This window comes from Macaca nemestrina, chromosome 3 (assembly GCF_043159975.1).
Source record: "Macaca nemestrina isolate mMacNem1 chromosome 3, mMacNem.hap1, whole genome shotgun sequence".
NCBI classification, from domain to species: Eukaryota; Metazoa; Chordata; class Mammalia; order Primates; family Cercopithecidae; genus Macaca; species Macaca nemestrina.
In genome coordinates, this window is record NC_092127.1 from 116967969 (window position 1) to 117040057 (window position 72089).

At 37.9% G+C, this 72089-nt stretch overlaps 2 protein-coding genes across 2 annotated transcripts; one reads left to right on the top strand and one right to left on the bottom strand.

Moving 5' to 3' along the window:
- Positions 1-1000: 1000 nt before the first annotated feature.
- Positions 1001-55201, bottom strand: LOC105463520 (cysteine rich hydrophobic domain 2). Its single transcript, XM_011710665.3, has 6 exons — positions 54779-55201; positions 39846-39900; positions 39553-39708; positions 6205-6261; positions 5979-6038; positions 1001-1355 (listed from the first exon to the last, which is right to left on the bottom strand). Exons 1-6 carry the CDS (start codon positions 54895-54897, stop codon positions 1305-1307), a joined length of 498 nt encoding a protein of 165 aa, XP_011708967.1. The 5' UTR covers positions 54898-55201; the 3' UTR covers positions 1001-1304.
- On the top strand, positions 2317-3022 carry LOC105463519 (large ribosomal subunit protein eL14). Its single transcript, XM_011710664.3, has one exon. The coding sequence runs from the start codon at positions 2342-2344 to the stop codon at positions 2978-2980; it is 639 nt and encodes a 212-aa protein (XP_011708966.2). The 5' UTR covers positions 2317-2341; the 3' UTR covers positions 2981-3022.
- Positions 55202-72089: the final 16888 nt, after the last annotated feature.

Here is a 72089-nt window from a genome sequence, read left to right on the forward strand (position 1 = left end):
CATAGTTTATATAATTCCAAAAGTTATTGACATTATTGCTCGATACCACAGTTGTATAGAACAAGTTCTTGACACACATTAAAACTTGTATAATTTCTGGTTCATAAAAACAAAAATTTACATATAGGTCATTCACAAATTTAAAAGTTTAAAAATGCATAGAGATATGCACAACAAAAAGGAGAAAAAAATATGTATGCGTGTATATGTATATTTAAAAGAAACAAGCTAATCTGATTTAACATATGTGTCACACTCTCAATCAAAACAAGTATACCTAACTGTACTGAAAGTGAACTAGTGGATAAAAACAGTACTAAATGCATCCTCCATTTCTTATTAACAATCGGTTCTAAATATCAATGGGATATTAAATACCAGCTTACTTTTAGTTTTAGAACTTTTACTTTCTTTCAAAAACTTTTCAGAAACATATATCCATTCTATAATTGTGATAGATTGGAAGAAATATTCTCCTCAGAAATTGTGTAAAGGAATACTTCCACTCTTTTGTAAATAAGATTTGATAAACAATAAAAGTAACCCAAGTAAGGCCATTATTATCATCTTGATCAAAAATATACACAGATTGTGATGCTACTATATTTTGTGATCCTGAGTTCTAGTAACCACTAGATACATGCATACCATTCACTGATTTGTCTATTCTAATAAACATTTAATCCTGTCTTACTACCTTTGAAGACAGTAATACTCTTAAAACTTTTTGATAGGTCTTCATAATGTTACAGATTATCTGCCATAAACAGAGCATTAGAAATTGTATGAGAAAGGATATGTTAGGTTCCAAAAGGTTATTAAAGAAAACTTACTATTTTAAAATAATGACAATATCAAATTTTAAAAGAAAGAAAAAATGATACAAAAAGTGTGCTTGCTGGAATAGGTAACTTGAGCCTTACAAAGGTGTTTTTCTCTGTTAAGGAATTTATAAATAAAGGACTGTGTGTACCTTGGTGACAAAATAAAAAAGGCTGGCCACTTTTTATGCTAAGTTCAAATGTATTTTTTTGATAATACAAAAAAGTAATCCTTGAAAATCAGAATACATAACAGAAAAGAGCACAATAACTTAAGTATTAAACATCTATATGAAATAACTGTTGCAAAGATTGACAAAAATGCACACTTAGAACATGCGGTTATTTAAAAACAAACAAACAAACAAACAAAACACCACACGATTCTGTAGAACCAATGTTATGTCACCACCAGGAGAGCACCAAGCAAGGCACCATTGGAAAGACAACATACTTGGAAAGTCTCTATAAATAAAGTAAATGCTAATCTGGTCGAAAAATCGGTGTCTTTGGTAAAAATTCTATGAGGATGACCTGTAAAAGGAGAAGAAAAAGTTTTTAAAAGATTTAAACAAAATTTTTTCTTAAAACTTCAATTATATGCTATCGCAATTTTTTTGAAAATCCATTCACATTTTAAAACTGCAACTTTGCATTACTAAAACAGATCTTTATCTGATAATGCAGAGCTCCATCACTGAGAATTTTTCTATTTCTGGACCTTTACCAAATACATGAAATACCTTGGCTCTATGAAAAGGAAGACAAATAAGCAAGTAAAATCACCAAAGTCTGAGAAGGGTGATATAGATAGTGCCCCTGACACACTGGAGGAGCAAACATGCATACATGCATGCTCCCCTGCGCTCATGAGAAAAGGGGCTAGTATGCATTTAGAACTAACTGTATACCAGGTGTTCCATACTACATTGGGTCTCTTTAAACCCAACAACTTTTCTATGAGGTAAGTATTATAATCCCTATTTTACAGATGAGGAAACTGATGATCCAGAGAAGTTGTATCACAATTGATTGTGGACTCACTGTTTGAATAAAAGACTGTCTTTAACTCCAAAGACTTGCCCTTTCTACCACCCTACGTGACTGCAGCTCACCCAACATTTTTCTTCAGACTTTCTCCTTTTTAATCAACCCAATTACACGAATCTTCTCTAAGTTCTAGAGTTGCTCTCATTTTACTCTACCAGAATATGTAATCTTCAGATAAAAGGTCCTTTATCTCTTAATTTTTTAAAAAGTCCATTTCTTCTTAGGTTAGCAAAATTACAGGCCAAAATTTGTTCCAAAAGGCCTTTTAATAGGAAACTAAAGGAAAACCAATGAAAACAAAATATGGTAACACAGTTACACAAGGTGACCAAAGCTAGTTTTTCCAAATTTGAATTTTCTTAAATTACAATCAACTCTTTCTTTTGCCCCAAATTTGTATGAAATAGATGGTGATTTAAAAATTATTTGATATTAAAAGTTTCTAAGTCTTCTCGCCTAACGCCGCCAACATGGTGTTCAGGCGCTTCGTGGAGGTTGGCCGGGTGGCCTACGTCTCCTTTGGACCTCATGCCAGAAAATTGGTCGCGATTGTAGATGTTATTGATCAGAACAGGGCTTTGGTTGATGGACCTTGCACTCAAGTGAGGAGACAGGCCATGCCTTTCAAGTGCATGCAGCTCACTGATTTCATCCTCAAGTTTCCACACAGTGCCCGCCAGAAGTATGTCCGACAAGCGTGGCAGAAGGCAGACATCAATACAAAATGGGCAGCCACACGATGGGCCAAAAAGATTGAAGCCAGAGAAAGGAAAGCCAAGATGACAGATTTTGATCGTTTTAAAGTTATGAAGGCAAAGAAAATGAGGAACACAATAATCAAGAATGAAGTTAAGAAGCTTCAAAAGGCAGCTCTCCTGAAAGCTTCTCCCAAAAAAGCACCTGGTACTAAGGGTACTGCTGCTGCTGCTGCTGCTGCTAAAGTTCCAGCAAAAAAGATGACCACCGCTAGTAAAAAGGCTCCAGCCCAGAAGGTTCCTGCCCAGAAAGCCACAGGCCAGAAGGCTGCGCCTGCTCCAAAAGCTCAGAAGGGTCAAAAAGCTCCAGCCCAGAAAGCACCTGCTCCAAAGGCATCTGGCAAGAGAGCATAAGTGGCAATCAAAAAAAGTAATAAAGGTTCTTTTTGACATGTTGGCAAATGTATTTAAGCCTTTGAATTTAAAGCCTGTTGAGACTGGAGTTAGGAGGCAGATTGATAGTAGGATTACAATAAACATTAAATAATCAGTTCCTTAAAAAAAAAAAAAAAAAAAAGTTTCTAAGTCTAGTGACTCATCGTTCTTTTTCAGAAACTGTGTCTTGCTTGATATGACCTCTAGACTTCAATACTTCTACAGATTAGCTGTCTGGGCCAGGAATCTTCATTTTCACTTTTCAGTTCTCCTGGGTTTTGATCTGCCTCAATAAAGAAGACACACTTCTATACCTGGCTCAAAAATATTCCTGTCTTACTCTAGGTATCCTGCACTAAGCCTTAGCTGTCACATTTGCCACTCTCCTGACCTGTGATTTGCCTACAAAATATTCACTAGCTCCCTGTTAAAATATTTTCTCCCAACTAGCTTCTTCATTTGGGCTACATTTCCCTATCTATAAAACAAAGGCATCGAACTAGATGACAAGATTCTTTGCAGCTTTAAAATTTGACAATTAAATGTTTAAACTACTTAAGAGTCAGCATTAAACAAATTCTTTTGTATTTCAAATATGTCCTCAATCAGTCTTTATAATTTTAGTCCCCAGTTGTGGGCATACCCACACTTTACAATATATACTATTAATACATAACATAAAATAAAGGCTATCTTTGCCTACATTTGAACTATTAGTTTTTAAATAATACATCCTACAAATTTTTCCTTCAGAAGCCACTTGTCTCATTTATTCTAAATCATCTGTCTCTACCATATCTGAACAAAGAAAAGTTAGCACCAAGGTGGTGTGTGTGTATATATATATATATTTTTTTTTAGTATTTCCAATGTTCAAATTTAATCAAAGATAATTATTTTCTTTTAACAAAATGAAATTTCTTTAAGTTAAAGAAAAGTTGAGGGAAAGAGGGACAAATGGTTAAAAAGGCCCAAATTCATTAGATAAAATGAATTTTATTTGCTAGTTTAACTTTTAAAATTCATTTTAATGAATTTTTTAAGCTACATTATTCTCACTTTCAACTATCAAAAATATATATATACTCTAAGAAAATCTAGCAAAACACATTTTTCCCCAGCATGCATATATATATATATATATTTATTTTATATATTTTATATATATTTTATATATATTTTATATATATATTTTATATATATATATAAAATAATATTTTATATTATTTTATATATATTTATATATATATATATATATTTTTTTTTTTTTTTAAAAGAGAGGCAGGTATTGCTATGTTATCCAGACTGTCTTTGTACTCCTGGACTCAAGTGATCCTGCTGCCTCAGCCTCCCCAGCTAGACTATTGGCATGCCCACTACACCCAGCTTTTTCCTAGCAATTTAAATATTTATTTTATCTTTACTACTCTTCTGGATATCTTCTATGATGGAGTGAAAATAATATAATGGCTTTAGTAGAAGTGCTTAATTATCTAAAAATTCAAGGAAACTTATTTTACAAACAAAGCATATAGTTCAGAATGTTCTGGAAGGTTAAATTACTTTATGAATAAATTATAGTCATACAGTTCTATCTGGAAATCATAGCATTGGGACAACTTTTATGTTTTCCTTTCCAAAGTAAATTTAGAAATGCACAAAAAATTAATAACTTAGTTTTAAACTTAGTGTTTGTGCTACAAATGTAGTAACTTTTTTTTCACCAAATTCTTTACATCTCCTATCCATCCTTCTCCCCAAAATATGTACATAAACCCTCTTACTATCTAAGATGAAAATACAAGACTAGTATTCTCACCTCAAAATGGGTTACTCAAATGTGTTACGATTATAAAGAAATATCAGGTGTCTTTCTCATCATCATAAATTAACATGTTGACATAATAAAGATAAAATCTACATTATTTGGTTCATTGAATAAAGCTAGTCTAAGACATTTTAAAAATATTTTTTATGTTCAAGGCTAGAAATGGGATTTGACTGTGTGATAATGAAAGAACAGGAAAATGCTAACAGAGAAAAATGATTTTATGATAATTTACAACAAAACACTCTTTTAATCAATATTTTACACATACACACACACACATCTATGATGGCTATATTGTTTTAAAGAATAGGCAAAATTCCTCAGAAATGTTATAACAGATACTTCACAAAGGCTCTGAGTTTTACTTTCAACAATTAATTTTTCCTTAGATCTTTGTCTTCTAAAGTAACAACCTGGCCATATTTAAAGTACAGTACTCAAGCTCAAAAGAAAATTAAAATTCTTAATTTTCTAGAATATTCTGAAATTTTCAAAAGGAGAAAAACTGCTCAAGTAAATCATGGAGTCAGTAAATTAAATCCCATGCTGAGTAAGTACAAAATTCATTGTATATATATGCCAAATGAGATATTTTTTAACAAGTAAACACAAGATGATCAACATCTCATTTCCTGCTTGCTTTTAATTTTTACAAAGCGATATTCTAATAACACTTTAAAACAGATTCTTTAAAGGGCACTGAGGTACGGACAGTTAAAATCTATAAAGGCTAAAGGTTTCTTAAGCTCCAATGGCTTGGCTGAAAGGTTTTCTTCCATACTTGGAAACTTGATTAGCATTATATAAAAAAGCCATATCTGACTTGCTGCGTAACCAAAGTTGTGGTTATTCTTTATACAGCATCTAAAATTTCACACTCCATCAACACATGTTCAGGCTATTTTATCTTGGCAATTAATTTATTATTTTTCAGAACACAGTGAAGCCTTGTTTTCAAGTCATTCATAACTTTATAAATCAGTCTTGCACATGAAACCATGCATCTGTGAACCGTAGAAAATCCTTGCACTCAGGAGATTAAGCTCTTGACACCTTTGCTGATTAATAATCATGGAAAGAATAAGATCAGAAGCAAAATAAATGATCATTTAATAGAGAAACTCACAAAACAGCCCTTTAACTTACATATTCCATCATGTTATTCGTTTCACATTTCCTTTTGCTCAGTCTCCAATGCAAGCACAGCTAGACAAGTAGGAGAGTAAAAGAAGAAAAATGAGCTCTATTTTATTGCAGCACACAGACTAACCCATTTGTCCACCTTTCATATTTTTAGTTCAACAAAAGCATCTGTTTCCATACTGTGCAATTCAGACCCCAACAGTACGAAGCTGCTCCCTGTGGTACTCACCTTGTGGTATAACCTATTGTTTTCCCATTCTAATAACTTCTCAATCGATCTTCGTGTCTGGAAGACAAATGAGAAAAAAGTTTACTCTTGACTGGTTTTAGAAAACTTTGTTTTGCAGCTGCTTTTTCTGTGAAAAGGGAAGAGGTGTAAGACAGTGACTGAGTATAGTGTGGTGTGCATCACTATCCATTTTCTAAGCACTAAATGGTAACCTGAACACAAAGAGTTCTCTTTCTTTAAAAAGATATGGCTTTATTTCTATCATATGAATCTTTTTTTACTAGCCTCTGATTTAAAACTATCAAGGTTTAAAAGCTAATGTCATCTGCCAAATAAAATTAAATCTCCACTTTTTTCAAAAATATGTTTCCAATACTTAAATAGTAACAGAAGTTCCTTAATACATATTTTACAACAAAAGTAAATATTAGTTAACAAAATGCAAATGGCCTTTCAGTAAGTTCCAAAACAAAAAATTGGAAGTTAATATTAAATCAATGAATTATAAAATCAAACTAATTTTCACACCATGCTTAAAATAATGCCCATATTTAAAAGACAGCTTACTGATTATTCTACCAATAGATTTTTTTGAAGAGTCAAAATTTTATTTAAACCAACATAAAAGTGCCATCTGATAGTAAAATCAAACTCTTAATCCAATATTACTGTTTCAGGAATCAACTGAGAATTTACTTCAGTTGACTGATGCAAGCAAGATACGCTATGCTGCAAGAAATGTTTCCTGCTTGGGAGTATGGATAAAAGAAGATAATTCATGGTGCCAGGTGTTAGGATGAGACTGACACAGCTGCAGGTGCAAAAATGACAGTGTTGCCACCAGGATCAACTGCAACTTGGTTCAGCTGCACTTTTCTTGCAAAGGAAAGAAAAAAACATCTTACCACTATTAATGTGGTATAAGGAAGTACTAGTAATCAAATATGAAAATGTGCATGTCAAGCAAGGATTAGCTAGGTGCAAAACTGTTAGGATCAAGCTGGGTTTGAACAGTTTAATGTTACATAATAAAATTTTAACATGTATTTAAAATATCTACTTTAAATAGTTACATTACCTTTTAGCATATTAAACATGCTAAAGACACACCAAAGTCACATAGGTGCCAATTATAATTCATAACTACCAATGAATTACGACTACTGCCTTACGTTTTCCAAGCTTATGTCACAAAACTCAGAAAATCAGCTACTTCTCTGGGCAATAATATGCCAATGACTAATTTATTATTACATTACTTTTTTTTGAAGAGTCTTTTTGGCAAGAATTTTAAAGAAAAAAATGTGCCCTTGTTAACAATGATCAGCAGACCTCACTTGTTTCTTTGTAAAGATAGCCTTTTAGAGGCAGCTCTCCTTTTAAATGAAAATAGGGCAGCAGTTATGGTCACACTTTTTGTTAATTTAGTTGCCAGTCAGCCCCAAATCAAAAGAAAATAAGGCTGCAGAGTGTAATTAACATTCAGTTCGGTCGTTTTGTCCCTTGTCTAGCCCCCAAGCTTTGTTAAAATTGCCATCTGAATGCTGAAGGCTGTAGGGAAATCGATTTGATTCTAATCGCACCATGAAAAGAACATGATCTAACTGCTTTCAGCCCTCCGTAAATCTGTACTAGGTCTTTAGCACAATGCAACTTCCAATTTAAAAAGCACTGAATGTCTCGTCAATGACTTTGTGAAGAAAAAAGAACAAGGAGCAGACATAAAAATTCCAATAGTTGTTTAAGCATTAAAGTTCATTTGCATCACAGCGAACCTGAAAAGGGCTGACCTCTCAAACCGCCTCTCAGGTCTATGAAGTTGTAGCCTTGACAAGCTCACATTGACAGAGCTCATTGACTCTGAAAGGCTACTCTATCAATGGTGAAAAATGGCAATAGGTTCTACTCTGAGCAGGCATCTGCCTGCCCACCCGCTGCTAAACCAATGGCAAAACCGATTCAAAACCTGAATCTACCTTGTAATCTTTCTTTCTAGGGCCTTTTAATAATAGATTAAGATTACTATACAATTTGAGGTTTTACTTTTACTGATGATTTTGGGGGTTGGTGGATGATGAAAGAACTAGAGTGGAACAAGCTTTCCAAGTCCATTGTCTTATATTAATGTATAAAATAGTACCCAGAAGCTTAACACTACATTCTGCAAATACTTATTACTTAAAGAAAAAAATGTAGTTACCACCATCATTTCATCAGAAATTTAAACCCATGCTATAATAAGGATAGATCTCATTATGATATATAGACACATTCATACACACAATTTTAAAACTTAAAAATATTTACTTTAACTTAAATCAACTACTAGTATTTGAATAAAAGATAATTATAAAGTATAAATCTTAAATTCCAAAATATTTATGTAGGAATTCTCAATTTCTTCTTTGCCTATAATTAGGAGTTTAATGATAGGGCTTGGTATAATAATTGTATCTTACAATATTTAAGAATTCTAAAACAAATAAGCCCTAATATGCCACATTCTGAATAAGCATATAAATATAAAATATTGCTACACACTTCACAGTCTGAAGTAAAAGCTGTGAATTAGCACCATCTAATCTTGCTATAAGACTTCTTTCCTGCTTGACAGGTGAAAAAAAAAAAGCACTTGCACGTGCAGCTTAATTAATCATTGAACTTGACATCTCAATGATTTACAGTGAGGAGCAGGTGAGAACATACAAAACCAGAAAGGAACCCTTGATTTGAGTGGAACACTTCTAGCACACTAAGGTGACAAGTATATAGATTCTAGCAGTCATTTAAAAAAAAGAAACTGTGCCAAAAATTATTTGTTAGTAACAACAAAAGCTCAAATTAAATAGAAAAAAAAAAAGGTTTAGCTACTGAGAATGTTTAATACTATGCAATTATTTTTAGTTAAGAAAACCAAAATATAGTTTCAAGATTAAATACAATACCAATTTGGCAGATACTTAAAAAAAATGACACTTCAGCATTTATAAAAGCTACTTAAAAGCTTTTAAACATGAAAAGAAATCACTTTATAAATGTAGTCATCCAGATAAAAGTTAAAGAGTTTATGTCCACAAGGATGTCAGGTAGCTATTTCTAATGAAATATAAGATTCAATAGTGTCAAACTCTACAATTGCTAACTGTGGGCAAGCAAACCTAATCATATAACAACCTGTCCTTGGTTTTTAAATATTTATTTCAACTCCAAATTCAAAACAAGCTGAAGCAAATTAACACGCATCAGAAAAAAATACTATGTATGGGATCTATCAACATGAAACAAAGTACCAAAAAAACACCATCTTTCAGTATTCCGGGCCAGTTTCTAAAAAAATAAGTCATTTTTAATTTTCTTACGAGAATTTAGTGCTTGTGAAAAGCACCAGACTGATAGTCATGGGAACTAAAAATCTATTTAGCTGAAAGAACAGGGGAAAGGGCAGTGCAGGCTTTAGTGCAAGCTTCCCTACAGTGGGCCTTAATCCTTTTCACTGTTCACACCCTGGGGGTGAGGGGACAGGTTAGGTTCTTTACCAATGGAATTCTCAGTCTTTCTGCAAAAGATGATCAACAAGAAACGTAATTTTATGATGTATTCTTATGTCTAATTAAAAGGACCAAGACCACCAACTCACAACATGCAGGCAAAACAACTTTTTTGTGTGAATGGCATCATGTTACTAACCTGGTCTGGAAGTAGACAGCTCCAAGCATCTGGATCCCACCCATCTCCCTCAGCTCACTTTAAATGACCCTTTTCTTTTTTTTTTTTTTTTTTAAAAAAAACCCTTTCTTCATTTCCACACCTTAGTGGTTATATTTTTCTCATTGGTGAACTAGTTTTAATACAGCCATTCAGCTTTGTGAAAGTAAAAATTAACAAGAGATTTAAAAAATATCGTTTCAATTACTAAACAGGTATTAAACAGACTTAAGTTGAGCAACAAGTAGTAGAAACATAAGAATAGAAATTTTGGCTTCTACTTATATTGCCTTTGGTCCCTTTTAGATCTTTAGCAGAACTGTGAAAATAAGGAAAAACATGAAAACTGAAAGAGAACTAAAAGGGCCTCAGTAATTCATAAAATGGCTAATAAGGTAATGATTAATCAACAATATTAGATAAGACATACCCATATAAGACATATCTTCCAAAGAAGCATCTAAAGTAAGCTTATAACAGCAAAACACACATACACCTAGACAAACTCAATTACTGCAATAGAAAACTAAGATTTCCTGAAAATTCAAATTTGAGTTATTAGGTTCTTCTGTAATTTTTCCTAAATACTGTAACTTTCTTAGGAATAAATTATTAATATTATTCCCTATAAACAAATTAAATGCCATTAGACATAAATGTCTTCCAGCACAGCAAAGAACCATTCAGAAAATCTTTAGAGTATTAATCTCCTACTTTGCCACCACTATTACTTAAGAGTTTCCTAATTCCCAATGACTCATTTATTCACAATCAATTGTTTAAACACATGGTTTTACAAAGAAGTGATTTTCTAGACATTACTAATAAAACCAATGGAAAACTCATGAATTTTAGAGTACTAAGAGCCAAAGAAAAAAAAGTTAAGTGTAGAAACTGTAACAAAGTTTCTCTTAATATTTCCCAATAAAATAGTATTATCAGTCATTAGAACAAAAAGATGCTATGATATGCTAACAAAATATATAGAATATCTCACTAACAATGATTTATAAAAGTTCATCTATTTTAAACCTATAATTAAAATGTATTTGAATTGGATTTATTCATACCATCACAAAATGGGAAAGAAAAATTTCAGATGTTCAATTCCCTACTTAAAACAAATTTTAAACTCCTGAATCTATAATGCATTAATTAACCTTTAAAATAATGCTTTCAATGTATTCATAATCTTGTTTTTAACTTACATTTTTCAAATAAGAATGCTATTCATCTTTAGACATCTGTGTAAACTGAATTTGTTAAGTAAAACAACGTTTTTAGCTGTAAGTTATTAGGAAGAAACCATATATAATTTAAAATGAATTATTTTAACATAAGAGAACTTAAGAAGAAATTATATTATTCGCTTCTGTTCATTCTGGATTAATTTGAAATTTTATATTCCAGTGATGTACAGAAAATTGGATAATCATATCACAATATTACACGTGAAAAACCTGGATTCACCAAAAACAAAAAAACTAGAATATGATTTCTCAAAAGGATTTTTAAACAAATTCCCTTCCTGTACATTAAAGGACGTTTTACAATTTTAATATGAACATTAACTTTTACATAATCTAGATATATTAAAACACCCACTGAAGTATCATATACTATTTACTAAAAGTAATATTTTTAGATGGAAATACACTAAAAAAAAAATTGCTAACATTTTGTGAATCAAAAATAACCTCTTAGTACTGAGCAGTGACTTAATAGGTGCTAATCTTAAATAGAATTTCATCAAGTTTACAATCTAGGCTAGTGAGAGAATATTATCTTGTTTAGGTTATACTGGCTATGAATTATGAAAGATGGGGATTCTCTCTCTCCAGAAAAAAAGAAACATGTACACAAACATGCACAATTCAAAGGGTGTTTGTTATCTACTAACTCTGAGTAATATTTCAGAAAGTACTAACATTTTAAAAAACTAAAATTAAGTTTTGAGGTCCCCATCTGACCCACCTTCTGCCTGACCTATTTCCACTAGGCAATCTTCCCACTTGGTCTCAAAGGGTTTTTTTGCTTTCAATAATCTAGTCAAATAAAAATGCACTTGGGTTGGGGCAGGGTGCAGGAATGGTCTCCTTGAATTTGGGCAGCAAATATGTTGCCACTATTGTTTAAAAAAAATTATCCAAAAAATTAAAAAATAAAAAAGTTTCAACTGATCACAGAATATTAGAAAAACCGTTCATAAGACAAAGGAATTTCACTAAGCAAATAAAATAAAAAGTACGGCTATCAGGAATTTTAAAAAATATATGTAATTACAAAAGGAAGAATCAGTGCTTAGTGTCAGGCCTCTAAGCCCAAGCTAAGCCATCATATCCCCTGTGACCTGCATGTATACATCCAGATGGCCAAAGGCAACTGAAGATCCACAAAAAAAGTGAAAACGGCCTTAACTATGACATTCCATCATTGTGATTTGTTTCTGCCCCACCTTAACTGATCCACCTTAACTGATCAATGTACTTTGTAATCTCCCCCACCCTTAAGAAGGTTCTTTGTAATTCTACCCACCCTTGAGAATGTACTTTGTGAGATCCACCCCCTGCCCCCAAAACATTGATCCTAACTCCACTGCCTATCCCAAAACCTGTAAGAACTAATGATAATCCGACCATCCTCTGCTGACTCTCTTTTCAGACTCAGCCCGCCTGCACCCAGGTGAAATAAACAGCCTTGTTGCTCACACAAAACCTGTTTGGTGGTCTCTTCACAAGGACGCGTGTGACATTTGGTGCCGAAGACCCGGGTCAGAGGTACTCCTTTGGGACACCAGTCCCCTATCCTCACCCTCACTCCATGAGGAGATCCACCTACGACCTCAGGTTCTCAGACCAACCAGCCCAAGGAACATCTCACCAATTTCAAATCGGGTAAGCGGTCTTTTCACTCTCTTCTCCAGCCTCTCTCTGTACCCTTCAATCTCCCTGTCCAATTCCAGTTCTTTTTCCTCTCTAGTAGAGACAAAAGATACACATTTTATCTGTGAACCCAAAACTTTGGCGCCAGTCACGCACTTGGGAAGACAGCCTTCCCTTGGTGTTTAATCATTGCGGAGACTCTTGCCTGATTCTTCACCCACCCACATTTCATTGGAGTCTGATCACCACGGGGACGCCTGCCTTGGTCATTCACCCACATTCCCTTGGTGGCAAGTCAACTGCGGGGACGCCAGCTTTGGCTGCTCACCCAAATTGCAGCCAAGGGCTGCTCCCTACCTCCCTTCTCCGTGTCTCTACCTTCTCTTACCTCCTTCACTATGGACAACCTTCCGCCCTCCATTCCCCCTTCTTCTCCCTTAGCCTGTGTTCTTAAGAACTTAAAACCTCTTCAACTCACACCTGACCTAGAACCTAAACGCCTTATTTTCTTCTGCAATACCACTTGACCCCAATACAAACTTGATAATGGTTCTAAATAGCCGGAAAACGGCACTTTTGATTTCTCCATTTTACAAGATCTAGATAATTTTTGTCGAAAAATGGGCAAATGGTCTGAAGTGCCTGACGTCCAGGCATTCTTTTACACATTGGTCCCTCCCTAGTCTCTGCTCCCAATGCGACTCATTCCAAATTTTTCTTCTTTCTCTCCTGTTTCTTCAGTCTCCACTCCAAGCTCTGCGTCCTTTGAATCCTCCTTTTCTACAGACCCATATGACCTCTCCTCCCCAGACTGCTCCTCACCAGGCTGAGCTAGGTCCCAATTCTTCCTCAGCCTCCGCTCCCCTACCCTATAATCCTTCTATCACCTCCCCTCACACCTGGTATGGCTTACACAACTCGCCCTCCCCCACGTGCCCAACAATTTCCTCTTAAGAAGATGGCTGGGGCTGAAGGCATAGTCAAGGTTAATGCTCCTTTTTCTTTATCTGACCTCTCCCAAATCAGTTAGCATTTAGGCTCTTTTACCTCAAATATAAAAACCCAGCCCAGTCCATGACCTGTTTCACAACAACCCTTAGACGTTTTACTGCCCTAGATCCATAGGGGCCAAAAGGCTGTCATATTCTCAATATACATTTTATTACCCAACCCACTCCCAACACTAAAAAAAGCTCCAGATATTAGATTCTGGCCCTCAAACCCCACAACAGGACTTAATTAACTTCGCCTTCAAGGTGTAAAATAATAGAGTACAGGCAACCAAGTAGCAATGTATTTCTGAGTTGCAGTTCCTTGCCTCCACTGTGAGACAAACTCCAGCCACATCTCCAGCACATCAAACGCCCGAACCGCAGCTGCCAGGGGTTCCTCCAGAACCTCCTCCCCCAGGAGCTGGCTACAAGTGCCGGAAATCTGGCCACTGGGCCAAGGAATGCCCACAGCCTGGGATTCCTCCTAAGCCGTGTCCCAGCTGTATAGGACCCCACTGGATATCAGACTATCCAACTCACCGGCAGCCACTCCCAGAGCCCCTGGAACTCTGGCCCAAGGCTCTCTCTGACTGACTCCTTCCCAGATCTTCTCGGCTTAGCGGCTGAAGACTGACGCTGCCCAATTGTCTCAGAAGCTTCCTGGACCATCACAGATGCTTTGGGTAACCCTTACAGTGGAGGGTAAGTCCAACCCCTTCTAAATTAATACGGAGGCTACCCACTCCACATTACCTTCTTTTCAACGACCTGTTTCCCTTGCCCCCCATGTATTGACGGCCAGGCTTCTAAACCTCTTAAAACTACCCAATTCTGATGCCAGCTTGGACAACATTCTTTTATGCACTCCTTTTTAGTTATCCCCACCTGCCCAGCTCCCTTATTAGGTCGAGACATTTTAACTAAATTATCTGCTTCCCTGACTATTCCTAACCTACAGCCACACCTCATTGCCACCCTTTTTCCCAACCCAATGCCTCCTTGGCATCTTCCTCTTGTATCCGCCACCTTAACCCACAGGTATGGGACACCTCTACTCCCTCCCTGGGAATGGATCACATGCCCCTTAACATCCTATTAAAACCTAATCACCCTTACCCTGCTCAACGCCAATATCCCATCCCACAGCACGCTTTAAAAGGATTAAAGCCTGTTATCACTCACTTGTTACAGCATGGCCTTTTAAAGCCTATAAACTCTCCTTACAATTCCCCCATTTTACCTGTCCAAAAACCACACAAGTCTTGTAAGGTTAGTTCAGGTTCTGCGCCTTATCAACCAAATTGTCTTGCCTACCCACGCCGTGGTGCCAAACCCATATTCTCTCCTATCCTCAATACCTCCCTCTACAACCCATTATTCTATTCTAGCAAACCTAGCTGACCCTAGATTCTAACTCCTTTTGCCACTCCTCTTTCCGTTCCTTAAAAACAGCCCTAGAAGCTGCCCCCACGCTAGCTCTCCCGAACTCATCCCAACCCTTTTCATTACACACAGCCAAAGTACAGAGCTGTTGGGTCAAAATTCTTACACAAGAGCCGGGACCGCGCCCTGTAGCCTTTCTGTCCAAACAACTTGACCTTACTGTTTTAGGCTGGCCATCATGTCTCCGTGCAGAGGCTGCCACCACCCTAATACTTTTAGAGGCCCTAAAAATCACAAACTATACTCAACTCACTCTCTACAGTTCTCATAACTTACAAAATCTATTTTCTTCCTAACACTTGACACACAGACTTTCTGCTCCAGCTTCTTCAGCTATATTCACTCTTTGCTGAGTCTCCCACAATTACCATTGTTCCTGATCCGGACTTCAATCCGGCCTCCCACATTATTCTGGATACCACACCTGAACCCCATGACTGTATCTCTCTGATCCACCTGACGTTCACTCCATTTTTTTTCCCTACATTTCCTTCTTTCCTGTTCCTCATCCTGATCACACTTGGTTTATCGATGGCAGTTCCACCAGGCCTAATCGCCACTCACCAGCAAACGCAGGCTATGCTATATCTTTCACATCTATCATTGAGGCTACCGCTCTGCCCTGCTCCACTACCTCTCAATAAGCCGAACTCATTGCCTTAACTCAAGCCCTCACTCTTGCAAAAGGACTACAGGTCAATATTTACACTGACTCTAAATATGCCTTCCATATCCTGCACCACCATGCTGTTATATGGGCTGAAAGAGGTTTCCTCACTATGCAAGGGTCCTCCATCACTAATGCCTCTTTAACAAAAACTCTTCTCAAGGCCACTTCCAAAGGAAGCTGGAGTCATTCCTGCAAAGGCCATCAAAAGGTGTCAGATCCCATCGCTCAGGGCAACACTTACGCTGATAAGGTAGCTAAAAAAGTAGCTATTGTTCCCACTTCTGTCCCTCTTGGCCAGTTTTTCTCCTTCTCATCAATCACTCCCACCTACTCTGCCACCGAAACTTCCACCTATCAATCTCTTCCTACACAAGGCAAATTCTTTTTTTTTTTTTTTTTTTTTTGAGACGGAGTCTCGCTCTGTCACCCAGGCTGGAGTGCTGTGGCCGGATCTCAGCTCACTGCAAGCTCCGCCTCCCGGGTTCCCGCCATTCTCCTGCCTCAGCCTCCCGAGTAGCCGGGACTACAGGCGCCCGCCACCTCGCCCGGCTAGTTTTTTTTTTTGTATTTTTTAGTAGAGACGGGGTTTCACGGTGTTAGCCAGGATGGTCTCGATCTCCTGACCTCGTGATCCGCCCGTCTCGGCCTCCCAAAGTGCTGGGATTACAGGCTTGAGCCACTGCGCCTGGCCACAAGGCAAATTCTTGGATCAAGGAAAATATCTCCTTCCAGCCTCACAGGCCCATCCATTCTATTCTGTCGTCATTTCATAACCTCTTCCATATAGGTTACAAGTCGCTAGCCTGTCTCTTAAAACCTCTCATTGCCTTTCCATCGTGAAAATCTATCCCTAATTCGCCACTCTTGACTCCCTCTTGCAGTGGATACATTATCTTTGCTAACAGGACACACTCCAATACTTTTACCCTGATGAAGTCCTATTCTTTACTTTTATACTTACTCTTATTCTCGTTCCCTTCTTATGCCACCCACTACCTCTCCTCAGCTATCTCCACCACACTATCAATCTCACTCACTCTCTCCTAGCCATTTCTAATCCTTCTTTAACAAACAATTGCTGGCTTTGCATTTCTCTTTCCTCCAAAATCACCGAGGGCCCAACTTACTCACTGCTTAAAAAAAAGGGGACGCTGTATATTTTTAAATGAAGAGTGTTGTTTTTATCTAAATCAATCTGGCCTGGTATATGACAACATAAAAAAACTCAAGGATAGAGCCCAAACACTCACCAACCAAGCAAGTAATTATGTTGAACCCTCTTAGGCACTCTCTAATTGGATGTCCTGGGTCCTCCCAATTCTTAGTCCTTTAATACCTGTTTTCTCCTTCTTTTATTCGAACCTTGTATCTTCTGTTTAGTTTCTCAATTCATACAAAACAGTATCCAGGCAATCACCAATCATTCTATATGACAATTGTTTCTTCTAACAACCCCACAATATCACCCCTTACCACAAAATTTTCCTTCAACTTAATCTCTCCCACTCTAGGTTCCCAGGCCACCCCTAATCCCGCTCAAAGCAGCCCTGAGAAACACTGCCCATTATCTCTCCATACCATCTCCCCACCTGCTGCAAATTTTTGCTGCCCCAACACTTCAACACTATTATATGCTATTTTTCTTATCAATATAAGACGACAAGAATGTCAGGCCTCTGAGACCAAGCTAAGCCATCATATCCCCTGTGACCTGCATGTATACATCCAGATGGCCTGAAGCAACTGCAGATCCACAAAAGAAGTGAAAATAGCCTTAACTATGACATTCCTCCATTGTGATTTGTTTCTGCCCCACCTTAACTGAGATTACTTTGTAATCTCCCCCACCCTTAAGAAGGTTCTTTGTAATTCTACCCACCCTTGAGAATGTACTTTGTGAGATCCACCCCCTGCCCCCAAAACATTGCTCCTAACTCCACTGCCTATCCCAAAACCTGTAAGAACTAATGATAATCCCATCACCCAGCTGACTCACTTTTCGGACTCAGCCCGCCTGCACCCAGGTGAAATAAACAGCCTTGTTGCTCACACAAAGCCTGTTTGGTGGTCTCTTCACATGGACACATGAGACACTTAGGGCCAACAGGTAGAAAAGGGGTAAAGGCCGGGCGCAATAGCTCATGCCTGTAATCCCAGCACTTTGGGATGCTGAGAAGGGCAGATCACTTGAGCCTGGGAGTTCAAGACCAGTCTGAGCAACATGGTGAAAACCCATCTCTACAAAAATCAGCCAGGTGTGATGGTGCACACATGTGGTCCTAGCTACTTGGGAAGCTGAGGTGGGAGGATCACTTGAGCCTGGGAGGTTAAGGTAGCAGTGAGCGTGTGACTGCACTCCACCCTGGGCAACAGAGTAAGACCCTGTCCAAAAAAAAAAAAGGAATTATTTTAAAAGCAAGAAGAAAGGAGTAAAAGAAAATCACCTGCTGATGGATGATAACAGACAACTGGAGAAACAAGAAGAGATAAGGAACCAGCATTTGTGGATCCTCACTTTGGGTCTGACCCCGTGTTAAGTGTCTTGCTTTTATTACCTTATTTAATCTGCACAACAAGCCCTATATGGCAGATTGGACTACTTTCTTTTTACATATAAAAACTAAAGCTTACAGAGGTGAAGAAATGTAAATCTGTACTGGGAAATGGTAGAGCTCAGATTTGAAACCAGGATTAAATGTCCTTCAATTTCCTGTTCTTTTCATCATGCTACAGAACTATTATAATACTATCACAAAAAAACAATTTTTGTAGGCCAAGCACCTTGGCTCACACCTGTAATCACAACACTTTGGGAGGCGGAGGTGGATGGATGGATCCCTTGAGCTCAGGAGTTTGAGACCAGCCTGGCCAACATGGTGAAACCTCATCTCTACTAAAAATACAAAAATTAGCCAGGTGTGGTGGTGTGCACCTGTAGCCCAAGCTACTTGGGAGACTGAGGTAGGAAAATTGCTTGAACCCGGGAGGTGGAGGCTGCAGTGAGCTGAGAGTGTGTCACTGCACTCCAGCCTGGGTGACAGAATGAGACTCTGTCTCAAAAAAAAAAAAAAAAAAAGAATTTTTATCAAGAACTTTTCTTTTTTTACAGGTATGTTATGGATATTTTACAGATATTATCCTGAGACGAATAAAGGAATGGCCCTACTATACATCTACTAAACAAAGTTGGAAAATAGAGATAATAATTCTTTATATACCTCCTCCTCTGCCCTTCACCTTTTTTATTTCCTAGTACACCAAATTCTGAGTTTTTGTCTTTTAAGTATCATTTTAATCTGTTTACTTCTCTTTCTTGTCTACTGTTATGCCTTTCTCTTCTTGACTAATGCAGTCACTTCACTGAATCCACCCTTCTTCCCTTATTTTTAAAATCTTAACGGTTTCACTTCAATTATATTTTGTTCTTAATTTCAAGGCCATTCCTGACTTTGTAAAGAAAAATTTTTATAAGTCAGAACTTTTTTACAAATATTATCCTCAGACAAATAACATATCTATGACATACAAGTTATCTAAGCCACTAACAAGGCTATTGGCCTTGAATAATCAAGTTACTCTAAAACTATGATTAATGTGTTCAAGAAAAGAAAGTAGAAAGCTGGATGAAAAAAAATGAAGAATTTCAAAAGAGAACTGGAATCTATTTTAAAAAACAGCAAATGGACACCCTAGAATTGAAAAATACAGTATCTCATATTAAAAACTGAGGTCACAGAAGAAGATAGGTGCAAATCTTTGTATAAACCACGACACCAATACTATGTTCTAAATATTTACAGAGAAATGAATGTCAGCCAGCTGTTGACAAAACACATTTTCTAAGGATTCTAGCATATCATGGCCGGGTGCGGTGGCTCAAGCCTGTAATCCCAGCACTTTGGGAGGCCGAGACGGGCGGATCACAAGGTCAGGAGATCGAGACCATTCTGGCTAACACCGTGAAACCCCGTCTCTACTAAAAAAATACAAAAAACTAGCCGGCCGTGGTGGTGGGCGCCTGTAGTCCCAGCTACTTGGGAGGCTGAGGCAGGAGAATGGCGTGAACCCGGGGGGCGGAGCTTGCAGTGAGCCGAGATTGCGCCACTGCACCCCAGCCTGGGGCACAGAGCAAGACTCCGTCTCAAAAAAAAAAATAATAATAATAATGCTTGGATAGTGTTACCATTTATCAATCAATTGGACAAATTAGGTAAATTATAACCTAATTCAGCCCATAGGCCTGAATTTCCTAACTCATGAAATCTTTTAAATTCCTTTCAAAGCTCTAAAACCTATCTCTCTGCTGCTAGGGATAACGTCAAATTTTAATAAAAAATAGCTTGATTTTTGTAGTTCTTTAAAATAGTGGGAAAAGCATGAGATTTTGAGCCCAATGATTGGAATTCTAGTTTGGCTTAACTTTATAAACTGGGGATCTCAAATAGGTTACTTCTGAGCTTCAGTTTTCTCATCCTTAAAATAATCTGAATATCTGCTTTTATAATTTTGTAAGAATACAGTACACATAAACTGATAAACTCCATCCCTGGTAAATAGTAAATAAGGACTCAATAATTTACTGATATTACCATATTTTCCACACAGGGTGTTATGAAGATTAAAAGACAATGTATATAATGTGCCTTGCTAATAGCCAGTATACAATAATTATCTTTCTCTTCATTTTTTCCTTGTGGTCTATTATTTCATTGCATATCAACATACATTTTCCATTTTATAGCAAAATCTTTCAAGTTAAACATCAGGAATTTAGCAATTTGGAATACCTGGTATTATAAACTAAGTGTTTCTATCTTAAATTACATTTAAGTAGGTGTAAAAGTCAAACATCGACTGGGCACAGTGGCTCACACCTGTAATCGCAGCACTTTGGGAGGCTGAGGCAGGCGGATCATGAGATCAGGAGATTAAGACCATCCTGGCCAACGTGGTGAAACCCAGTCTCTACTAAAACACAAAAAATTAGCCGGGCATGGTGGGTGCATACCTGTAGCCCCAGCTATTCCGGAGGCTGAGGCAGGGCAATCACTTAGAACCGGGGAGGTGGAGACTGCAGGAGCCAACATCGCGCCCCTGCACTCCAGCCTGGTGACAGAGCAAGACTCCGTCTCAAAGAAAAAAAAAAAGTCAAACATCAAATATGATGTGAAAGTTTTTATTAAATGTAAAAATAAGATGTTTCTGATTTAATACAAACCATAACTCAAGTTTGTTTCTCTAAATTTACTCGACAGAAATTTCTCTAAGTTGTATTTTATATTGCTAGGTCTATCTGTACATTAGAACAGTATAAATATCCCCTGCACAAGAAAGATCAGGTTCCTGAAAAACCTCTGTAATAAAATCATATGAAAGTCAAGAAATATAGGGTAATGAAGATTAAGACCATTATTGACCACATGAATATTTGTTATATTTACCAAAATAAGGCAAATTGGATAGCATTCTAAAAAAAGTCATTGATTTTCCACATCTTCAATCAATAATAATAGCAGTTATAAGACTGTATTTCATCCATCATTCCTTGTTCACTAGAAATTCTTCGGGATTCCCACTTCACTAGAATTTCAATATAGTTTCTAATTTGTTCTGCCTTGTTTCAATATCTGTAATATGATGTATGTTAGAGGTATTTTTCTTTATCTGATTCTTCATCCAAAAGTTCAATTCCTTTCTCATTTTATGACTCAGAGTTACTGACTATAAATGGTCAATCCCAAACACAGAGTAAATCAGTTCTGAAAGTTTTGGATAACTTTTAATACATCGGTATGACTGAGTAAGGATATTTTATATTCCTCCCATATACCAATATTCTTAGCTTTCTGCTTATGATTCCCCCAGGTTCACTTTCCTTTGAATTTCTTTAAGTCTTACAAAGTTGCATTCTAACTTAAAACAAAACTTTACTATTCACTTCTCCCATTTAGATTCTCAACACTACTATACCCCTAGCCAGAGTAAGTCACAATTATTGGATAACTAAACTTGAACTTGAGAGTAAAGATACTCAGAAGAAACATAACTAGAATCTCAACTAAAAAAAACATAGTGAACTGTATTACCATTTATTTGTATGCATACAAAATACTTGACATGAGAGAAATATAGGCATCTTAGCCAACATTTCAAAAACTAAATAGCAATTATCTTTTAAAAAATTCAGAAAAGTAAAAACCTAAGAAACCTATATTAAAATATTTATTACAATGATGGTCAGGTGCGGTGGCTCATGCCTATAATCCCAGCACTTTGGGAGGCCGAGGCTGGAGGACTGCTTGAACCCAGGAGTTAAAGACCAGCTGGGGTAACACAGAGAGACCTCATTTCTACAAAAATGTTTTGTTTTAAATTGGCCAGGCATGGTAGTGTGTGCCTGTAGTCCTGGCTACTTGGAAGGGTGAGGTGGGAGGATCACTTGAGCCCAGGAGATCCAGGCTGCAGTGAGCCATGATCATGCCACTGCACTCCACTCTGGGCAAGAGAGCCCCTATCTCAAAAGAAAAAAAAAAAACAAATATATATATATATATATATATATAAAATACATAAAATAAATTTATAAATCTACATAAAATATATATACACATATATGATTATATTTACTAAAATGCTAATTTTTTTTTTTTTTTTTTTGAGACAAAGTTTTGCTCTTGTTGCCCAGGCTGGAGTACAATGGCACGATCTTAGCTCACTGTAATCTCTGCCTCCCAGGTTCAAGTGATTCTCCTGCCTCGGCCTCCCAAGTAGCTGGGACTACGGGCATGTACCACTATGCCCGGCTAATTTTGTATTTTGAGTAGAGGTGGGGTTTCACCACATTGGCCAGGCTAGTCTCAAACTCCTGACCTCAGGTAATCAAAGTCTGCCTCAGTCTCCCAAAGTGCTGGGATTATAGGCGTGAGCCACCACACCTGGCCTAAAATGCTAATTCTTAAGGTTTAAAATAAAAATCAACATTGAGAATTTTTTTTTTTTTTTGAGATGAAGTCTCACTCTGTCGCCTAGGCTGGAGTGCAGTGGCACAACCTTGGCTCACTGCAACCTCTACCTCCGCCTCCCGGGTTAAAGCAATTCTCTTGCCTCAGCCTCTTGTGTAGCTGGGATTATAGATGCATGCACCACTCCTGGCTTCTTTTTAAAGCATGGTTATAGAAATAGTTTATAGACCTACAAAGCTCAATTTTCAAGAGGACTACAGATTTTTGGAACTGGAAAGTATCTGAGAAATTAGCTGGCCTGTCCTTTGCTCAGATTAAAAGGAAAGGGGAAAAAAAAAACCTAACGCTGAGAGAGGCTTTAAGTGACTCTCTCAAGGTCACCCAACTTCAAACATTGGTTTACTATCCTTTATACTGTATCACACTGCTCCTACAGCAGTAGGAACTCCTATTACTTATTCTAAAAGGCAAGATGCTTCTATTTATCAGGGAATCTTCTTCTGATTAGTAAGTACCATATCTTATGAAACATATGATCTTGCTAATGCCAGGATTTTAAAGTCCAGATGAATACATTCATTCAACAAATATTTATTGATCACCAAGTAGATGCTAGGCACTGTGAGAGCACTGAGGATACAGTAGTTAAGAAGACAAACACTGGGAATAATAATACTAAAATGATAATAACAGCAACTACATTGAACTAAGCACCTGCTATAGGCAAAATACTATATTAAGTAGCCTACATGTACTTACCTTTGTGTGTGTGTGTGTGTGTGTGTGTGTGTATGTGTGTGTGAGACAGAGTCTCACTATGTTGCCTCAGGCTGGAGTACAGCGGTGCCATCTCGGCTCACTGCAACCTCCGCCTCCTGGGTTCAAGCGATTCTGCTGTCTCAGCCTCCTGAGTAGCTGGGATTACAAGCACGCACCACCATGCCCAGCTAATTTTTGTATTTTTAGTAGACACAGGGTTTCACCATGTTGGCCAGGCTGGTCTTGAACGCCTGGCCTCACGCAATCCACTTGCCTCAGCCTCCCAAAAGTGCTGGGATTACAGGAGTGAGCCACAGGGCTCGGCCCACTTGCTGTAATTCTTAAAACAACACTACAAGGAAGGGTTTAGAGTGAGTGGATTGATAAGTGTCACAGTCCAAAGCAGCTAGTTCTAGCACCAAAATGTAAGTTCTAGGCCATTTGTAGTTACAAATTAGGCCAAATGTAGTTACAGGCCATTTCCCTATTCCTAAATGAATGATTTCCTAATATAATTTTAAATATAAATAAAAGCACAAAGGAGACGAAAATATGCAATATTTTTAACAAATCCATATAGAGACCACTTTTAGAAAGTGGCATAATTCTGGTTAGCGTATCTAAAAGAGTAAAGCATTTTTATAAAGGAGATAAGACAACTAACAAGGTTAAGAAGTTGGTGTATAAACAGTCTAAAACTTAGGGTTCCTTATTCAGACAGGAGGAAGGCTGAAAGCATATATAAACAAAGTCTATAAAGTCATTAAAGTTGCGATAGAAAATATATGTGCAAAATCTTAGAAGACTGAAGACTGAAACTAACAGTTGCTTAGGATGGAAGACAAACCAAAACAAAAACATACTACGGCACAGTATATAGTAAAATTATGAAACATTTCTTCAAAAAGTGAGCAGACTGAAGGCACATACAATATGTGATATCCATTTACTTAAATATGAATTTTCTAAGCTATAATACTATAATTCTGGTACAGCCAAGAAGCAAAGTATAACAAAAATAAGCTTTGCAAAGAAAATGTCATAAAACCTATTTAATAAAGCTGAAGCATTTTATTCACTTGTAATACGTTTCTCAGGCTCTTACAAAGAAACCTACTAAAAGATCAAAGTTTCCTGTTTTACTGACTTCTAAGCATTGATTACTCTTTGAAACCTTGAATTTATTTTCCTGCTTTTGTCTATCGTTTAAATCCACAAGAGAAACCATTTAACCTAGGCATCTGAAACAGTACCAAGCCCACAGTGCTGCTTCAGGAATATTCACTGAATTAACAAACGAAATCCAGAGAATAGCACACTGGCAGCATAAAGAAATGGTAGCCAAATCTAGCAATTTCATAGGATGAATATGCTTATCTTCCTAGAGATTATCAGTTTACTCAATGTTAAATCATTTTAAATAGCCTATTAAAACAAATATATACCAGGTAATAGAATGTAAAATTCAAATTAATGTTTAATATATGAGATTTCAAATATATTTTGTGACTGCTGGTGGCTATTTCATATTTCCAGACCCTAAGGATACATTTTTATTGTCTTCTGCTATCAGAGCTACTTCATGAAAAACAAGAAAAGTGCCTACAAGCTTACCCTGTAGCCAGCTCTCCAAATAGACTATATGCTCTTTGAGGAGAATTTTATTTATTTATTTATTTATTTATTTATTTATTTATTTATTGAGATGGAGTCTCACTCTGTCACCCATGCTGGAGTGCAGTGGCATGATCTCAGCTCACCACAATCTCTGTGTCCCGAGTTCAAGAGATTCTCCTGCCTCAGCCTCCTGAGTAGCTGGGATTATAAGCACGCATCACCACACCTGGCTAGTTTTTGTATTTTTAGTAGAGACGGGGTTTCACCATGTTTGCCAGGCTGGTCTCGAACTCCTGACCTCATGATCCACCCACCTCAGCCTCCCAAAGTGCTGACTGCCGGCATAAGCTACTGCGCCCAGCCTTAGTAGAGACTTATACTATCCCTGGCACCTAACAGGCTACTTATATGTCAAGAGCATCTCTATAAAAAGAGGATATTTAGACTTCCATTTTCAGCCAAGATGTAGCAATGGACACCAGATTTACCTTCTAATCTGAAACAATCAAAAAAAGACAAAACATCTGAAATAGTTTTCAGGACATGGAAAATGAAAGACAGTCATCCCTGAGAAAACAGAAACAATTTGGACAAGCCCTACAATTTCCCAAACTCACTGACTTAGAGCTTCTAGGCCACAATGAATGGATGGAGAAACCAGGCAAAGCCTAGGGACTCCCTAAGTTAAAAAGACAGAAGTGAAAGAATAGGAAGACTGGGGCAGCTAGAAGTCACAAAGCACAGTACCAGAGGAGAGTGCTGAACAGAGAACGAACTCCAGGATCTGCATATAGTCCTTACTGAATATCAAGGTGAGTACTGAGCAAGTAAAGAAACTATTAGAGGCAGATAAGATCCTGTGTAAGGCAAGGCATGGTGGCTCATGCCTATAATCTCAGCATTTTGGGAGGCTGAGGTGGGAAGATTGCTTGAGCCTAGGAGTTCGAGACCAGCCTGGGCAACATGGTAAGACCCCATCTCTACAAAAAATGAAAAATAAAAAATAAAAATTCTAGCATAGTGCCTCTTTCCACCAGCAAGACTAGAAGATGCTATAATTCAGAGTACCCAGGAGGGTCTTACTTCACGAGGACACTATTCTGGATCCTCAAGAAGTGAAAACCAGAATTACCATATTTCTAGGTATATACACAAAAGAACTGAAAACAAGTACTCAAATACATGCACATCCATGTTAACAGCAACAACTGCTAATGGAAACAGACTAAATGCCCATCAATGGATGAATAAATAAACAAATTGTGAGATATACATACAATGGAATATTAACCCATAAAAATGAAGTACTGATACATGCTACAATGTAGACAAACTTGCAAAAAATTATGCTAAGTGAAAGAAGCTAGACACAAAAGGTCATATATTGTATGATCCATTTATATGAAATATCCAGAATCAATAAATCCATAGAGATAGAACACAGATTGGTGGTTGCCTGGGGCTACAGGGAAAGAATAATGGGGAGAAACTGCTTGATGGGTAAGGGTGTGATTCCTTTGTGGAGTGATGAAAATGTTTTGAAACTAGATAGAGGTGGGAGTTGCACAATACTGTGAATATACTAAACATCACTGAATTGCTCACTTTTAAATGGCTATGTTACATGAATGTTACCTTACTAATTATTATTTTCAAAAATAAGGCAGGCCGGGCACAGTGGCTCACACCTGTAATCCCAGCACTTTGGGAGGCTGAGGCGGGTGGATCACGAGGTCAGGAGTGAAATCCCATCTCTACTAAAAAAAAAAATACAAAAATTAGCCAGGTGTGGTGGCGCATGCCTATAATCCCAGCTACTCAGGGGGCTGAGGCAGGAGAATCACTTGAACCCGGGAGGCAGAGGTTGCAGTGAGTCAAAACTGAGTCACTTCACTCCAGCCTGGGTGACAGAGTGAGACTCTGTCTAAAATAAATAAATAAATAAATAAATAAATAAATAAGAAGGCAAAAAATGAGGCCGGGTGTGGTGGCTCCCGACTGTAATCCCAGCACTTCAGGAGAACGGGGCAAATGCATCACTTGAAGCCAGGAGTTCGAGACCAGCCTGACCAACATGGCGTAACTCCGTCTCTGCTAAAAACACAAAAATTAGCCAGACATGGTAGCGCATACTTGTAGTTCCAGCTACGCAAGAGGCTGAGGCAAAAGAATCTCCCGAATCCAGGAGGTGGAAGTTACAGTGAGCTGAGACTGAGCCACTGCATTCCACCCTGGTAGACAGAGTAAGACTCTGTTTCAAAAAAGAAAGAAAAGAAAAAAGAAACGAAACGAAACGAAACAGAAAAGAAAAGGAAAAAAAAGAAAAGAAAAGGAAAAGAAAAAGAAAAAGGAAAAGGAAAAGAAAGGAAAGGAAAAGAAAAAAGAAAAGCGAAAATAAGGCAAAAAATGAGAAAAAAATGTAAATTAAAAATCTGATGGAAAAAACAGCAAAATGAAAGATGAACCTAGCCATAATGATGATCACAAGAAACGTAAATGGGTCAAAATCCCTGATTAAAAGGCAGAGATTGTCAGACTGAATAAAAAAGTAAGACCCAACACTGCCTATAAGAAACAAACTTTAAATAAAAGGTACAAATGAGCTAAAAAAATGTAAGGATGGAAAAAGATATACCATGCTAACATCAATCAAAAGAAATGGAATGACTATGAATATTAGACAAAGCAAATTTCAGAGAAAAATACAGGTCAATTTTATAATGATACAGAGGTCAATCACAAAAATCCTGAAAATTTATATACCTAATTATAGAATACCAAAATACATACAGCATAAGCTGCATGAATAAATACACAAACCCACAATTACAGTCAATCCATGGAAATGCATTTAAGGAACTGAGAAACTGCCAAAAGTGAAGTACTATTATTTTATGATCTCACACTACTGTAGGATAGATTCTGTTCTGCTACATCCTTGTCAACACTGAGTATAGTCTTTTAAAGAGTTTAGGTATGTGTCCTCTCTAAATCTCATGTTGAAATGTAATCCCCAGTGTTGGAGGTGGGGCCTGGTGGAAGGTGATTGGATCATGGGGGCAATACTTCATGGCTTTGTGCTGAGTTCTCTGAAGATGTTTTTTTAAAAGAGTGTGGCACCTCCCCCAACCCCCTTGCTCCTGCTCTGCCATATGAGATGCCTGCCCCCTTTCATCTTCCACTGTGATTATAAGCTCTCTGAGTCCTACCCAGAAGCTGAGCAGATGCCAGTGCCATGTTTCTTGTACAGCCTGCAGAACCATGAGCCAATTAAACCTCTTCATTATAAATTATACAGTCTCAGGTATTTCCTTATAGCAATGGAAGAACAGACTAACATAGTCTTTTTAATTTCAGTCCTTCTAATAAGTATGCAATGTTATCATTATGGTTTTAATCTGCATTTTTCCTAATGATTAGTGATGTTGAGCATCTGAAAAGATGCTAATTTTTCATTTATATATCTTTTTTGGTGAGGTGTCTGTTCTAAATTTTTGCTCAATGTTTCTTGAATTGTTTTCTTATTGTTGAGTTTTGAGAATTCTTTATATATTCTGGATAAAAATATCTGCTTTGCAAAGATTTCTCCCAGTCAGTAGTTAGTCTTTAAATCCTCCAATAGTTTTCAAAAATAGAAATTTTTAATTTTTATGGAGTCCAATTTGTCTGGTGTTCTTTTAGGGATCGTGCTGTTAATGTTATACCTAGTAATTCTTCCTAAGCCCAGGTCACAAGAATTTTTCTCCCATGTTTTCTTCTAGAGTTCTATAGGTTTAGGTTTTACATTTTGAGTTAAACTTTCTATTAAAATATGGTTTAATGTATAGATTAAAGGATTTTAAAAAAATGTATACGTATTTAATTTTACCAATTATCTCTCTTTAAAAGACTGTTCTTTCTTTACTGAATTGCCTTTCTACCTTTGGGGGAAATCAGTTCATAAAGGGGTCTATTTTTTGGCTCTGTCTCTTCTGTTTATCTGTTTGTCTATCTTGATGCGAGTACCACACTATTTTGAGTATTGTAGCTTTATAATTATGTCTTGAAATTGGGTAGTTTTGGTTCTCCAACTTTGTATTCCCTTTTCAGAGTTGTTTTGCTTTTGTAGGTTGTTTGTATTTCATATGAATTTTAGAATCAGCCTGTCAATTTCTACACAAAAAAAAGTCCTGTTGGGAATTTACTTTGGATTGCACTGAATCTATGGATCAGTTTGGAGAAATTGGCCACTTAAAAGTATTTCCTCACTAGACGCGGTGGCTCATGCCTGTAATCCAAACACTTTGGGAGGCTGAGGCGGACGGATCACCTCAGGTCGGGAGTTCGAGATCAACCTGACCAACACTGAGAAACACTGTCTCTACTAGAAACATAAAATTAGCCAGGTGTGGTGGCGCATGCCTGTAATCTCAGCTACTCGGGAGGCTAAGGCAGGAGAATCACTGGAACCTGGAAGGCAGAGGTTGTGGTGAGCCACGATTGTACCAATCCAGTCCAGCTTGGGCAACAAGAGTGAAACTCCGTCTCAAAACAAACAAAAAATTTCCTCTTCTGACACATGAACCAATATTTTCCCCCATTTACTTAAGTCTTTTAAGTTTTTTTCTAAGTGATATTTTGTAGATTTTAGTGTATGTGTCTTATATATTTTTTTCAGCTTTCTCTGTAAGTACTTAGTATTTTTATGCTATTTAAAAATTGTATTTTTTCATTTTAATTTTTGATTTTTTGTTGATAGGGTACAGCTTTGCTAAACTCACCTGTTAGTTCTAGGAGTTTCTTTAAAGATTCTATTGAATTTTCTTCATAGACAAACATGTCATCTGCCCATCAAGACAGTATTATTACTATACTTGTTGCTTTTTCTGGCCTTACTGCCCTGGCTAGAATCTCCAGAATAACACTGATTAGTAGTAGTGAGAACATCCTCTTGGTTCGTTCTTGATCTTAGAAGAAATGCATTCAGACTTTCATTATAATTGTATGGTTTCTGTAGATGTCCTTTATCAGGTTGAGGAAGTTTTATTCTATTAGGTTGTGAGACTGTTAATCAAGTATAGATGCTGGATTTTGTCAAATGCCTTTTCTGCCACTTTAGAGATTGTTGTGTGGTTTTTCTTTTTAGTTTAGAAATATGTTGAGTTACATTCATTGCATTTTTGGTTGTTACACCAACCTTACTTACCTTCCTGGGAAGGACAATGTACTTGGCCATGTGTGTTTTTCTTTTCATGTTTTTGTTGGACTTGATAGGCTAAAAGTCTGTTTAGAAATTTTATATCTATGTTATGAGGAACATTCTTCTGTCTTTTCTTTTATAATATCTGTCTGGTTTTGGCCTCAGAGTAATGATGGCCTCATAAAGTGAGCTGGGAAGAGTTCTTTTCTCTTGATTTTCTAGAAGAGTTTGTGTAGAATAGGCATTATTTCTTCCTTAAATTTTGTAAGAATATACCAGTAAAGGCATCTGGGCCTGGAATTTTCTTTGTTGGAAGTTTTTCAATTACAAATTCAATTTACTTAATTGATATGGGACTTTTCAAGTCATCTATTTTATCTTGGTTAAGCTTTATAGTTTCTCTTTTTCAAGGAATTTGTCCACTTTAAGGTGCTGAATTATAGGCATACAGTTTATAGTATTCATTAATCATTCTTTTACTATCTTTAAAACCTCTTAGTCTCGTCACCTGTTTCATTCCTAAAATTGTTAATTTATCTCTTCTTTCTCTTTTCCCCACTCTGGCTAGAGATTTATTAATTTTTTTGTTCTTCTCAAAGATCAGTTTTTGGTTTCACTGATTGTTTCTATTGATTTTATGTTTTATATTTCATAGGTTTCAGTCTGACCACTATTATTTTTTTCCCCCTCTCCTTACTTTGGATTTAATTTCCTCTTGTTTTTCTAATTTCTTAAGGTGAAAACAGAGGTCATGGATTTGAGGCTTTCTTTTCTAGTGTAGACTTTCAGTGATATAAATTTCCTTCCTTGAACACTGCTGTAGGAGTATCACACAAATGTTGACATTTTGTGTTTTAATCTTCATTTAATTCATTCTGCTTTTAAATTTCCCTTTTGATTTCTTTGACCAATGAGTTATTTAGAAGCATTTTATTTAGCTTTCAAATATTTGGGGATTTTCTAGTGATTTTTCATTTACTGATTTTTAATTTACTTTTATTGTGGTCAGATAACTTACTTTGTATGTTTTGAATCCCTTTAAATTTATTGACTTGTTTAATTACTTTGAATAAGAACTAACTCAATGATCTGTATGTACTTGAAAAGAATGTGTATTTACCTATTGTTGGTTAGAGTGTTTTATAAATGTCAATTCGGTTAAGTTGGCTGATATTTGCAGGGATTTTCTGTCTACTAGTTCTATCAGTTATCAACAGAGTGGTACTAAAATCTCTCGTTAGGCTGTTCTTGCATTGCTATAAAGAAATATCTGAGACTAGGCAATTTATAATGAAGAGGTTTAATTGGCTCACAGTTCTGCAGGCTATACAAGAAGCATGGCACTGGCATCTGCTCAGCTTCTGGGGAGGACTCAGGGAGCTTATAATCATGGTGGAAGATGAAAGGCAGCAGACATTTCATATGGCAGAGCAGGAGCAAGGGGGTTGGGGGAGGTGCCACACTCTTTTAAAAAACCAGATCTTCAGAGAACTCAGCACAAAGCCATGAAGTATTGCCCCCATGATCCAATCACCTTCCACAAGGCCCCACCTCCAACACTGGGGATTATATTTCAACATGAGATATAGAGGGGACACATACCTAAACTCTTTAAAATACTATACTAAATGTTGACAAGGATGTAGCAGACCAGAATCTATCCTACAATACCATGAGATCATAAAATAATAGTACTTGCACTTTTGGCAGTTTCTCAGTTCCTTAAATGCATTTCCATGATTGTCCCACCACCACCACAAAAAAAAAAAAAAAAAAAAAGAAAGCTAAACATACACATGACATATGACCACGGCATTCCACTCAGTAATTTTTACTCAAGTGAAAAAAAAAAAGTGTCTGTCCATAAAAAGACCTGAACAAGAATATTCACAGCAGCTTTATTTATATAGACCAAAATGTCTATCAACAGGTAAATAAACAAATATGGCATATCCATATAATAAACATTATTCAGCAATAAAAGGGAATGAACTACCGATGCAACAACATAGTTGAATCTCAAAATCACAGTAAGTAAAAGACAAAAAGGGGCCGGCCAAGCATGGAGGCTCATGCCTATAATCCCAGCACTTTGGGAGGCTGAGGTAGGTGGATTGCTTGAGCTCAGGAGTTTGAGAGACGAAACCCTGTCTCTACCAAAAATACAAAAATTAGCCAGGAGTGGTGATGTGCACCTGTGGCCCCAGCTACTTGGGAGGCCGGGGTGGGAGGATGAGTGAAGCCTGGGAAGTCTGGGAAGGCTGTAGTGAGCCATGATTACGCCACTGAACTCCAGCCTCAGTGACAGAATGAGACCCTATCTCAAAATTAAATAAATAAAAAATAAAACAAGACGACAAAAAAGAATACATATTGTATGATTTCATTTAGATAAAACTCTAGAAAATGCAAACTAATCTATAGTGCCAGAAAGCAGATCAGCACTTGCACAGGGAAGTTTTTGGAAATGATGAATATGTTCACTATCTTGATGCACACAAGTGTATACATGTGACAAAACTCATCAAATAATATACATTAAACGTGCAGTTTATTGTATGTCACTTGCACTTCAATAAAGCTAGTAAAATATAAATAGAAGTTCTGAACATGCCATTACCAAAATACACTGTATTCAAGGCCGTAAAATAAAACTTAACACATTTAAAAGAACTGAAATCACACAAAGTATATGCTTTAACATTAATAAAATTAAATTGGAAATCAGTAACAGAAAAGTTTCTGGTAAATCTCCAAATATTTGGAGGTTAAACAAACTTCTTGATAATCCACGAGTCGGACAGAAAATCACAAAAACTTTGAACAAATCAAAACAAAAATACTATATAAAAATGTGTAGGATATAGTCAAAACAGTGCTTTAGAGGGAAAGAGCATTAAATGCTCATATAAGAAAAAAAGAAATGACAAATCAATGACTTCAACCTTAAGAAACTAAAAAACAAGAGTAAATTATATCCAAATCAAGAAGAAGAAATAAAAACAAAAAACCAATGGAAGTGAAAACAGAAAAACAGAGAAAATCAAGAATAAAGCAAGGAGTTTGCTCTCATCACTCCTATTCAGCATTTTATTAGAAGTCCTACACCGTGAAAAAGGGAAAGAAAAGAAAAAGTACACAGATTGGGAATAAAACTGTCATTATTTTCTGACAACATAGTTATCTGTGTAGAAAATCTCAAGGAATCCACAAAAAAGTTCCTGGAATTTAATAAGCGAGTTTGGCAAGGTTGAAGGACATGATGTTAATATACAAAAATCAATTGTATTTTATGTACTAGCAGTGAACAATTGGCAATCAAAATTTAAAAAGCAATTACCATTTACAATAGCAACAAACCCAAAGAAATACTTACGTATAAAGCTAATAAAACATGAGCATAATCTATATGCTACGCAAAAAGCTACAAAGCTCTAACAAAAAAAAAAGTCAAAGACCTAAATACATGGAGACTACGTCATATTCTTGGTTTGGAAGACTTAATATTGTTAAGATGTCAATTCTCTCCAATTCATCTGTAAATTGAATGTAATTCCAATCAAATACCAGTGTTTCTTATAGATATTTGACAACCTAATTCTAAAATTTATACAAAAAGGTAAAGAAATCACAATAGCCAAAACAATCTTGAAAAATAAGAAAAAATTTGAAAGGCTCAAACTACCTGATTTCAAGACTTACTGTAAAGCTACAGTAGGATGGGCGCAGTGGCTCATATCTGTAATTCCAGCACTTCGGGAGGCCGAGATGAGAGAATTGCTTGAGCCCAGGAGTTCGAGACCAACCTGGGGAACATAGCAAGACCCTGTCTCCTTTTTAATTAAAACAGAAAAAAAAAAAAAAAAAGCTACGGTAAAGTAGACATTGTGATATTTAATCAAGATAGACATATAGATCAATAGGGCAGAATAGAGTATGGAAAGAGACCTACACAGGTATCGTTGACTGATTTTTAACAATGTACAATGGCAATTCAAGGGAGAAAGAATAGTCTTTTCGACAAATGGTACTGGAAAACCTAGAAAGTCATATGCAAAAAAAAAAAAAAAAAAAAAAACCAAAAAACTTTGACCCATACCTCACACCCATATTAAAACCTGAGTTAAAATGGGTCACACACCTAAAAGCAAAGTAAAGAGATCATAGGAGAAAATTTTCATGACCTTGGTTTAGGCAAATTCTTAGATACAGCACTAAAAGTACAATCTGTTTTTTTTTTTTAAAAGTGATGAATTTGTCAAAAGGAACAACTTTTGTTCTGCCAAAGATATTGTTGGAGAATGAAAAGACAGCTACAGATTGTAAATATGTATTTGCACATATCTGCTAGGGGATTTATTTTCAGAATTATATGAAGAACTCTCAAAACTCAACAAGAAATAACTATTTTAAATGGGCAAAATATTTCAATGAGCACTTTAACGAAGGTGTACAAATGGCAAATAAGCACATGAAAAGATGCTCAACATCATTACTCATGATGGTAATGCAAATTAAAACCACAATGAGATGCTACTATATATCTATTAGAATGACTATAATTTCTAAAACTAACCATGTCAAGTCCTGCAAGGATGCTAAGCAATTGGATCTCTCATGCATTGCTGGCTGGAATGCAAAATGGTTCACCCACTTTGGAAAACAGTTTGGAATTTTTTTATAAAATTAAACATTCACTTAGCATATAACCCAGCAATCCCCTTCCTAAAAATGAAAACTTGTGTTCACACAAAAACATGCATGTGAATGTTTATGGCAAGCTTTATTCAAAAACTGGAAACAACTCAATGTCTTCAAGTGATGAATGGATAAACAAACTGTGATACATCCATACAATGGAATACTACTCAACAATAAAAAAAAATAAACTATTAATACATAAGAGAAAATAGATAAATCTCAAATGCACTAAGCTACATGAAAGAAGCCAGACTCAAAAAGTTATATATACTATTTTATTCCACTTATATGATATTCTAGAAAAGACAAAATTGTAGGGATAGACAACAGATCACTGGTTGCCGGGTTTAAGAGTTGACAAGGGTTCAACTACAGAGGGACAGCACAAGTAAGTTTTTTACGGAAAACTGTTATGTGTCATCATTCTGGTGGTGGTTACAAAACTCTATGCATTTATCAAAAATCACAGAACTGTATACAAAAATTTTACTGTATATTAAAAAACAATTTTCAAAAATAGGCAAAGGTAGTTAAGAAAAAAGGCAATTTGGCAGGTCTAAAAAACAATCAAAATAATAGAACAGGCTGGGCGCAGTGGCTCACGCCTGTAATCCCAGCACTTTGGGAGGCCAGGGCAGGCAGATCACCAGAGGTCAGGAGCTCGAGATCGGCCTGGCCAAAATGGTGAAACCCCGTCTCTACTAAAAATACAAAAATTAGCGGGGCGTGGTGTCGGGAGCCTGTAATTCCAGCTACTCCAGAGGTTGAGGCAGGAGAATCACTTGAACTGGGCAGGTGTAGGTTATGGTGAGCTGAGACCACGCCATTGCACTCCAGCCTGGGCAACAAAAGTGAAATTCCGTCTCAAAAAAAACATTAGCTGGGTGTGGCTGCAGGCACCTGTAATCCCAGCTACTCAGGAGGCTGAGGCAGAAGAATTGCTTGAACCTGGGAGGAGGAGGTTGCCATGAGTGGAGATCATGCCACTTGCACTCCAGCCTGGACAACAAGAGTAAAACTCCCGTCTCAAAAAAAAAATAATAGTAACAATAATAATAATAGAACAGAATAAAAACAAGGTCTTGGGAATAATAACAGATCATAAAAAGAGGGCACTAAGTTGGGGATAGATTTTTTTTTTTTTTTTTTTTTTGAGACAGAACCTCCAACTCCGTGGTTCAAATGATTCTCCTGCCTCAGCCTCCCAAGTAGCTGGGATTACAGGCACGTGCCACCATGCCCAGCTATTTTTATATTTTTAGTAGAGATGGGGTTTCACCATGTTGGCCAGTATGGTCTCAATCTCCTGACCTTGTGAGGGGATGGATTTTAAAGGCAAGACAGAACTGCAGTTTTCCAAATCAGTGAATAATATCAAGAAAGTAAAAAAAAAAAAAAGAAAAGAAAGTAAAAACACTGAGCTGCGTATCAAGTATGCCTTTGGTCCTGATATGTCTTAGAGTCGGAGACCATTCTACGCATATAAAAGGATTTCACATCACAAGTAAGAAAACAGAAATTCACAGGCTGGCAATTTTTTATCTCATGCCTCTCAATCGAGGGTTCTTAACATGCAGTACTTAGACAGAATTCTGGCAGTCTGTGAAAGTGAGTGAAATGAAAACACATCTTTTTAACCACTAACTGAAATGCATTACATTTCCTTAGGTCATGCATGTATGTAACTAACTGCAATAGACTAAACAGGACGTGTACCTTCATCACTTAAAGAAATTACAGATTCTTCCTATCATATTATTACCATGGATCTGTTGCTATCTTATTTTGTATGCATTAATAAACATATTTATAAATCACATTGAAGTTTTCTAGTATTTTGATAACTATATTTTATATAATCGGTTTCCTTTGTAATCCCATGTATTTTACCTTATACATTTAGAATACATTAAATGTTTTTAAATATATATATGAAGCATCTAAGATAGTATTCATAGGCTTCCCTAAACCATCAAAAGGATTTATGGCAAATAAAACATTAAAAATCCCTGCTCTAGAGGGGAACATCACACACCAGGGCCTGTCGGGGTTGTGGGGTAGGGAAGGGATAGCATTAGGAGAAATACCTAATGTAGATGATGGGCTGATGCGTGCAGAAAACCACCATGGCAGATGTATACCTACATAACAAACCTGCACGTTCTGCACATGTACCCCAGAACTTAAAGTATAATTAAAAAAAAAAAAAGGAAAAAAATCCAAATTATTTTGCCCCCATCTTACAAAGCACCTCTTTCTCCAGGGCCTGTAATATCCTTCACACACGCATGAAGTGTCACTCTTACCATGGTTATATAACAGTTTACACCCAAGACACAGATATGTATGCCTTTTTTAAAAAGCAAGTCATGTTTGTTTATGCTCCCTGGATAGTAGTCCGTATAAAATTAAATGTATCAAAAAAATATTCCATCTAGTCATATAAAATACAAAGAGAGACCTTAGACTGAACACTACAATGCTAAATGAAATGTACTTTCAGAAACTACAGATGAAATTAGCTTAAAAAAGTCAATCTTACATCTCACATAAGGAATTTAATGAAGGCATTTCAAAAAGGATCTCAAGTTGATAAGAATGCAAAGTTTAACTCATTTACCTTTATTTTCTAAATACACTGTACAAACACTGCAGTATCTTATGCTACTCATTTAAAGGTTTAAAAAAAGGGTATCAAAACAAAACCAAGCACAAACAAAAAAGTCAGACCTCAAAGGTATCTACAGTATTAAAACTCTTACGATTTTTTGGGTTACCTGATAGCAATTACCAATCAAGTGAGACATAGCAGGCACTGAAACAATGGAAATGCCCACATAGCAGAAGGGAGTGAGGGGATCCAAACTACAAGAGCAACAAAATCAACTGTGGATCCAGAGACGAAAAAATGTTCTGTAGTGTAAAGGTAATCTGGTGAGAACGATGGAAAAAAATAACCATTTTTAGAAAAAGGGAATATTAGAAATATTGAAGTAAATATCACAAAAGTCATTCTATTACAAAGGCATTAACTCCTTCCTATCAATAGAATGTACCAATTTAAAAACTTTTAGTAGGAATATATCTTCTATTTTGTAACAGAAATCAAGGGACAAAGAGAATTAGCTCATCCATACTTCCTACTCTTACTGGTTATCAAAACGTAGCCACAAAAAAACTGTTCATTCATTTTCATCTTAACAAAATAACATTTTTGGCTGGGTGCAGTGGCTCACGCCTATAATTCCAGCACTTAGAGACGCCAAGGAGGGCAGACTGCTCGAGCCCAGAAGTTCGAGACCAGCCTGGGCAACATAGTGAAACCCTGTCTCTATTTTTTTTAAATACATGTTTTTTAAAAAATAAAAAAATATCATTTTTATACATATAAATACCATTTTTTAAAAATTTAACAAAAATATAATGCATTCAATCTGTAATAATTTGTCATATCTCTACCAACATCTTAAAATTATATTTGTTTGTTTTTTGAGACAGAGTTTCACTATTGTTGCCCAGGCTGGAGTGCAACGGCGCGATCTCAGCTCACTGCAACCTCTGCCTCCCACGTTCAAGCGATTCTCCTGCCTCAGTCTCCTGACTAACTGGGATTACAGGCACCTGCCACCACACCTAATTTTTTGTACTTTTAGTAGAGACAGGGTTTTATCATGCCAGACTGGCCTTGAAGTTCTGACCTCAAGCGATCCTCCTGCCTTGGCCTCTCAAAGTGTTGAAATTGCAGGCATGAGCCACTGTGCCTGGCCAGAATTTTTTATTATAAGTAGTCAAAATAATGAGTCTTTAAAATTATTATTTTTTCATTACAGAATCACTTTGTGCTCACTACAGAAAACTTGTAAAATATAAAAAGAAGAAAAAAATGTCCCATAATCTTACCAACTAGAAACAACCACCATAACCATTTTATTTCTTGTAATGGTACTATCTTACTATTAGTAAGAATACTATTAATTAATACTTATTAACCACTTCCTTTGAGCTATTCAGCTAAGAGCTTTCCAAACATTTCCATTATACCTTTACAATAATCCTATTCAAGTAGTAGATGAACATGTGAATATTTTACAGTTTTGTCAAGTAGGGTTGAAAGAGGTTAGGAAATATGCCTAAGGTCATAGAGATAAATGGTAGAGCTGAAGCCAGCATCCTTGATCACTATACCACACCACCATCAATGTACAGATAGAGACAATGCTATACACTACTCTTTGCTCCTAAAATTACAAATATAATTTTTAGATGGCTATTTAATAACAGCACTTGGATATATAGTAACTTTACTGACTCACTCCTCTCCTGGATTCATGTTATATTCAGGATAGGTGATTCATTCAATATAAAAATAAAAACTAGATAAATGCAAGACTTGCTTGTCCACTTCTAAATTTAAATTATAATATATAATTCAACTTACCCTTTTACTGAGGCAAATAACTGGCCACATACTGCAACCTAACGTGCAGCAGCAACAAAGGCAGCCACAAAGTAGCCAACGTACATTAACGGGAAGGTTCTTCTTAAGACAACTGTTAACTCTGTTGATGCTGGCTTTAAATTCTTCAGGAGCTACCTAAAGAAAAATTTTAAGAAATAATAACAATGCAATATTAATGTCAAAAAACATGACTGATAAGCATACTTTTTTCTAATTTTCTCAGAAAACTGTCATTTTGAGGCATACAAATAGTACAAAAATGAGACACTCACTTTTCCAGTTAATGAAGAAGGGAATTCTGATTCAAATTTGTTGCTTAGTCCAAATCTATTTTTAAAAAATAAGAAGAATATGTTATTACATGTCATTGCTGCCAAAAATATAGACCATTTAATTTAAAGGTCAAGTCAATAAAAAGCATTTTCACATACGGAGGAAGTTTGAGACATAAAATGGAAGTTTGAGATAAAATAACTGTAATAAGCAATTTATGAAATGTAACAAGCAATTATTTTAGCAGTTAAACGGAAACTTTTGCATAATGATAAGGGGCTGAATGTTAATTAACCAGCAGTATGTAAACAAAAATATAAATGGTTCATTTAATTTGAGCTACCACCTTTATATCTTAAAAAGTTAACTACAAAGCATATTATTTTAATGGGTGGGATAGCAATTTTTTCCAGCTTTTAATGTTATTGGTGGAAACAAACAATAGCTGTGAATTTTAGCAGGTGTCCTACACAAGCAATAAGATGAGAAGCAAAATGCAGGAAAAAGAGTGGGGAAGGGGAAGAATAAGGAAAAAGGGAGAGAAAAAATAAAAAAGTAGGAACGGACAAAGTGCTACCAAGAACTCTCTTAGGTTCCATTCAATACCTATTTGTCAGTGCATTAGATGGTATGAAAGAAAATGTAGACATGTACTATACCTATATCTATTCCTATTACCTAAAAGATCTTTTCTTGAATCATGGTTAAAATATTCCATGGCTTTAGAATTGATAAAAGATTTAAACTATTTTCAAAGAATGGTAAATATAACAAGAAGATAAAAGACATAACAAAAACAACCTATTTTGCTTTTATCTATCAGAAGTCTACCAGTACTTGGAGAAAAGAGAATTCATTCAAATCACAACTATTGAGCACATTCCATGCAAAATTTCAATACAGGCTTTTATGGCTTTTACAGCTTCCTTTGTTTCCTTGAGAAATCACATATGAGACCAATTTTACTTTTATGTAATTTGAGATAATTTTGAAAGTTCATGTAATACACACTGTAAAGTTTCGAAGGGGGAACTCCAACTTTACACCTAAATCTAAACGGAATCTTGAAACAGGCTTGTTTTACTCATATCCTACATACACCCATTTCACTATTTCTACATTCCTCCAGTCTATAGTCATAACTCAGTGCAAACCACTCCAATCTGTTATCCAGCTTTCTCATCATCATCAAATTCAGGTTTATCTTTCCTGACAGACCTTTTCCATTCCAAACTCCTTTAACACTTTCCTCTGAAACCCTCAATCTGTTGATCTGCAGCTATCAGGATACCTCCTTACATCTTATCTTAAAAAACAAAACAAACCTTAAACCTAGTCATGTGCCATATAACAATGTTTCAGTCAGGACATACTTGAAGGTGGTCCCACAAGATTTTAATACTGTGTTTTTACTGTATCTTCTCTATGTTTAGATACACGAAACTTACCACTGTGTTATAACTGCCTACAATACACAGTACAGTAACACACTGTACAGGTTTGTAGTGTAAGGGCTACGGGCTATATATCATATAGCCTAGATGTGTATGTAGTAGGCTACAACATTTAAGTTTGTATACACACCCTCTGTGATGTCTGCACAATGATGAAATTGCCTACCGACCCATTTATCAGAATAGTCCCCATAGTTAAGCACCACATACCTGTACGTATCTTCACTTTAACCACAAACCCTGTTGAAATGCCACTCTTTCCTTAGAAATCCTCAACTACAGTTCACTCCTGACCTTATCTATTCTAAATAACTTTACCTCCTGCACCTCCATCTAATTCAGCAACCTACTCACTGTGATATATTCTGCATACTGTCATCACTTGGGACTGTATCACCTCTGAAATTCTGAACTGTAAAATTCTCCTCTTACCACTGCCATCAATCATTTCATTTCTCCCATCCTTACTAAATTTGTTTTTTGGCCTCTGGTTGTAATTTACTACTTCCTACCCCTCCATAGCTCCCTATGACTCCATTTCCTTCCTTATTTGCCAGAACTACAGTCAATCATTTTGAACGTACTCCAACAAACACCCTTAATCATCTCTACAGTGTCCCTTGCCAACCCAGGTTCAATTAAATTGTTTACTTTCTTCACACTGCCTGGAGCTACTGGAGAAAAATCACATTTATAAATGCATCACTATTAATAAATATATATATAAAATACATATCTTATTTCTAACCTCAGTGAGTATTATTTTAACAATATTTATTCATCCCCAATAAGTTCCCTTTTCCATACTCCGTAGTTGTGGCACCTGTCTTTAGGTACTCCACTTTATCCTCACAACATTTTTTTGCAAATAACCACAGTTGTCAACTCTGAGAGAAAAAAAAGTCATTGAATATAAACTGCTTTACCTTCCCTCCCTTTTATTTTTGGACTTACTTTTATATCTTCAGTAATTTTACCATCTCTCAATGGAGGAAAACTTCCAAAAACTAACCATTTACTTCTGGTTGCATCTCCTCTAGTCTTCACTGCAATCCACTGTATTTCTACCTCGCTTCAGGCTACTTAAACACAGCCTACAAACCTGAATTAGTCTATCCACCTGAGACTGTGAATCCCTATTTCTTCTTCTCTCTCAATGTCTGATGGCATCTATTTCTTTCCCTCCTCAACTAATGTTTTGAAAGACTCCTTTACATTAACCATCTTTACGTTACCTCTCATTCATTATTCAAACTACCACAATCCAGGCTTTCCTACACACTTCTTTACTAATAAGACTGTTCTCATCAGAGTAGTAGAAAATCACTCTTTTCAGCAAGTCTTCTTTCATATAGCATGCTTTCTCCAGGCAAAGAGCTTGAACGTCAGAATTTCTTATTTGGCATAGGCCACAGCAAATATCTCCTTTGCTATGTTTTTCATCCCTGCCAAAACCTTCTCTCTTTTTTTTTCCAAATCTAGACCAACCAAAACAATAGTATCAGGTAGAATTTTAGCAAGACCATCCTATTTTATTAAATGGATAAGAAAAGTCACACTTCTTGTTTGATAATATAACTGTAAAATATCACCTCTAATGATTTATTTTTGACACAAACCACTTAATTTTGACAATACCTTAGTTCTGGTTTCTTAAGTTCAGCAGAAGGCAGAGACTGTTAGAATGAAAATGGCATATATGTTTTGCTTTCAATTGACAGCATTATAAATGTACCCACAAGTTTACATAAAAGTTTTTAAATATGGTAAAAATAATTTCCTTTATTCTAAGACAAAGTACAATTGGCTCAGCACAGTATCAGAAAGGCCAAGTTTCATCCAATAAAATAATAATTTGAAGTACTTGAAAGAAGAGCAACGATTCCTGCACTGAGTAGGAAGCCGAACCCCCTTCAGACTCTAATAACCAAACACTCTACTAATCCAAAAAGCTAGAAGTAGCACTTGGATAATTTTTTAAAATATGATTTAAAGTAGGTGGCATCTTAATCCAGTTATCTACAAGACTAATAAAATTACATTTAAAAAATATTTTATGTTGGCAAGAAGGTCAAGATGGAAAAATATCACACACTATCAATGGAACTATAAATTGTTACAACCATTTCAGATTAATTTGGCACTGAAAATATTTATATCTTTGTCTCTTTAGAAATGTAATATTACCTAAAAAATAACTTGAAATGTGGATTAAATTTATGCATAAACAAGTTCATTGAATCTTTATTCACAAATATAAAAATGTATCTATAACATTTTAGGAATGGTTAATTATCTCAATATAACAGAGTATTAAACAACCATTAAATATGAAATTTGTAAACCAAAAACATGGAAATATCATTGAACATAAACTTCTTCACCTTCCCTCCCTTTCATTTTTAGATTTATTTATATATCTACAGTATTTTTACCATCTTTCTCAATGGAGGAAAATGTTGAAGAAGAAAATTCAGTATATCATGATCTTAACTAAAAAGAACAAAAATCTCACAAGTTGATAGAATTTTCAGGAGTGCAATCTGGTAGTACGTAAAAGGGGTCTTAAAAATATTCCTACCCTGGCTGGGTGTGGTGGCTCATGCCTGTAATCCCAGCACTTTGGGAGGCCGAGGCAGGTGGATCACCTGAGGTCAGGAATTCTAGACCAGCCTGGCCAACATGGTGAAACCCCGTCACTCTAAAAATGCAAAAATTAGCCGGATGTGGTAGTGGGCGCCTGTAATCTCCGCTATTCAGGAGGCTGAGGTAGGAGAATTGCTGGAACCCAGAGGCGGAGGTTGCAGTGAGCCGAGATTGCATCATTGCACTCCAGCCTGGGCCAACAACAGTGAGACTGAGTCTCAAAAAAAAAAAAAAAAAAAAATTCCTACCCTTTGATCCAGTAATTCTACTTCCAGAAATGTATCAAGAGAAAATAGCTGCAGTGGCACAGATATGTTAATGAATAATCAAGTATTCTGTAGTGTTATTTTACGGAGGGGGTATTAAAGACATTTTGTGTCATTTGTTGTTTTTTTAAATAACAGCTATTTTTCAGCAATGCATAGTTGCTGTTAACTAAATAATTGACGAGTATTTTATTTTATTTTTTTTTTTGAGACAGGCTCGTTTTGTTGCTCAGGCTGGAGTGCAGTGGCATGATCTCATCTCACTATAACCTCTGCCTCCCAGGTTCAAGCGATTCTCATGGCTCAGCTTCCCAAGTACCTAGGATTACAGGTGCTTGCCACCATGCCAGGCTAATTTTTGTATTTTTAGTAGAGACAGTGTTTCACCATGTTGGCCAGGCTGGTCGCGAACACCTGACCTCAAGTGATCCACCCACCTTGGCCTCCCAAAGTATTGGGATTACAGGCGTAAGCCACCACACCCAGCAGACAAATATTTTATAACGTACAATACCATCCTAATTTTGTTTTCTTATTTGAATATTTTATTTGGCATTAACTAGGTATTTTAAGATAAGTAAACAGGGAAATTTGGGTTCACTAATCAACAGTTTTCTTGAATGCATTTCAATTTTTTCCATAGTTCAAGTCCATATAATCCTCTGTCCCTCTTACTTCAGTTTTTACGTCTTCTATGTTCCTTATATCTTCTTATATTAACAATGTCTCCTGGCATTCACTACTGAACTATCATTTTAAATTAAGACATGTTTTGAACTCATAATGAATTTTGCCTTTAAATGCAGAAATGCAAGAATCTGCTGCTTCAACTTGTTTTGCCCTTAATCAAAAATATATGTTCGATGTTTCTTTCTTCTGAGTTACAGTGATATTTTTAACAGTGAAATATTTAAAACAGAAATATCTTATAATTAAATTAATTATAATACAACAATCTGAAAAGATGCTACACAGCTCAAAACCATGTATACTAGAGAGTGTAGTCTGTTACTCTGCATGCCTAACTAGGAACCCCTATACTTTGGCTAACTAGATCACAAGTGGACATCTGCTTTAAGAACAGCTAATCCCTGGGCTGGCTAGCAGCACGTGGAATGGCAAGGCCAAACAGTCCTGCCTAACCTAGATAACATTAACTAACTCAATCAGCTCTCTCTTGAGGTATCTGAACATAAGACAAATAGATGGTAACATGCAGAGCTGACAGAGAGAGGGCTTACAGAGAGGGCTTAAAATGAAGTCAAGATGTAGTAAAGCCATCGATAACTATAAGTCAAAATAAACTGAAGCCAATAGTAAGAAGAAACTGATATCAGCAGACAAGTAATGATGGGCCAGATCAGGGAGGGTCTTGTAGAACATTAAAAGGACTCTGAAGAAGATGGGGAACCTTTGAGGGGCCTGATACAGAGAAAAGATTTGAACTGACTTATGTTTTAAAGGATCACTAGAGCAGATGTACCAAAATGACTGTATAAGAGGAGAGGCAAAAGTGGAAAGGTGGAGACAGGCGGAAGAAAATATATATATATATTTTTTTGTAATTTAGATGGATTCTTGCTATGTTGCCCAGGGTAGTTTCAAACTCATGGGCTCAAGTGATCTTTCTGTCTCAGCCTCCCGTGTAGGTGGGATTACAGGTACATGCCAGCATGCCTGACTTAAGAAATATATTAAGTGTAAGGCAGAAGGGATACTGGCAACTCACTCCAGCCGTGTAGGTGGCAAAATAGGGCCAGATTTTGAAGACAGAGCCAAAATGTCAAGACAAAATGGATGCAGTGAAAGAGAAAGAGGAAAATCAAGAACATATCAAAAAGTTTTTGAGCTAAACAAATAGTGTCCTCAATCTGCCATCAACTGACAATGGAAGGCTGCCGTTGAAGTTGATTTGGGGTGTAGATCATGAATTCCATTTTGGATATTCTGGATTATGAGACATTCAACCTGTACAAATCCACAGATACAGAGAATTTTTATCTTCCTATAGATATGACAAGACCTATGAGCATATGAACTAGAAATTTCAAACTGAACACATGGGTTATACAGATGGCACATGCAGAGAGAGCTTATTTCCTAATGCTGAACTTTGAGTTCAATGAACTCAAATTTTTAGCTACTTTTGGAGATAAAGTCATAATTACAGAAAAAAACTAACAGGCTTTGATGTATATAAATCATGCTTTATGTTTATCTGATTGATTCAACATATGTCTGAATATCAATGTAGCTCAAAGAGGATGGGATCTAATTGAAAGTATACTCTATTTATCCAAAAGATACAGAAACCCTGGAGTTAGAGACACATTTTTGGGTTTCAGAATAATTCTAAAAATTTTAACTCAGTAACCACATTCTGAACAATATTTGAGTTCATCCGGTTTCATGAAAGTTTAATCTCATTCAGGAAACTAGTGAAATCAAAGACTTAATTCTCTAAAGCATGTGTTAAATTTACTCTATCATAAACCTCACCATTATACACAGTCTTATAATAATCTAGCATTAGCATTTTATTCATTTTTAATTATTAAGGTTATAATATCCATTATTAACAGATTACATATGTTGTTAAGCAGTGAAAGTTATACAAGTGTATACCCACGAAAATGCACAGTATAACTAACTTCTGATGATATAGGGATGCAGCTGATCTAAACAACTTTTAAATTTTCCGTACTGAAGAAAAAAATTTTTGTATATCTTATTTATACATATTTTAGAATATTCTTAATACTTCTATAACTCAAGAGCAAAATAATGATGCTAAATTATGTTCACTTAAGCAAAATATATGGTTGAACTGATTTACAATACAGACTAACAAAAATATTCATTTCAAGTAACATTTATAATTGAGTAGTTTAGAAAAGACCAAGAAAGGAGACTGGGTACATAGGAACTCCACCACTGAACTAACCAAAGCCCACATTATGACTACAATGCAAGATCAAAGAGAATAAAACAAGAAGCTCTTGCAGGAAGCTCACTATATATAGTACATTCACTTTTTATCAATCAAAATAACAAAGTTAGGTAACCTTCAAATCCAACCAACTCTATCCAAGTAGATAGTGGGACAGAAAAAAAGCTTAAGGAGAAAAAAATTATTCTTCAGGGACATTGTAGAACATTTCAGCTCCTGTGGATGCAACTGAGTTTTAAATGTAAGATATAAAAAACACAATTTTTTCCTCAAATCTAACGGATCATGTACTGAGGGCTGTCACATACCACACACCTTATAGCTAAAGGATATCACGTTTACGAGGGTTCCCACTTCAAAAATCTATGACCTTGTGGGACTCCCTCTAATTCCAGCACATGCTATTCTCTTGGCATACTAGCTGCCCCAGCAGCAGAACAAAAAGTGCAGGTATGCCATCAAAATAATTCCCAGTGAACAGTAAAAGTAGCCAGTTATTTAACGTCAGCCTACACAAAGCTAAAATTAAAAAATAAACAGACCAAAACACACACAACAACTGAGGAATCAGACAGCAAAAGTGGCCATTGCTATGTATTTCCATACATCATAGGAAAAGCTGTGAAATTTGATGGTTTATACCCAGAATTGTAATAACTCATTTAATCTAGAGATCAACACCCTAGCTAGGGCCACTATCACATCTTATGGAGGCTACTTCAATAACCTTCTAAATTTCATCTTAATCCCTTTACAATCCTTTCTGGCCCCTACTGAACTCTCTAACCTCATTTCAAGACGTTATCCCCTTTGTTCACTATATTCTAGCCATAATATAGAGGTATCCTTTCAGTTCCTCAGGCAAGTCAAGCTTGTTTTGGCTTGGAGTCTTGGTACCTGCTGTTCTCCAGATCCAGGGGCTCTTGACAGGACTCTCGTCCTTCCTAAATGTTAGCTTCCTCAGAGAGGTTCTCCCTAATCACATTATTTTCAATCACAGGATCTCATCCATTTCCTTCACTGCAATTTTATCAGACAAAATTTGTCTATTAGCTGTAAACTCCATGAAGGCAGAAACTATGTGTGTTTCATTTTGGGTTTCATTGTATACCTAGAGCCTTGTGCAATACCTGGCAGAAAAATGGTCATTTAACAAATACTCATTAAATTACTTATCAGTAAACCTCAATAAGACAGCTGATAATCAAAGATTAAGCAAAATATACTCTGATAAAACAAAATAAATATTGTAAAATCCAAGTACTAAAACCCAAGCATCGAAACCCAAGCATCTACATTCAACAATCAGAATGAACTTGTCTTACTTTATATGCAGTTCTAATAAGGCTGGCTGTTTTACTTCCAAGTACAGCTGATCAATTACAAAGAGAGAGGAAAGTAAACCAAAAAGAACAGCCCACATATGAAATTTAAATGAAAGTGCCATTTAGAGAAGGTTCTCAAACTCCAACATACCTCAGGGCCACTAATGCATCACTGTGTACCAATCTCATAGCCATTTTTGATTAAATTATTCCTCTAGTCAATTAGATAATTCTGATCTATGCTCAGAATCTTGTTTTAAAGCAGAAAAGCATACATCACATTTTAGACTGACATCCCACAAAATGGTAAAGAGTAACCAAAAAATGTGCATGCAGGGTTAAACATCAAAGTATGTCATAAGTAATAATTTGTTGAATGCCTATTAATTAGATAAATTCTGACTCACACATAACCTCTAAGGTGGATATATTATCCTCTTTCCCAGAAGAAAAAACTGAAGTTGGGAAAGGTTAATTTGCTTATGGTTACTGTTAGGAAGTGACTGAGAATTGAAACCAATTTGCCTGATATCAAAGACCATACTTTTTCCACAGTACCATCTATTACTTCCCAAATATGTCTGACAGAATCACATAGCACTCTTACCAAAACTAAAAATCCCTAAACTCTTCCCTTCCAGACCCAAGATTCTGATTGGGTCAAAAGTCACACACACATACACAGCACACACACACACACAATCTTACATGGAAGACACTAAAAGGATACTTAAGAGCATCTGTTGCTACATGTTATATTTAAAGCTTAATTTTATTAAGAATAAAATCTAAATAGCTTTATAGCAGATTAGAAACCTAAGCCAGACATAGCTATCAGATATTTGAAAGATTTCTTTCTGAGTATACAGCTAGCCTAATATCCTGGGCCTTTAACCTGTTAACAGTATAAACTCCAGCTGGAAATCAAGAGTAGATCTCAACTTAATAGTATTATTCTTTAGAGTAATATTATTTATTTAAATTATTTAGAATAGTATTTGATTATTTACTATCATAATAATTACATATAATTTACTTTTCACCATTTAATCCCTCTTTTCTACTTAGCTAGTCATATAAAATTTTAAGTACTAATCAATTTCATATCCCTTGGTAGGTAAAAATCCAACACTGAACTCTTTGGACCAAAATGTCATATAAATTCTCAAATTCAGATACAGTAAAAACTTTGAAACCTCAGTTAATTATCATAGTTCTCATTTCTTCAAGAAAATCTATGCATTAAGAAGTTTTAGTAGTTGGTCCAAATAAAACGCACAGAATTTTTTCTTCATATTACCAAAGATATGTCCAAAATATAATCAAATTAATTTCCTCTCAAACTATATGGAATAAGAAAAATCTCTGGGAGGCCACACATGATGGCTTATACATACAATCCCAGCATTTGGTGGGGCTGAGACAGGAGGAACACTTGAAGCCAGGAGTTCAAAACCAGCCTGGGCAACACAGTGAAGCCCCATCTCTACAAAAACCAAAAAAATATTTTTAAAAAAAAATTAGCCAGGAATAGCAGCGTGTACCTGTAGTTCTAGCTACTTGGGAGACTGAGAAAGGAGGATCACTAGAGCCAGGAGGTCAAGGCTACAGTGGGCTGTGATCGGGCCACTGCCCACAAGCTTGGATGACAGGGCAAGACTCTGTCTCAAAAAAAAAAAAAAAAAACAACTCTTAAGAAAAAAAACCAAAAAGAGTTATCAAAAAAAACTACCTTAATTTGATAATTTCCTCACAATTACCAGATTCCATTTTTTAAAACAGAGGAGGCATTTATCTTTTCAATGTGATAAGTAGTTACAGAATATCGTTTGCCTTTGTTAGGAGATGCAGAAAGAGAAGAAAACAGTGATTCATTTGGCAATTCTGACAAAATCCAAAGATGTATACAATTACTTCGTTCATTTAGAAAATATTATAGGAACTATAGTATTCTAGACACTATATTAAAGAATAAAGAAAGATCAATAAACACAACCCCTGCCCGCAAGAACTTTATATCCTGTGGAGATACATTAATGAGGCCTTCAAAAATTTGAAAACAGAAAGCTTAAGCTTTAGAAATAAATAGAATATGTCTTAAATATTATGCTGGGTGGGAGAAAGAGGTAGGAATTATAAAGTTTAATGAAATTGTTTTATTGAAATGATTCTGTAATTTGGCAACTCACATTCAGGTCTCTTACTGCTAACCACAGCATCTAGTAGCAGTTCCGAAATACTGACACATTTCAAGACAATTTTTTACTAACTCTACCATTTGAAAAATCGATAAACACTAAGGTGTTCTTGTGATGTCTCTTATTCAAAAATCATCCCAATGTACTTTCCAAACATTTTCAAGTCACATTTCTAAATCTTTAATCTTCCATAACATATCTGGAAGGAAAACAAGCAAAAAGTGGTTTCTGACAGCCATTGATAAAAACTGGTGTTGAAGGATAAGGAATTATTTGTGGAGATGGTAAGATTACACCTCAGAAGAGAGTACATGAAGACACAGTAAAATTACAAGGGAATAACATTAGAAACAAATCTCAGCAAAATAACTTGGCTCTATGACAGGGCTTGAGTTAGAAGTCAAAGAGTATACATACTCTAGGAAAGCCCCAAGTTTGATTCTGATATAACAAGGGTATAAAGTGGGGATGGGAGCAAATAATGTCTGTTATAATGATAGATTACCTAGGAAATATTGGCCTAAAACTACTTTTAAATTAAAACTTTTAGACTGACACATCTTTTAGAGTTATTACTGTGAAAAATGAAACTCTTCAATAAATGATCAACATATTTTGCAAATATATTTTGAAACATAAGGAACTCCATAATTTTAAAATATTAACCAATCTGATCAAGACTACCTAATAGTCTTTTTACAGTATTACTGTTGCTTTTAGAAACTATTTTTCCTCATTGTCAGTTATATGAGAAGTCACCACGAAAGCAAAAAGAAAATCTACTTTTAATTGAATCGTAAGTGTAAGTATTTTAGGTTACATGTACCAAAATATTATGCAATAATAGGAATTTATCATTTATCTTCCTTCCTTCCAATACCACTTTCCTCAAAATATGCTTCTGCACAAGATTTCTCCATATTGCTACATAGAAATCTAACAATGAAGGGAAATATTATACTTAACAGGAGAATGTCAGAAAAGAATACTGATCATGAGAGAAGTATAAAAAATAAGTCTGATTTGGGGTCAGGATGAAAACATTTGTATTTTAAAAAAGGAAAATATTTGTATTAAAAGCCACTTTAAAGCAGACTTTAGGCAAATTAGACATGTTGCATCCTATGTCACAAAAATCTGATTATGCCTAGAGACCAACCTAGAGAATGGAAGGTAACTTTCTTTCTCACATCACCACAATGACATGCCAATCATGTCACGTGAGAATACAATAGTTTCTAAAAATAAACAGTAGTATTGTAATATATTAAAGTAGAAAAAAAGAGCAGAAATAGTCAACTGTAAAGGCCTACTCAAAGTTACATCTGTGAAAAACATATGGATTGATCTATATCCTTCCAGACTGATCTAGACTACAGATGATTCAGTTTACATGGTCAATTACTTTCAAATTGGTAAGGGAAGACTGCTCTGATCAGCACCTCAGTTAAAAAAAAAAAGATGGGGGAGGGGGTGTGAGGGGCAGTGACAAATTTAGCCAGTCTTACTACAACTGTTCTAATAGCTTCTCCCATTTATATTTAAAGCAAGAAAAACTGAATGTCCTCAACAGTCATAGTAACACATATGCACCAATTCTAAAAACCTTTATAGGTGCTAACTGGGCTATCTATTGGCATAGTGTGCTAGTGTGCCTGGGAATTATGCATGACAGAGCCATGTTAAAAAAAAAAAAAAGTTTTGTATTATTACCTATGTGCCACAAAATAGGCTTAAGTTTTCAATGCAGAAAGATCCTTATTGTCATCAAAATACTTCAAACAGTAATTTAAGCACATACACATTGCTTAGAAATGGAAAAATAACACTAAAGTGAATCACTATTATGTTTGACAACGGCAATTCTAATTTTTTAGTACTTTGTTTTACACCTGTTTCTCAAAGTGTAAAACTGTATCTGAGGAGAATAATAAAAACTAGTATCTACTGAACATAGTACCACACACGGCAATAAATTCTTTTCATGTACCATCTCGTTTAATCCTTAATAATCTTAAAAGGTATCGACTGTAACTACCCCCATCTCAACTAAAGGTCATGAATAAACAATTTATCCAGGAAGTAGCTGAGATGGATTTTAACCCAGAGCCCAGAACCAAGAAAAATGGGAGAAGAAGGAAGTTGCTGAGGAAGATCAGAGATTTAACTCCCAATGTAAAAAGGCATACTGTTTATTGATGATAGATAGTCCCTCCCTATAACCTGGAATACTTTTCAATCTCGGCTACACATGAGAATCACCTGTGAGATTGTATTATTTATTTATTTATAATTTTAACTATCCATGCCTAGGACCCTCACTTAGTACCTGGCCTTCAACTGGCCTGGGGTAGAGCAAAGACAAGGGTCTTTTTTTAAAGTCACCCAGGATTCTAATGGACAGCTAAGTTTGAAAACCACTAATAATTCTTTGCTACCCTATTAATCTCTCCAGGTAGCCAACCACAATCAAGTTTACTGATTACTTAGGTTCTGAGCACTTTGTCCACTATTACATTTTCCACTTTCAACAAAGTGCTTAGTTTTTCTTCTCCTTAACAGAGGTAACATTACAACTACAGCGGCGTCTTTTTAAATGACAAGATTTAGCTTTTCTTTGATATGAGGAATGTAGAAGGAGGGATAGACGGCATGACAAAGTGTGGAAATCACTTCTTTAAGCATCCACATACTCCTGAGGCTTCAAACAATGCAAAAAGGTCATAAAAGTCAAAATAAAATCAAACGGCAGGTTATGAATTCTGTGATATATGTTAAAAGTTTAACATCCATGATATTTGGTTGTATTTCTTAAGCTGGTGACAACACTTAGAAAGTATTACTGTGGTGATAAATTCCACTGTCTTGTCATGGTGCTGTGATGGCAATTATGCAGTGTTTTTACCCTGTTAAGTCACCTGAATATAAACTAACAGGTGCTAAAGAAATCAAAGCATTACATAAGCATACTCAAACAACAATACGGCTGGTCATATGAGAAATGCAATTATTTTGCTGACAAACTTGTATGAGAAGTCTTACTGTTTCCCTAAGTTATTCACAGCACATCCCACTCACTCTTCACCAAAATATAATGAAGACTATTCCAGATATTTTCAGACTTGCTGGCTCTTTTACTGAAAAAGTGAAGAAGTACAGAGATACCTGGCAAGTATGGAAGTTTGATCTATGATTTGAACAAGAGATCTAAAACGGGAGAGTATCAATACATCAAGTGGTACAAAACTGTGGACTTCATAGAGAAACATTACAAAACTTCCTGCTTCCGGACAGCTCATTATTTGGTTCAAGTCTTCACATTCCTTTATTTGTCATGGTCTTTCTGAAAGCTTTCATTCCTTATTGTTTAATACCAAACTTTTAATGTTACTAGTGGGACTTTCCAAATTAAGAAGCCCCAAGTTCGTGCCCCAAGGAGGAACTTCAGGACTACAGTTTTCCCTCAGCAACCTGAGCAGAGTGTACGTCCCTCAGGTAGTTTTTTGTTGTTGTTGTAAACATATTTCTTTCTGCACATCTTAAATTTGTGTTCAACTATGTATTTTTATCACGTACAACTACAAGAACTTGCATTAGTTGTGCGGAAATGTGTGGAAGAACTGGGAGAACTGTGGGTATGTGTGAAACAGACACGACAGGGAGCTTCGCTGCCAATTGTCACTGGGGTCTCACACGACCCAGATCTGGCCTCTGAGCCATGTCACTGGGTGCAAAGGCAGAGAGAACCACAGGATAACTGGGCGAGAAAACAAGGAGGCTCCCCGTCAATACACCCTGAAGGGGAAGGGTGGCCCGCAGGACAGACCCTAATGAAAACCCGTGCCTACTGGGATCGTCACATCGCCCGGGCCTGTAGGGCCTGCTAAAGGGGTGTGTGGAGGAGGAAGGACAGCGTCCGTCCCCACTTCGGAGACCCAAACAAATGAAAATAAGCCAAGTTCTCACTTCCTGGTCGCCGACTCTTTCCGAAGGCCACCGACACCCGACGGACACAGGGGAAACCGCGCTCCCGTGGAGTAACGGGGCCCACCCCAGCCCGCACCTCCCGCCCTCGCCCTTCTCCGGGCCTTACACGGTGACGTGACCGGAGCCGCGGACGACCACCGGGTCCGGCGAGTACTTGAGCAGCTGCTCCTCCAGGGCCCGCTCCTCGTCCTCCTCTTCCTCATAGATTTCGTCGAAATCCGCCATCCTGAGCCTCCGAGAGCCCCTGCCCAAAGGGGCCTGACTCCCGGGATTGGCGCCGGGGTACCCGCGGGCGAGGCGGCGGAGGCTGACGGGGGGTCGCCGCTGCCGCCGGCTCCGAGGCCGCGGAGTTCGCTGTCGGCTCTCTCGGCTCCCGCTACAGAGGAGATGGGGTCGGGACCGTCGCCGCCACCGCCGCCGCCATTACCATCAGCAATAACAACAACACAATGTCAACATCCGCCCAGAGGCCAACACCTCCACAAGCACAGACGCCGCTGCCGCCGCCGCAGCAGCAACTCAGGCAACCACAGCAACAGCCTGAGCCACCCGCAGCGGGAGCAGCCGGCTACGGCATCGCGAGACTTCCCGGGCCTACGGGTGGGCGGGAGCGTGCGTGGGCGCGTGGGCGCGCGGACTGGCTGGCTGGCGGGCGGGCGGGCGCGCGCACGGGCGGCCTCGCGCGCTCCCAGGCCGCCGTCTTTCCTCTGCTGCCACCCGCTGACGGCGCCCGAGGCGCGCGCTCCCGCCGGCGCGGCCCCGCCCGCAGCTCCTGGGTCGCGGACCCGGGGGGCGGCGGCTCTGCTGACTGGAAGCGGTGACCTACGACTCCGACAACGCAGCTCGGAATGTCCAGTGGGACATTCAGTTCCCCAAAGTCATCTCTAACCAAAACAAACAACTGAAAAGAAAAAGCCCTGGCTGGAATAGACACATTTTTGTGCGTGCCATGCCGGTTTCTCTAATAATCGCATCTCGCTTTTTCTCAGGTTTTGAGTCTATGATGAGTACCAGAGTCTCTTTTTTCCCAATTTCAGGAGTCCAGCAGAGACATTGCAAACATGTGTGTCCACCACAGGATTTTCCAAGACATCTCCAAATTCAAACATCTTGTCCCTTGATCCCCTTAAATATAATCCAATATATGAGGCCAACGATGCTGGTATTTTTTTTTTTTTTTTCTTACAAGAAATCTCACAGTAGTCATGCTATGAAAAAAAAAAAAAAAAAAACTGATAAATTACCTGGATTCCATATTAGAAGACGCAGTTTCTTGCCCTAGCTCCCTCACCAAACATAACCTGGTTTGTGTTGTTGTTTCCTTAAAACCTTAGGGAATCCCTTTCCTTTTCTTACCAGTTCCTACCACAAAAAAAGACCTGAAAGAAAGGGAGGAGGGGAGGAAGAAAAGGAGGCAGGAAGGAAGAAAGGATGGAAGGACGAGAAAGAATGAAAGAAGAATGGGAGAGAGAGAAAAAAGGAAGGAGGGGAAGAAGGAAGGAAAAGGTTTAATGGAGTCTACTTATCTGCCTCGTAACAGTTGAAGGGTCACTTCGGGTACTTGGTATCATTAAGCATATAAACAGTACAGGGGAAGGGCTTCTGAGAAGAGAGTCCTGGACAGTGAGGACACATCATGGGAGAAGAAAGGATAGTTCTACTGAGCCCAGCGCTGGTCAGGCTATTCTCCAAGTGCAGTGTTCATGTCACAGTAGTCAGCTTTAGATGGGTCACTGTTGACGTGGAGAAAGTGCAAAGGAGGTCAATGAGGACAGTGAGAAATGCCAACCTCCTATTGGAAACAACTGAAGGAAATTGGTGTGGTTAGCCAAGAAAAGATGAAGGAAAACACAGTAGTTGTATCAGACTTATTGTATGCCTCCCTGGAGGATATTTGTTCATTCAACAATTATCTCCTGAACTCTAGCTATGTGGCAGGCACTGTGGGTGTGTGTGAATGAGGCACAGGCCATGCCTTCCGGTAGCTTATCTATTGTTAAGGCAAGCAATTGTCATCTCTGCCAGGGGCTCCTGGAGGAAGACACAGGGAGTATCAGCGGGGCACACAGGAGGCAGCTTGGTCTGGTATTTAACAATGTGGGTTCTGGAACCTGACTACCTGGCCTTGAATCTCAGCTCTGCTACTTACTGTGCGACCCTGGACAAGTCACTCAACCTCCCTGTTCAGTACCTGCCCCTTTGGGATGCTCAGCAGATTCAAGGGCTTAAGATCTGCGAAGTGCTCAGAAGAGGGCCCAGCACACAATAAATACAGGGTGATAATAGGTGATGCTTAAGGCTCTGCAGCTTATCAACCCTATGAGGGTCACCACAGCATTATGTAATATTTTACTGCTTATAAAGCATGTGCATAATACATCATTTAATATTCCCCTAAGAACCTGTGAGGTGAGCAAAAAGGGTGTATTTATTTTCAGATATGCTATGTTTCAGAGATGCTATGATATACTATACTTCAGAGATGCTATGTGGCTTTCTCAAGGCCATGTGACAATTTAAGATTTAATGGTCTAATTGAGTGGGCCAAGCTTTCCTGAATGTCTTTTTGTTTTTTTTTAAAGACAGAGTCTCACTCTCTCACCCAGGTTGGAGTGCAGTGGCACCATCGTAGCTCACTGCAGCCTTGAACTCCTCAGCTCAAGCCATCCTCCCTCCTCAGCCTCTGAATTTCTTTCTTGGCAGGAGCCAGGAGACTAGTGGCTGCACTCAGTTAATGGAAGAGCTGCAAATGGGAAGATAAGAAAGAGAATAAGAAGGGTCAGTATATCCTGGCACAGCCCACACCTGTGGTCAAGATAAGGGGCTGGTGCCCCAAAGTATCTAAATCATCACATAGCTGACAACTTCCCAAAGATGGAGGAAGCGACAAAGAGCTCCTTAAAACTCTAGCACCTTCCACAGTTCCTGCTTCAGAAAAGGAGCTTAATAAATGTTATCTGAATTGAGATACAGTGTTACTAGCGCTCCTTCCAGAACACTGTGATTTAATTAGGCTTCAGAGGACTGTGAGAACCTCACCCTTATCTTCACACTGGCTCGATGTGGGAGAAATGTTCTTATTCTAAGATCTATTCAGCAGAGAGATCTTTGTAACTCCCACTGCCTGGGTATACGGTGCAGGGAGGGAAATGCCTTTTCTTTTTCTTTTTTCCTTTCTGTGTGTGTGTGTGTGTGTGTGTTTTCTTCTTTTTTCTGCTCTGAAAAACCTGTCAGAGCCAGCAAAAGGGTGTGGGACCTAGGAACAAGGCCAAAGGGGTGAGTGGACATGAGTCAAACATTTTCCTGATGAGAATTGACATCATAATTCCAACCCCCCACCTCCCCTCCGCCCCACCAACCTTCCAAGATCCAGTTTCCTGTGAAACTCCTTCCCCCAATTGCTTCCTGGAGACAAGCCGCTTTTCCAGGATCCTCTCACTCTGTGTCCAGGTACTCCCCTGCACCTTGCTAAATGCCCATCCCTCCATAGCCTCCTCTTCATTGGAGTTTCTCTTTACATTCTCGCCTCACATATTTTTATATTTACCTTCAGACCAAATGGCTCAAAACCAAACTAGATAACGCCTCCGGGCCTCGGGAGTCAGCAAGACTTGTTTTTAAGGCAAATATTCCTTAGTTAATTCCCTAGATTTGAAAACTTCCCAGTTCCATTTCTACCTCGCAGAATGGCCATTGGCAGCCTCACCTTTCTAAACTTCCTTTTCTTCATCTTCAAATGGAAACTATGTCATGGGTTTCTGGAGGATCAAATGAGATCATGCATGTACTATGGACTGAATTGTCTCCCCCATCCCCAAATTCATATGTTGAAGTCCTATCCCTCAATGTTATGGTATTTGGAAATGGAGCCTTTGGAGGTGATTAGGTTGAGATGAGGTCAAGAGGCTGGCGCCCTCATGATGGAATTTGTGCCCTTATAAGAAGAAATACTAGATAGTTTGCGATCTCTCTGTGCCATGGGGACATGGAAAGAAGAGAGTCATCTGCAAGCCAGGAAGAGGACTGTCACCAGGACCCAAATTATCAGGAACTGTAAGCTAAATTTCTGTTGTTTCAGCCACCCAGGCTACAATGTGCTGAATGTTTATATCCCCCCAAATTTGTATGTTGATATCCTGGCCCTCAAGGTGATGGTATTAGGAAATATTAGGGCCATTCAGAGGTGATTAGGTTATGAAGGCTGAGTCCTCATGAATGGGATTAGTGCCCTTATAAAAGAGGCCCCAGAGAGCTGGTTTGCCCTTTCCACTGTCTTCGAACACAGCAAGAAGACAACCATCTATACAAGGACGAACACCTTCACCAGACACCAAATCTGCCAGCCATTTGATCTTGGACTTCCCAGTTTCCAAAACTGTGAGAAATAAATGTTTGTTTATAAGTCACATAGTTTATGATATTTGATTGGAGCAACCCAAAGGGACTAAGACACAGTCTATGGTATTTTGTACAGCGGCCTGTTTGTGTGGAACAAAATACACTCAATGTGCTTTTTCCTGTTCTCCCACTTAACAACCACAACCAACACAGAAGACCTCTGTGACCAGATGTGTGGGGGGTTTTCCCCACCAACAAGCAAGCAATCTCAACTCTGCAGTGGGGCACCAGCTGTATGTCCTAATTCAATTCCAACACTCTCTACCTGGAGATAGCATCAAATCCTACAGGGTGAGGGCTCAGTGGGCAAGACTCCACCCTCCACTTCAAACACCAGTCAAAAGTCCAGGTCTCCAGAACTTCTGACTGATCGGCTATAAATTGGGGTTCCCACAACACCCTCCTCAGGTTCAACTAATTTGTTAGAGTGGCTCACAGAACTCAGGGAAACAGGTTTGCTGGTTTCTTAAGAAGGATATTTCATTTCATTTCATTTATTGAGACAGAGGTACAATCACCACTCACTGCAGCCTCAACCTCCCTGGGCCCAAGCAATGCTCCCACTTCAGCTTCCCAAGTAACTGGGAATGCAGGCATGCACCACCACACCCAGCTAATTTTTACATTTTTTGTAGAGATGGGGTTTCACCATGTTGCCCAGGCTGGTCTCCAACTCCTGGGCTCAAGTAATCTGCCCACCTTGGCCTCCCAAAAGTGCTGAGATTACAGGCATGAGCCACCACACCCAGCCAAGAAGGATATTTTAAGGGTTACAAATAAACAGCCAGATGAAGAGACACAGAGGGTGAGGTCTGGAAGGGTCCTGGGTGCAGGAGCTTCTGTCCCCACAGAGTCAGGGTGCTCTGCTTTGCCAGCACATGGATGAGTTCTTGTTCACCTCCCTGTAATCCTCCATGTGTTTAGCTGTCTGGCAGCTCTCAGAATCCTGTTCCTTCTGGGTTTTATGGAGGCTTCATTATGTAGGCATGATTGATTAAACCACTGGCCATTGACTTAATCTTCAGCCCCTTCTGGTGACCAGCTCTCATCCTGAAGCTACCTAGGAGCTGCCAGCCTACAGTCAACTCACTAGCATACAGAAAGACATTGCTTTGGAGTTTCTAAGCATTTTAGGTGTTGTATGCCAGGAAACAGAGTCAAAAACCAGATACGTATTTCACAATATCACACAGCCCAAGCTGACTTGAGAAAGCATATAAACCCTCATTTGTTCACTCATTCATTCATTCCACAAACCTGCATTGAATGCTTCTCATGTGTCACACACTGTGCCAGGAACTAGGGATTTAGCAGTAAATCAAACACAGCCCCTGCCTTCGTGAGCATAAAGTCCATTGGGGAGGACTGACAGATAATTATAAAAATAAATAACTATTAGAATTGTGATCAGTTCTGTGCAGAAGCACAAGGGTCCACGGGAGTAGTAAACCCACCTAACTCACTCCAAAAAATCAGGATTTATTCTCTGGGAAAATGACATGTAAGCTGATGAACTAAGCAAAGGTATGGAGGTAAAGAAGTAGAGAGAAGAGAGGAGAAAGCTCCAGACAGTGGGAATAGCATGTTTAAAGACCTTGAAGTAGAAAAGAGCACAGCTCAAATGAGGTACAAAACAAACCCAGTGTGGATGGATCATAGTGAGGAAGGCAGAGCCAGACTAGAGTTGAGGTCAAAGAGGCTGGTGGAAACTTGGTGGCCTCTGTAAGAAATCTGAAATGCATGCCAAAAGCAAAGGAGCCGAGGATGTGAAGCCAGGCAGTGACACTATCAGGTGTGCATTTTTATTTTTTATGTATGTATGTATGTATGTATTTTTTATTTTATTTTATTTTTTTTGAGATGGAGTGTACTCTTGTCGCCCAGGCTGGAGTGCAATGGCACAATCTCAGCTCATTACAACCTCTGCCTCCCAGGTTCAAGCGATTCTCCTTCCTCAGCATCCTGAGTAGCTGGGATTACAGGCACGCGCCAGCATGCCCGGCTGATTTTTGTATTTTTAGTAGAGGTGGGGTTTCACCATGTTGGCCAGGCTGGTCTTGAACTCCTGTCCTCAGGTGATCTGCCCAACTCGGTCTCCCAAAGTGCTGAGATTATAGGCGCAAGCCACCATGCCTGGCCAGATGTGTATTTTTAAATCCCCAAATGGGAGACCAGTAGTCCAGCCTAGCCTGCATGCACCACTTGCTAGCCTGTTGTGTAAACGGCACACATTCTGTAACGACACCCTCAGGATTTTCAGTAAATCATATCCGCTCCATCCTCAGTACATGTGATTAGGTTAAGCTGACCATATCCCCAGTTCCAAGAGTGGGCGTGTGACCCAAAATTTGCAGGTTGTGCCCCAACCTTAGAGTTTTTGGTGCCCATGGTATAAGTGATAGAAAGTAGCACTACTGCTCCAATGCTTTAGGATTAATGTATGTGCAATACAACTATGCAAAAGGCCTTTAGGGAGCAACAGAGATCCTCTTCAGCTTCCATACAACTGTGGCCACTAAGGGAGAGGGAAGGAAGATGATTCAAACTAGGCTGGGAGCTTCCTGAGGGCAGAACCAATTATGCTTGGAGAAGAAGCTGAATGTGTACATAGACTGAGCATCCCTAATCTGAAAATCCAAAACTTAAAATACTCCAATGAGCTTTTCCTTTGAGTGTCATGTCAGCACTCAAAAAGTTTCAGATTTTGAAGCATTTTGGATTTTGGATTTTTAGATTAGGGATACACAACCTGTATAGCACACATAGTATTCCAAGCACTATTCTAAGCACTTTGTACAAACCAACCCACTTAGCCTTATAAGCCTTATAAGGATCCCTATAACAGAGGTACCGTTTTCATCCCTGTTTTAGACATTATAAAACTGAAGTACAAGGAAGTTAGGTAACTTGGCTAAGGCCACACAACTAGTAAGTGGTAGAGCCAGAACTTGAACTAAAATAGGATCTTTCCTCATCCCATAATCTTATCACTATGCTACATCAGTCTTAAACACTATCAGAAATATCTGGGTTCCTTACATCAGTCTTCCTAACACCTACAACAGTGCCTGCCATATAATTAGTGCTTAATAAATATTAAATGGGGTCAGGCGCGGTGACTCACGCCTGTAATCCCAATACTTTGGGAGGCCGAGGCAGGCAGATCACGAGGTCAGGAGTTCAAGACCAGCCATGGCCAGCATGGTGAAACCCCAACTCTGCTAAAAATAAATACTAAATGGATGGCTACATGCATAAAATCGTATTTTCCAGATCATTTCACACTGTGTGTACACATTTGGTTCAAAGTTGGTCTCTAAAATATTTTTATAATAAATCTATGAAATCCATGTGGTTTCTCTTAGATTTCCCTAGAATAATATCTAAATCTAAATAATAATGATACCTATAAAATATCTAATTTAGGCTGGGTGCAGTGGCTCACATCTGTAATCCCAGCACTTTGGGAGGCCAAGACGGGTGAATCACGAGGTCAGGAGATCTAGACCATCCTGGCCAACATGGTGAAACTCCATCTCTACTAAAAATACAAAAATTATCTGGGCGTGGTGGCACGTGCCTGTAGTCCCAGCTACTCGGGAGGCTGAGGCAGGAGAATTGCGTAAACCCGGGAGGCGGAGGTTGCAGTGAGCCGAGATTGCGCCACTGCACTCCAGCCTGGTGACAGAGCGAGATTCCATCTAAAAAAAAAAGTATCTTTTAAACCAACACCATAAATATAAAATACAAGTTGTACTTAGCTCTCTTCACTACGATCTTTTAAGTTCACGACCATCTGGAGATTACTACTAGAACCATAGGTTCATAAAACCAGAATGAACCCAAAAGTCATCTGGCCCACACTCGCCTTTAAAACCATGTACCAGTCTACATCATGCGGTACTTCCTTCTTTAGCTGAACAACTACAATAATTGTATTAAATATCTATAGCATATTGAACATATACAAAAGTATTATGTTCTTCCACATAAAAGACTAGATTCCTTAAGGTCTAGAACTATGACTTAGTTATTCTTGTAATCTAAGCCCTTGATTATTGCCTGGAATCCAAGAGTCATTCACCACATCGTCATCTGTTAGTTCTGGTTCCTGTCTCTGAGGACACACAAAACAAGTCTACTTCTTCTATATGATGGTCCTTCAAATATGTTAAGATGTGTGTGGCTGGGCACAGTGGCTCACGCCTGTAATGCCAACACTTTGGGAGGCCGAGGCGGATGGATCACAAAGTCAGGAGATCAAGACCAACCTGGCTGAAACGGTGAAACCCCATCTCTACTAAAAATACAAAAAAATCAGCCGGGCACCGTGGCAGGCTCCTGTAGTCCTACTTGGGAGGCTGAGGAAGGAGAATGGCATGAACCCGGGAGGCGGAGTTTGTAATGAGCCGAGATCGTGTCACTGCACTCCAGCCTGTGCGACAGAGTGAGACTCCATCTCAAAATAAATAAATAAATAAATAAATAAATAAATAAATAAAATAAAGATGTTCACATCCCAAATCTTTTTTTGTTTTGAGCTCAACATGCCCATTTACTTCAACCATATTTCCTCCTGGAAGGGAGTTTCAAGTCTCTGCCTCTTTGCAGAGGCGGTCTCTCACTCCCATCAGCCTTGGTTTGGTCAACAGCCGTCTTAACATTTGGAGCTCTGACTAGATGGTGTGACTCACCTAGTGTGATAGCCAGCCGCCAGGATGGTCCCTGAGAGACTTATCAACTTGTGTGCAAGCCATTCTGTAGTTCCCTCCCACACTGAATAGAGGTGACCTGTGTGACCAACAGGATTTGTGAAAGTGACAGTGTGTGACTTCCAAAGCTAAGTTATAAAAGACTTGACAGATTTTATCTTACTCCCTTAAATTACTCATTCTGGAGGAAGCCACTCACCATGTCATGAGGACACTCAAACAGGCCTATGGAGAGACTCACATGAACAGGAACTGAGGCTTTCTGCCACTCATGGGAGTAAGCCACCCTAAAATTGGATCCTCCAGCCCCAGCTAAGCAGCCCCAAATAACATCTTGACTGCAACCCGACAAGAGACCTTGTGCCAGACCACGCAGCCATTCACCAATTCCTAACCTCCAGAGACTATCAGAAATGACAAATGTTTATTGCTGTTTTAAGCTACCAAGTTTTGGGGCAATTGGTTATGTAGCAATAGATGACTAATACAGCAAGAATAGAAGAAAGAGGGAATTAGCCCTTTCTTCCTGACCCTGGATATCATAAGAAACAGTAGAAAGACAAAGAAAAATAGATCAAACTATTAATTTTTAAGGTCATAGGTTTTAGGCTGGGCACAGTGGCTCATGTCTGTAATCCCAGCACTTTGGGAGGCTGAGGCAGGCAGATTACAAGGTTAAGAGATCGAGACCATCCTGGCCAACATTGTGAAACCCTATCTCTACTTAAAAAAATTCAAAAATTAGCCGAGCATGGTGGTGCACGCCTGTAGTGCCAGCTACTCAGGAGGCTAAGGCAGGAGATCGCTTGAACCCAGGAGGCAGAGGTTGCAGGGAGCCGAGATAGCACCATTGCACTCCAGCCTGGGCGACAAGAGGGAAACTCCGTCTCCAAAAAAAAAAAAAAAGTCATAGGTTTTTTTCTCTTCTGTGTGTCTGTGTGTAAAATTTCTTAAGGGATATTTTTAATTAAGTTGTTTTATGTCTCTGTAAGTGCCATACTTAATTTACGTAGACACTTAAAACATGGCTTTTAAGACACTAGTTTTCACTTTTAAGATCTGAGAGGCACAAGCAATTTTTTTTGGCCCCTGAATGCATGCTGGGAAAATCTACTCTTTATTCTTTGGAACTGTCACTTGGAGCCAATGGCCTTTTTACACACCAGTGTTAAGATTTTCTGTAGTTCTTTGCACATGGTACAGGGAAAAGTTGGATTTAATAGCTATAATCATGTTCGCCTCACTTAATTGAGATTAGGAAGTGCCCAGCTTCATCTGGGAACTCAAAAGAGAAGTTGTTTCTATGTTTTGCCACTGCCACCTCCACCTACAATACACACACACACACGTGCACACACACACACGTGCACACACACAGGCCTTGCTATGGCGTTTTTTTCCCTATTTTTAATTTTTTCTTATATTTATATGATTTTTTTCTGATTATGTCTACTTTTTGAATTCATACTTTTCAAATGTCTTTCTTTTCTACTTTATTGGCTAGTATGTCTCAACCTCTTCTTAACCTGAGTTACTCTTATGTAGAACTAAAACGTTTTTAAAAATTCTCAGCTGGGCACAGTGGTACACGCCTATAATCCCAACACCTTGTGAGGCCAAGGCAAGATAATTGTTTGAGCCCAGGAGTTTGAGACCAGTCTGGGCAACATGGTGAGACCCTGTCTCTGCAAAAAAAAAAAAAAAAAATTTAAATTAGCCAGGCGTGGTGGCATGCAACTGTAGTCCCAGCTACTCAGGAGGCTGAGGTGGGAGGATCATTTGAGCCAGGGAGGTCAAAGCTGCAGTAAGCTGTGATTGTGTCACTGTACTCACCTGGGCAACAGAGCAAGACCTAGGCTCCAAAAATATATAAAAATAAAATAAATTCTCTCAAGTCAGTTAACTTTAAGGTGTCAATATCCAGGGTATTACCTTGCTCTCAGTGACTTTAAGCACATAAAGAGATACCTGAATTCAAGCTTTGAGGATCATCTGGTGACTCAGCACTTGATATATTTAAAGATATCAATGTGTCCTTTGAAGCTGTAATGGACTGTGAGGTAATCTGAAGGTCCAGAAAACTAAATACATGTTAGTTACTGGAAGAATAACTTAGTCTTGGAGAAACAAAAGAGTTTTAAGTGAACATCTTCAGAAATCTTGCTATTAACTTTTTCTGCTGTAGTTAATCACACCATTTGGAGGACATTTGGATATGAACATGTAAAGGAATACAGTATCTTTATTCAGAAAAATAAGGGGAAAAATCAGGCAAAGAAAAAAGTAGAAATAATATTTATTTATTTTTATTGTTATTTTGAGACTGAGTCTCACTCTATCACCCATGCTGGAATGCAGTGGCTCCATCTCAGCTGACCGCAACCTCTGCCCACTGGGTTCAAGCAATTCTTGTGCCTCAGCCTTCTGAGTAGCTGGGATTACAGGCACCTGCCACCATGCCCGGCTAATTTTTGTATTTTTAGTAGAGACAGGGTTTCACCATTTTGGCCAGGCTGGCCTCGAACTCCTGACTTCAAGTGATCCACCCGCCTCGGCCTCCTAAAGTGCTGGGATTACAGGTGTGAGCCACTGTGCCGGCCATATTTATATCAGTGTTTACATAGTGCTTAATATTTTACAAAACATGTTCATTTGCAATGTCACCTCTGACCCTCACCATACCCCAGTGTTGTAAACAGAGAAATATTCATCCCATTCTATAAACTTCAGAGAAAACTGAAGTTAAATGACTTACTCAGGCTGGGCATGGTGGCTCACACCTGTAATCCCAGCACTGTGGGCAGCTGACGCAGGAGGTTTGCTTGAGCTCAGGAGTTCAAGAACAGCCTGGGCAACATAGTAAGACCTCGTCTCTACTAAAAATTGAAATAAATTAGGTAGGCGTGGTAGAGCACAGCTGTAGTCTCAGTTATTTGGGGGGCTCAAGCAGGAGAATTGCTTGAGCCAGGGAAGCCAAGACTGCAGTGAGCAATGATCATGCCACTGTACTCCAGCCTGGGCAATAGAGTGAAAACCTGTCTCAAAAAAAATAAAATTAATTAATTAATTACATTAAATTAATTTTTAAAAATGAGTTACTCAAGCTCAAATGACTCCTAAAAGCTGAAATACAGCTAAGGTTAAGGCTTCTGCTGTAGGTAAAAGTTTCCACTGCAAGGGACAAAAGATAAATAAGAAGGAAAAAAATATGAGCAACGAGAAAATAAAGCTAACTGGTTTTATTCAGTATAATGAGCAATTGTTGAGTGGTTATTTCTAAAGTCTATATGTTTTCCCAAAGATTTTACAATCCCATGATGATATTTAAGAAACTGGACATTTCTCCATCAGCCAGGAAGGACATTGATGCTGAGAACAATAACTACCATGGCTTCCACTGTTTTGAAGAAATTTCAGATGCACAGACTTCTGGCCAGGTGTCTGTGATTTCATATTGTCAGAGCATTTCTTGTAATGCTGGGGGTTGCAGCTCTTTTAAAGTTTACATGGCTGAACCAAGAAAGAAGACATATGCAGATTTCTACAGAAACTATGATTCCATGAAAGATTTTGAGGAGATGAAGAGGGCTGGTATCTTTCAGAGTGCAAAGTGACTTTGGAATGTTAAGAATGTTTTGGGATTGAGTTCCTCAGAAGTTTGTCACTGACCTATGTTCCTGAACTATGAAACATGAATATGTGGGCTAAGGAATCATTTGTACTGATAAATAAACAATTACAAATTTTAAAAAAGAAACTGAGGAAACTGGGTTAACTCAACACTTGTTGTCCTTTTTATCATCCGTGTAATGCAGCTAATTATAGTACTCATTCATAAAGTTGTTGGGAGGATTAAAATGAGATAATATATGACAAGTACTCAATGTTAGTTGTTATTGAGGATGTTGTTATTTTAATCAGGATGGACAAAATTCTAGATAAAGAGAAGATATGCATTTTCATGCTATTATAATCAGCCAACTATAAATTCTCTTTCTTCAGTTGTTTTTTCTAGAAAATGAAGGCAATATTCCTTTCTAGTTGCCTCCTTCACAGAAAAAATTCACCAGAATGAATCATGTTCTCAGCACCGTCAAAGCCTTGTAGAAATACAAGAAGATCCTGCAACCATTTTTCTCTTCCAGTCTTTTTCCTTGCCATTCTGAGCAAAGCCATACTTCAGGGTGGTAGTAAGGGTATATGAATGGTCATTCATTCAGACTTACATGGCTGTCTGCAATTTAAGAGTTCAATGGCTGAACTGGAAAGAACAGCCAGCATGATTTTATTGTTTTCTGAGATTTGTATGAACAGCTCACACTATCTATGAGAGGTTCATTGAGATGGCAATGCACCTGTCATCTAAGGAACAGACAGATTATTTTGCTGAGGATGAGCATAGTCACTAGCCTGTAAGAGGTTTCTCCACAAGAATATGCTTCTTCAAAATGTACTTGCAAGGCTGTTGAGACTACTGCTTACCTTAGACATGATCCCACTTTGGCCCGAAGATCCCACTCTGCCAGTGGGTGACCTGTTGTTCAAGGGCATATCACATGAGCAGGTGAGCATTCTTATTAGTGTCTCAGAGCAGCTGTCAATTCACAATTACAGCATGAATGCTGACTAAACCAGAGACCATTCAAACCCACCTACACCCTGTGACATCAGCATGTGATTCTATTCTGCCCTTCCTGATTTGAGATGCTTTAGGAATGATGTAACTTGGCAAAGAAATTCTAAGTCAAAAATTTTTTTATCATAATCTCAGGTCCCCTAAGAGTGATGCCAATCAACCCATGAATGTAATGTTTCTCACATGTGGATTCTATAATTAGTGCTTACTAATAGAGGTTTCTTCAAGTTACTGAAATGAGTTTACAAACTTTAGGTAGCTCAGGACCCTACCCTCATGTATATGTGAGATTTCATTTTTATAAATGCCACTGTCAAAGGGTCAGATGTTGCTTTTTATTCTCATTGCTAGGATGGTCAAAACCAACATTTTGAGCATCACAGAGCAGAGCAGTCCAGTCAGATTTAATCCAGTCAGATTAGGATCATACCATTAGAGAACAGTTCCGCAATCTTTTCTAATTCCTCTTTTGTTTCTGGATCATAATTAAAATAATATAGGAACAACCTTATTAATAAAGCTTGAATTATATTTGTCTGTATTGAGCTGGCCTTTCATCTTTCTGTCACGCAACCTTAAAAGATCTCTTATGATTTATTTATTTATTGTTTTGAGATGGAGTCTCTCTCTGTCCCCAGGGCTGGAGTGCAGTGACACGATCTTGCCTCACTGCAACCTCGACCTCCCGGGTTCAAGCAATTATCTGGCCTCAGCCTCCCAGGTAGCTGGGATTACAGGCATGCACCACCACACCATGTTAATTTTGTACTTTTAGTAGAGATGGGGTTTCGCTGCGTTGGCCAGACTGGTCTCAAACTCCTGACCTCAAGTGATCTGCCCACCTTGGCCTCCCAAAGTGCTGGGATTACATACGTGAGCCACCATGCCCGGCCTGTCTTATGATTTATAAACTATTACCTTTACGTTTTCCTGCATGACATTAAATTATAAAATCTTTGAAATTTTACTGTGTACTTTCTTTTCCAAGTTAGTGTTAAAACTTCGCCTTACAGAGCCGGGTGCGGTGGCCCATGCCTGTAATCCTAGCAATTTGGGAGGCTGAGGTGGGCAGATCACTTGAGATCAGGAGTTCCAGACCAGCCTAGCCAACATGGTGAAACCCCGCCTCTACTAAAAATATAAAAATTAGCTGGGCATGGTGGTGGGTGCCTGTAATCCCAGTTACTCAGGAGGCTGAGGCAGGAGAATTGCTTGAACCTGGAAGGCAGAGGTTGCAGTGAGCTGAGATTGAGCCACCACACACTCCAGCCTGGGTGACAGTGCAAGACTCTATTTAAAACAAATAAACAAACAAACAACAAAACTTCCCCTTCTAGAAAACTGACTTTTATCCTTTGCTTTTTGTCCCATTTTTTCCTATATTCTCTTTCTCCTGAAATACATTATTTCTTTCCTTTCACCATAATCGTAGTGATCTTTTTTCTTTTTCTTATTTCTTTTACTAATATCTCAAAGGTGTTTTAATTGCTCACTGAAAACTTTGTTAAATTTAAACCAAAAGACATTTTGAAGATTAATGTTTAAGAAAATGTCTTCACATTTAAACTGCATAGCAACAGATATAAAAATATTTCTTAAAAACAGGAAAAATAAGCGGAATGCGGTGGCTCATGCCTGTAATCCCAGCACTTTGGGAGGCCGAGGCGGGTAGATCACGAGGTCAGGAGTTCGAGACCACCCTGGCCAACATAGTGAAACCCCGTCTCTACTAAAAAATACAAAAATTAGCTGGGTGTTGTGGCACGTGCCTGTAGTCCCAGCTACTCGGGGTGCTGAGGCTGGAGAATCACTTCAACCTGGGAGGCGGAGGTTGCAGTGAGCCGAGACTGTGCCATTGCACTCCAGCCTGGGTGACAGAGTGAGACTCTGTCTCAAAAAAAAAAAAAAGAAAAATATTGGTCAAAGTGACGCGTATTCTATCCTCTCTGGGACATTGGTTAACAATTATCAACTGTCGAAATCAGCACATTCCAATGTGAATTTATTCTGAGAAAAATCTAACACGCTTCTAGAAAAAGCAAGGGGGCAGAGTAATAAGGTTTTTGTTTGTGTCAATTACTGCGCTTTAAGTTGCAATTAATGAAACTCAATTCAACTGTCTCAATAAACAAAAAGCTTCACCGATGGTTGAACTCCAGAGGTGGGACAGGGAAGGTGCGATATTATCAGGCCTCCAGCTCCATTTCTTTGCAATTCTCTAGGCTCTATATCTGTGTGTCAGATTCTTCTCTCTTCTCTGCAAAATGACTGCAGAAGATCCAGTCCTGTCATTTACACATTACACTCTTCAGAGCATAAGAGAGGATTAGTGTTCTTGAAATATCCCCCAAAAAGTTCTAAAATTTGCTTTATTGTACCTTTTCAGGTCATATGCCCTTTACCAAACCAATCAATCATTGTGGAAGGTATAATGTGTAATGATTGGCTAAGCCTAGATCACATGTTCTCCTTTGGAGCCAGAAGTAATGTCAATTTCCCCAAAATTACAAGACTGAAATAAAACATGAACACAATAGAAACAACTAACTGATGTTAATTATAAATATATTGGAGAAATATTGGCCTATACAACCTCTTAATTCAAACACAGTCTTGAAAATGGAGAAGACTTCAAACCTGGAGAATACGCATTGAGAAGACACCAGCCTAGTGACATTTACTATCACTAAAACTTAATGTAAGGAACCATTAAAGCATAAGTCCATTAGGAGAAATCTTATTCTGTTTTGTTCACCACTTTTCCCTAGTGCCTTGAAGTGTTAGACACATAGTAAGCACTCAATAAATACTGGTTGAGCTAAAGAACTATTTTCTAATGAAGAGTCTTTTATCTGAACATTAGCAAACTTTGTTCTCAAAGGGAGGGAGGATCCATAAAACACTAAGGAAGCCCCTTCTGAAAATTAAAAAAAAAAAAATGGGCAAAAGGGGGAGCAGCATTCAGCGCATAGCCCTGTACAAGGAGGAATGGAAAGACATCAGGAAAATACTAGAAACCGTTTCTGTCCTTTAAACAATGAATACTAAAACATAGTACACTGTCAAGATTATGAGCCACAGTCTCAAAGACATGGGCTTGATACACATATACAGTCAACTAATCTTTGACAAGGGTATACAAAGGAGAAATAATAATGTCATCAGTAAATGGCGTTGGAAAACCTGGATATCCTCCTACAAAATAATAAAATTGGATGCTTATCTTATAATATACACAAAAATTAACTAGAAATGGCTTAAAGTCTTAAGCTAGGCCAGGCACAATGGCTCATGCCTCTAATCCCAGCACTTTGAGAGGCCGAGGTGGGAGGATCACTTGAGGTCAGGGGTTCGAGACCAGTCTGGCCAACATGGTGAAATCACATCTCTACTAAAAATACAAAAAACTAGTTGAGTGTGGTGGCACACACCTGTAATCCTAGCTACTCCAGAGGCTGAGGGAGAAAAATCACTTGAACCCAGGAGGCGGAGGTTATAGTGAGCCGAGATGGTACAACTGTACTCCAGTGTGGGTGACAGAGGGAGACTGTCTCCACAAAACAAACAAACAAACACGGCAAAAAGACTTAAGCTAAAGTCTGAAACCTCAAAATTCCTAGAACAAAACATAGGGGAAAATTTCCTTGACATTGCTGTTGGCAATGAATTTT

Excerpts from the sequence above, each read along its gene's own strand:
- LOC105463520 (XM_011710665.3), bottom strand. The coding sequence starts at position 54,897 with ATGGCGGATTTCGACGAAATCTATGAGGAAGAGGAGGACGAGGAGCGG. Across the intron at positions 6,262-39,552 it reads TTATTTGCCTCAGTAAAAGG|ACACGAAGATCGATTGAGAA; the intron begins GTAAGTTGAATT and ends TTTGTCTTCCAG. Across the intron at positions 1,356-5,978 it reads CGAATAACATGATGGAATAT|GTCATCCTCATAGAATTTTT; the intron begins GTAAGTTAAAGG and ends CTCCTTTTACAG.
- LOC105463519 (XM_011710664.3), top strand. The coding sequence starts at position 2,342 with ATGGTGTTCAGGCGCTTCGTGGAGGTTGGCCGGGTGGCCTACGTCTCC.